Source organism: Geotrypetes seraphini, chromosome 14, assembly GCF_902459505.1.
Source record: "Geotrypetes seraphini chromosome 14, aGeoSer1.1, whole genome shotgun sequence".
NCBI classification, from domain to species: Eukaryota; Metazoa; Chordata; class Amphibia; order Gymnophiona; family Dermophiidae; genus Geotrypetes; species Geotrypetes seraphini.
This window is the reverse complement of record NC_047097.1, coordinates 43,357,522-43,429,610: the sequence shown is the minus strand read 5'-3', so window position 1 is coordinate 43,429,610 and position 72,089 is coordinate 43,357,522. Positions and strand designations below refer to the sequence as shown.

The window sequence follows — 72,089 nt, the reverse complement described above, 5'->3', positions numbered from 1 at the left end:
GGCTGGACTTTCTCCCTAGTCCCGAGCAGGCTTTTCCCTAAGAGGGTTAATTTCCTTATCCCTATGAGGCAGGCAGACTAATTGAATTAGTTAGTTGCTAAGGCACTATCTTTACAGCTGGGCCTTTTCACGGAGTGTGGAAGTCAGGAAATTCTGGGCTTTAAACTAGCCATCATTACACCCTGGCTTTTGGTTCAGCTGTGAACATAACCTGAAGAGGAGATTACTGTAGCCTTTCCAAACTCCAGCAGAACAGCATGTAAAATTGCAATACAGGATTATTTCCCTAGTAACTCCCACAGTCATTAGTTCACAGAGCAAGCAGAGAAATACAGCCAAGACAAAACCTCTGTTCACAGACCTTTCCCAGGATATTCAGCTCTCCATTTCCTCTGAACAGCTTTCCTGTATAGCCCCACTTTCTTCCCATACCATGGGCTCTGGGGAAAGGAATTCAGTGGCCAAATTACCAGCCTGTTCCTCTGTCATTTCCCAGTCAGTGCTGAGGAACTGCTCAGCCCCGTCCTGCCTCTGCTCTACTGCCAAGCCTCGTTCTGCTCTTCCTCCTTCTGCTCTCTAACGAGCCTGGCTTTAAGCTGAGGGGAAGAACCACTCCCCCTTGGCTTTGGATGGGGGAAGGGAATTCCTTCCTCAGCCCATGCCGTTTCTCTGAGGGGAAACTGCCTATGAGCTTTCTGCCTTACAGGCAATGGACAATAGCAAGGCAGCTTCTTCCTGCCTGGCTCTGGAACTGCTTCAGGTAAGTCTAAGCCTTCCTGTTCTATTTCCATTTCATTGTCACTCACCAGGTAGTCAGCTAATTTATTGTCCTGGGAACTGACCTGGTCAGCCCTTCTGCACTGGGGTTTACATACTTTCCTTAATTTCCCTGTGGCAAACCTTGGGAAAGACGTCCGTTTGTCACAGGGCTCACAACTAAACTAAAGCACCTAAGAGAAAAAGAATATCATTCATATATTAAAGATAAAACCCGAAAGGAGCCTCAGAGGGAACCAGGAAAAAGTGAAGCAGTGTGGTTACATTGTAGAGAAAAAGAATAGTAGATCTAACAAGATAAATATAAATTACTACTAAGGGGTCCTTTTACTAAGGCGGGCTAGCCATTTTAGCATGCGCTAAACGCTAATGCATCCATAGACTATAATGGATGTGTTAGCGTTTAGCGCACGCTAAAATGGCTAGTGCGCCTTAGTAAAAGGACCCCTATATCAGGCAGGGGAAAATAAATAAAATAACAGAAACCCAGCAAAATAGAAACGAAATAAGGTATAGTGGGAGACACTCATTTGCAGATTATGGAGAGTATCGCATAGAGTTCCACAGTGTTGATGAAATAGAATTGATTTGCAAAGAAGATGTTAAACAGAAGAGGTGAAAGCACAGATCCCTGGGGCACATCAAACGTCAGAGAGATGAGTGTTGAGGTTGAAAATGGGAGGTGAACAGCGAAGAAGCAATTGTGAAAAAAAAGATGTAAATAATTGGAAACCATAGTCATATAGTTGCTCAAGAAGCAGTGAGTGGTCCACCAGATGAAAAGCTGATGTAAGGTCTAGAGAGATTACCAGTAATATTTGTCCTTCATCAAGTATGCTATAAATTTCATGGAGTAAGCCAATGGTAATCAGGATTTTTTTTTTTTTTAATCTTTATTGATTTTCAAACTACAGATGCGCAATAAATAATTCACATATTTGTACATTTTATAATAAGCGCAACAAACCTTACAAATATTACTGCACAAAAAAATTTTCCTCCACCCTCCCAGTTAATAAACAAATAAATCAAAACCTTCATGAAACCTTCATGAATAAATTCCTATATCAATACCATTTCCATTCCCCCCACCCCACCCCCCCAGGATGTGTATGTTTACATGTCCACAAAATGAACAATTATTCCTCTTTACAATATAAATTTGAGCCAATGGCTCCCAAACATCTATAAAATTCTTAAAGCGTCCCTGTTGTATGGCCATGCAATGTTCCATTTTATAAGTATAGCACAGAACCCACCAAAATGAGTAATTCAACCTATCCCAGTTTTTCCAATTTCTTAAAATGAGCTGCATGGCAACTCCTGTCATTACTAATAGAAGTTTGTTATTTCTCATTGATAATTGGTTTTTAGCTCTTATAAGTGTACCAAATAAAATAGTTTCATAAGATAAAGCCACTGGATTCTCTAACATATTATTTACTTGGTTCCAAATAGACCTCCAAAACATCAAGGGACAATAGTAAAGTAAATGATCCAAAGTCCCAGCTTCAAGATGACAATGTCAGCATCTATTAGACTTGGAACTATCTAATTTATGTAGACGAACAGGGGTCCAAAAAACCTCTGTGTAATAAGAAAAACCAAGTTTGTCTCATTGATGCTGACAGCGTACATCTCATCCTCCATGTCCAAATTGTGTCCTGGGTGAAATCCTGACCAACAGGGATGAAAGATGTTCCACATGCTGTAAGAATTGATGGAAAATTGCATTTTCTAAAACTTTAGAGGTAAAAGGAAGATTTGGAACATGTCTGTAATTTGCATGCTTCAAATAATCCAGATCAGACTTTTTTTTTTTAAACTTTAATCTTTATTGAAATTTTAGTGAAATCAGTCCTGAATATAAGTACAGACCTGTTAAGTCCTCTATATTCAGTGGGAGACTCCTGGTTTTGTGCGTCATCTCCCGCATTCCCACTGTGTTGTTGTGATCTCCCCTTCCAGTTGTTGGGATCTCCCCTTCCAACTTCCCCTTCCAGTAGCAGCAGGAGATGCCTTAATAAAACTAACATTATCTCCTGCTGGCACGGGACTAGTCCCAAGGCAGCAGGAAATTACATCTTCTTAAGATGTCTCCTGCTGCGACTGGAACGGGAGGCAACTACTGGTGCCGTGGGCCATGACATCAGGTGTGTTGGGGGTGGAGCTTGGGCAGGGCTGGGTGAAGTGGGGTCAGGCTGAAGGCATCTCCCTCTGACAATCTCACCCCCTTGGCAGCTCTGTAAGTAAAGAACAAAACTTGGAACATCAACCATGTATACAATACTTTCCAAAATCAGTAAGGAAATTTGCAAGCTCTTTCAAATATCCTTTAATCACACTCTCCACCCCTCCCTGTCAGACTTTTTAAAAATACTTTTTATTCCATATCTTGTAAGATAAAGCTTGAGGATTTTTGATGATTCTTCTTTGCCGTTTTAGCTCCTGCCTTCTAGAACTCCTTACCCCTGTATTTTTGTCAAGAGCATTTACTACCAAAATTTCAGCAAAGACTTAAAACTCTTTTCTTTGAGGAAGCATTTTAGCAAGTATTGCGGTGGGTCAGGCATGGCCAGATGTCTGGATCTGTGATTATTTTTTGTTTGGAATTCTGTCTCATCGACATGTACTGCTATTATGGATTAAGTTTTAGAATGCGCTATAAAAGCCTTGATAGTATTGTACTTCAAATAGCTGTCAAGCAATTGTATAAAAGAAATAAACTAAGGAGTAGATATTCACATGATTTAAATATTCAGGAGAGGTTCCTGCCTTCGATATTATAGGAACATAAGAATAGCCAATGGTCCATCAAGCCCAGTAGCCCGTTCTCACGGTGGCCAATCCAGGTCCCTAGTACCTGGTCAAAACCTTAGGAGTAGCAACATTCCACGCTACCGATCCAGGACAAGCAGAGGCTTCCCCCATGTCTTCTTAATATCAGACTGTGGACTTTTCCTCCAGGAATTTGTCCAAACCTTTCTTACAACCAGCTACGCTATCCGCTTTTACCACAAGCTCTGGCAATGTGTTCCAGAATTTAACTATTCTCTGAGTGAAAATATATTTCCTCATATTGGTTTTAAAAGTATTTCCCTGCAGTTTCAATGAGTGTCCCATAGTCTTTGTAATTTTTGATGGAGTGAAAAATCGATTCACTTGTACCTGTTCTACTCCTCTCAGGATTTTGTAGACTTCAATCATATCACTGCACCTATCTGGTTACTCCCGGATTCTATCAGCGGTGCCCAAAATTGCTTACAATCCTGCGATCTACATGCAAATAATTAACAAATCATTAACAATCAATTATTGATGTTAATTGACTCTAATTTGGATTTGCATGCAGATCTGAGTGCATACAGTTCTATAAAGATCCACACCCTAATTCTTTTGCATGCAACCCAAAAAGGGTGTGGCTAGGGGAGGGGCATGGGTTGGTCAGGGGCTTTGCAAAAAAAGTATGCATACTGTTATAAAATATGGAGGCTGTGCACCTAAATTGCACGCTAGGAATTACACCAGGTTTCAGTTGGTGCAAGTCCTCATGCCTGAAGTTGGGCGCTGGCATACCTGCTAAGGTTCATTCTATAAAGAGCACTGAGGCTAGACCACCCTTTATAGTATAGTACTGAGTCCAAATTTTTCATGGTGCCTATCTTTTGGTCATCAACAAAAGGGAAAAGAAATCCACTAAAGTAAAACGCAAGAGAAACAATTGATAGATTAGAGAAACTGGGTTTCTTCTCCCTTGAAAAGAGGAGACTGAGAGGGGACATGATAGAAACATTCAAGATACTGAAGGGAATAGACTTAGTGGATAAGTCTCCAAGGTAGAGAGAATGAGAGGGCACTCTCTAAAGTTTAAAAGGGGATAGATTACGTACAAACGTAAGGAAGTTCTTCTTCACCCAGAGAGTGGTGGAAAACTGGAATGCTCTTCCGGAGGCTGTTATAGGGGAAAATATCCTCCAGGGATTTAAGACAAAGTTGGACGGGTTCCTGTTGAACCGGAACATAAGCAGGTAGGGCTGGTCTCAGGGCATTGGTCATTGACCTGGGGGCCACCGCGGGAGCGGACTGCTGGGCACGATGGACCACTGGTCTGCCCCAGCAACGGCAAATTCTTATGTTCTTATAAAAGTGTGAAGTACCTGGATGAATACAAAAAGACAAAAACAAAAAAAAAAAAAATCAGACAAAAGTAAAGGAAAAAATTATTTAATAAGAAAAATATATGGCACAAAAACTATATTATCAGGGAGGAATTTGATTGTGTTTCGGCAATGTGTCTTCCTCATGAGTCCAAAAAGTATCCAAACTGACCAGATGACCACTGGAGAGATTAAGTAATGACCCCATACACACACTCACCCAGTGGTCCTCTTACTCCCCAAAATATCTGAATGAAGGAGTACATACCAGTCTCTAGAATGGCATGTAGTATGGGAAAACCTAGTAGAGGTCTAGCTCACATCTTCTAAGTTAAGTTAGGATGTCTTGGGAAAGGTTCAGTTGTCGACGCGAGATGTCCAAGTCTAAGACCACCCAAAGCGTGCCCAGTACATGCCTCCAACAATCCCTCCTTGAGTTTTGAAGACACAGCTGTTAGGACGCCTCGAAAGACATCCAGAAATATGGTTTCAATAATCAGCACTTGGACATCCTGTCGAATGAGATGTCCAAGAGCCGGTTTATGCCGTCTTTCTTTTTTTTGAAAATCAGACCTGCCTTGCTGTGTTAATTTGATCACACCCTTGAAAAGGAAAAGAAGGTGGGAAACAGATGTTGCTAGTTTTCAAGTTTTATTTAAAATTGATGCAAACACACATCAATTTTTTAAAGTGATGTACAGTACTTAAAAAATGGGAAGGGGACACAATAACATATATGGATAAACTCAAACTAAACAAACGCTAGATTGATGTGTGTGTGTGTGCTACTATTGACATTTTCTAGTGCAGACATCTATTTGGAACTAGCTCATTTTACTCTGGTCCCTAAATAGCTTTCAGATAAATGCTGAACAATTAAACACTGCAGAGTTGTTTTGGTTATTTATTGTTTTGCATTTAAAATGCTTTATAAACTGATGTATTATTTATTCCACTGAGCACACCTACCATTATGTAATGTAATGTAATGTAATTTATTTCTTATATACCGCTACATCCGTTAGGTTCTAAGCGGTTTACAGAAAATATACATTAAGATTAGAAATAAGAAAGGTACTTGAAAAATTCCCTTACTGTCCCGAAGGCTCACAATCTAACTAAAGTACCTGGAGGGTAATAGAGAAGTGAAAAGTAGAGTTAGAGGAAAAATAAAAATAAAATAAACATTTTAACAAGACAGCATTGATCTAAATACTTTGGAAGGTAGAAGAGAGGAGAGAAAGGAATAGAAGCAGAAGGGGGAGCCGTTGAACAGTAGAATTCTGGAGAAATTTAAATGATAGAAATAGAACAAAACAAAGACAAAAGGCAAAACAATAGATAAGATTAAAGATAAATCATAAGCTGGAAAGAAAAATAAAATAAAACTTTGTCTTCAATCCACGGTTTCAGCGTCAGTGATGAAGTGGAGCAAGTAAGTTTAGGAGGAGTGTTATTTCATTAACACAACTTTAAAAAGGACTTTGAAAGGACAAGATACCGTATTATCTCGTGCATAATGCTCGCACCCCATCTTTTTAAAAATAACGTAATACAAAATACTGTATACCTATGTATAATATGTAGGCATAATTGTCGATGTCCCTGTAATGTAAATGTGGCACAGCATAAGCTATATATGTTAAATCTTTGACAAGTGCTACAATTTCTGGATAGGGAATTTAAATTCGGAACACATTGACCTACCTGTAAGTATTAGATATGAGTTCTAGACATTATATTCTATAAGTACGTATGTAAAAAATAATTAAAATTTTCGATGTAAACATTTGATTTTAATTCCACATGGTCATGTTGTTAAAATAAAAGAAGTACGGTAGCAGTAAAAGAGGAAATAGAAGATCGATTTGCCTGAAGTGGGAAAGCTGGACGTGCTTTTCTTGGAATTAATTATATAGGGCCTCTTCTACAAAACTGTGCTAGCAGTTTCTAGCACCGTGAGTCATGCTGAATGGCCCGCGCTGCTCCCAACGCTCATAAGAACATAAGAATTGCCACTGCTGGGTCATACCAATGGTCCATCATGCCCAGCAGTCTACTCACGTGGTGGCCCTCTGGTCAAAGACCAATGCCCTAACTGAGACTAGCCCTACTCTCTGGGTGAAGAAGAACTTCCTTACAGAATCTATCCCCTTTCAACTTTAGAGAGTGCCCTCTCGTTCTCCCTACCTTGGAGAGGGTGGACAACCTGTCCTTATCTACTAAGTCTATTCCCTTCAGTACCATGTCCCCTCTCAATCTCCTCTGTTCGAGGGAGAAGAGGCCCAGTTTCTCGAATCTTTCGCTTAATGAGCATCGGGAGCAGCGCGGGCCATTCAGCGTTGCTCCCCGCGCTAGAAACTGCTAGCGCAGTTTCATAAAAGGAGGCCTTAGCGCATTGTATATCTATGTATAATATGCACCCAGAGTTTGACATTGCTTTGGATGGAAAACAAGTGTGCATTATACACGAGATAATACGGTATTTACTCATTCAGATTTCAGATCCTGTAGAGTCAGTAATTTATGGATGGCTGTTGGAATATTGTATGCAAATTCTAGTTCAAAGTGTCTAAATTTGCAAATGGATTGGATGTTGCAAATAAATATAAGGGGCTTGACACAATCACATTCTTTTGGGCCTCTGGAGGGGGAATGGTGGAACAACCTTAATAGCATTGGTTGAAAAAGCAGATATTTGGCAAAGAAAATTAAAATATTTGTCATGCCTGAAAAAGATATCAGGAGCATACCTAAAGAGTCACTTTGTCCACAGAGATACAAAGCTTTCTTTAGCATGATGGAACTGCTAAGGTGTATGTTACACTAAATTTGAGAGATGGCTTAAGAGTGAGGTTTATTATTGTCATGGTGTGTGCAAAGCTAACCCATATGGAGACATTTCCCCCAGCACAAACACTGCATCACCTTAAACCCTCCTCCCACTGGCTTGGCAGAATCAGGCTGGGGAGCCTAAAATTAAAAGATTTCAGAAGCTAAGAACAGCATGATCTGGCCAGCACCAGACTGGGAGACATGAAGCACTGAGGATTGTAGAAGATAATGGCAAATCCTGCAGTGAAACAAAACAAAAAAAGAACCAACAAGATCTGCAGTAAAACAAGAAAACAGAACAAAAAACTGCAGGAAAATGTACAGGAATTTATTAAAATAACAAAAATCTTAAAACAAATACATAAGCTACATTAAATGGTATCCAAAGAACTGGTCCTAATATTCATGTGGACCGGACCCGACATGGTCTGTTTTTCAAAGAAACACTCCTTCCTTAGGGGTCCCAAATGTTGGTACGTAGATTATCAGAAAACTGAGTAAGTTACTTTGCTGATTGTACTTGCTTGTCTGGACCGTTTGCTATTTTCAATAAACATAATTTGAAAAAAATAAATAAATAAATAAAAATAAACAGGTGTGGAAATCTCCTGTGTGAGGCGCTGCACTAAGAACATAAGAACATAAGAAGCGCCATCTCCGGATCAGACCTTCGGTCCATCAAGTCCGGCGATCCGCACACGCGGAGGCCCCGCCAGGTATACACCTGGTTTATTTTATAGCCACCATATCTTTATATGCCTTTCTCAAGGAGATATGCATCTAGTTTGCTTTTGAAGCCTGGGACTGTCGATTCCGCAATAATCTCCCCTGGGAGAGTATTCCAGATGTCCACCACTCTCTGTGTGAAGCAGAACTTCCTGACATTAGTCCTGAACTTGTCCCCCCTTAGCTTCATTTCATGTCCTCTTGTCCGTGTCAAATTGGACAATGTAAATAATCTTCTCTGCTCTATTTTGTCGATTCCTTTCAGTATTTTGAAAGTCTCGATCATATCCCCCCGCAGTCTCCTTTTCTCAAGGGAGAACAATCCCAGTGTTTTAAGTCGATCCTCATATACCAGTTTCTCCATACCCTTCACTAGTTTAGTTGCTCGTCTCTGCACCCTCTCCAGCAGTTTTATATCCTTCTTTAGGTAGGGAGACCAATGTTGGATGCAGTATTCCAAGTGAGGTCTGACCATTGCCCTATAAAGCGGCATTATTACTTTCTCCGATCTACTCGAGATTCCTTTCTTTATCATGCCCAACATTCTATTTGCCTTCTTTGCCGCTGCCGCGCATTGTGCCGACGGCTTCAGGGTCCTATCTATCAGTACACCCAGGTCTCTTTCTTGTTCACTTTTTCCCAGAGTTGCACCTGTCATTTTGTACTCGTATTCCTTATTCTTACTGCCTAAATGCATTACCTTGCATTTCTCCACGTTGAACCTCATTTGCCATTTCTCCGCCCATTTTTCTAACCGACACAAATAGCTCTGGAGTTCCTCACTATCCTCCTGCGATCTGATTGCCCGGAAGAGTTTTGTGTCGTCTGCAAACTTGATGATCTCACTGGATGTTCCGTTTTCCAAGTCATTGATATAAATATTAAAAAGGATCGGCCCAAGTACCGAGCCCTGGGGTACACCACTAGTCACTTTCTCCCAGTCAGAGAACTTCCCATTTATGCCCACTCTCTGCTTTCGGTTTTCCAGCCATTTGCCTGTCCATCTTTGTATATCTCCCTCTATGCCATGGCTTTGTAGTTTCCTGAGAAGTCTTTCGTGTGGAATTTTGTCGAACGCGTTCTGGAAATCCAAGTATATTATGTCCACCGGCTTTCCACTATCAATTTGCTCGTTCACGGTCTCAAAGAATTGGAGTAAATTCGTCAAACACGATTTCCCTTTCCTGAATCCATGTTGACTGGGTTTCATCAAGTCGTGTGTGTCCAAGTGCTGAACTATGCTATCCTTGATCAGTGATTCAATCATCTTGCCGGGGACAGACGTAAGACTCACAGGTCTATAGTTGCCCGGTTCTCCTCTCGATCCTTTTTTGAAAATTGGTGTGACGTTTGCTTTCTTCCAGTCGTCTGGTATCTGTCCAGTTCTGATTGACAGGTTTGCAAGTTTTTGCAATAACTCTCCGATTTCAACCTTCAATTCCTTCAAGACTCTCGGGTGAATTTCATCCGGTCCAGGGGATGTCACTTTTAAGTTTGTCGATCTGGTAGTATATCTGATCCAAGTTCACTTCAACTGTGGTGAGGCTGTCCTCTATTTCTCCTGTAAACAGTTTCTCCGCTTCAGGTATTGTTGAGGTGTCCTCCTTCGTAAAGACGGAGGCAAAGAAGGAATTTAGTTTGTCTGCGATTTGTTTATCTTCCTTGATGTACCCTTTTATTCCCTTGTCGTCCAGGGGTCCCACTGCCTCTTTTGCAGGTTTTTTCCCCTTCACGTATCTAAAAAAGGGCTTGAAGTTTTTGGCCTCCCGGGCTATTTTTTCCTCATAGTCCTGTTTTGCATCCCTCACCGCTTTGTGACATTTCTTCTGCTCATCTTTATGTTTGTTCCAGGCTTCGGTTGTCTTCGTGCATTTCCATATTTTGAAAGAGTCCTTCTTTTCTTTTATGGCTTCCTTCACCTGTATGGTAAGCCATGCCGGTTCTCCTTTGCCTTTAGTTCTCCGATCTTTAGAAATCCTCAGAATGTAGAGATCTTGTGCTTCTGCAATAGTATTTTTCAATAGGCACCATGCCTGATCTACTGTTTCAAGTTTGTCCACCATCTTCTCGAGTCGTTTTGTTACCATGGCTCTCATGCAATCGTATTTACCCTTTTTAAAGTTTAAGGTGGTGGTTAAGGTTTTGGCATGTTTCCTTTTCCCGATGTCCAGTTTAAAGTTGATTACATTGTGATCACTCGTTCCCAATGGAGCCCTGACTTCTACTTCTGTTATCGGTCCCTTGAGACCATTTAAGACTAAGTCCAAGATGGCATCGCCTCTTGTCGGCTCTTTTACCATTTGCTCCAGGAAGCAATCCCCTAGCACCTCCAGGAACTTGGCCTCCTTGCCGCAATTGGAGGCTCCTAGTTTCCAGTCTATTCCTGGGAGATTGAAGTCTCCCAATATAACTACATTGCCTGTCTTGCATACTTGTTTGATTTCCTCCATCATTTCTGAGTCAGTGTCTACCGCCTGTCCTGGGGGACGATAGTAAAGGCCAATTTTTGTATCTGCGCCATTTTGACCAGGAATTTTGATCCAGAGGGACTCCAGCTTCTCTTTCCTGTCTGTTGTAATCATTCCAACAGAATCTATTTCTTCCTTAACATATAGGGCAATACCTCCACCTTTCTGCCCTTCTCGATCCCTTCTATATAGTTTGTATCCCTGTAGTACTGTGTCCCATTTGTTTTCTTCATTCCACCATGTTTCTGTTATGCCAATGATATCCATGTTCTCATGTCTTGTTATCATCTCTAGTTCTCCCATTTTGTTTCCTATACTTCTAGCATTTGTATATATGCATCTAAGTTCCCTTCGTGTTACCTTTTTGGACCTTCTACTCTTGGCTGTCCTTACAGTTTTATTTATGGTATCCTTTACTGCTCCTGTGTTATCTTCCATGTTTGCTGTGTGGTCTTCCCCTCCTGTGTCTGAGTTGTCCCTTCCTGCTTATTCTCCTTTGTTGGCTGTGAGGTCGACCTCTCTTATGTATGAGTAGTAGTCCTTTGTTCCTACGTCGGGGCATCCTGTTGTCCATACCATCGACCGGTGGTCGACTGTCGGCTTTCCCCTGTCCTTCAGTTTAAAGCCTTCTCTATTGCTTTCTTCATGTTGCCTGCCAAAACTCTTGCTCCTTCCTTGTTGAGGTGTAGTCCATCCCTTCTGTAGTACTTGCTTTTTCCCCAGAACGCCGTCCAGTTTCGCACGAAGTCGAAGCCTTCGTCTTCGCACCATCGTCTCATCCAGGCGTTGATTGCTTGCAATTCCCCTTGTCTCTTTCCATCTGCTCTTGGTACAGGGAGGATTTCAGAGAAGGCCACATTCACCTCCCTGATCTTCAGTTTTCTTCCGAGTGAGCGGAACTGACCCTTCATCTCTTCCCTGTCATACTTCCGCCCGCTCACATCATTTGTTCCCACGTGGATAAGCACAGCGGTGTCCACTCCCCCTGCGCCATCTATGATCCTGGAGATCCTGTTGGTCACATCCTTTACTCTTGCTCCAGGCAGACAGGTGACGACTCTGTCCTCTCTTCCTCCTGCGGTGTGGCTGTCCACGTGTCGTATAATGGAGTCTCCTACGATGATCCCCATCTTCTTTATTCGGGAGTTCCTTGGGGTGCGTAGGTCTACGTCCTTGGAGTAGTGCCAGTCTTCTTCCTCCAATGATATTCTTGAAATTGTTCCCTGTTCTTTGAGCGAGGGGACATCTTCCTGTGCTCTCACTATTCCTCCTGGTGTGCGGTTGTCTCCTACCTCGTCTTCGCTTTCTTCTGTGTTTGCATGGGTGTCTTCTCTACTCACATGGGTTTCCTGAGTACAGTTTTCCAGCCCTGGGATCTCTACGTGGTGCTGATGGGCTTCCTCTATGAACATTTCTAGATCCTTGACCTCGTCGTTTGGGCTGTACTCCACTAGAATCTTCTCCTGTGCTCGGATTCTGTCTTCGAGTTCCATCACTGTTCCCTCCAATAGTCTTACCTGACATTTCAAGCTATCCCTCTCCATGCATCGATCGCAAATGTATGCCTGGATCCCCGAAGGGAGGTAGTCATACATATTGCAGAAGACAGGAAAGCTCATCTTCTGACTTCCTTGAGCTTCCATTTCTTGCTTCCTGTTTGAGTGAGTATGTTTGTGTTACAGTGCCTGTGCCTTTGTGTGCTTGTGTCCCTTGCCTGCTGCTTCCTTGTGTTGCTTGCCTTGTTGTCTCTCTCGTGTGTGCTGTCTCTGCTCTACCTCACCTTGATTGTATGTGCAGGTTGGTTTCTTTTTGTGTCTGTCTCTTCCTTATCTTTTGTGCTTGTCGATTCCTTACCGGTCTGTTCTCCTCTGGTGTTCTTGAGTGTGTAGCGCTCGTTCCTTGCAAGGCCCTTCGCGAAGGCGCTCTCGCTAAGGCGAGCGCCTTTACCGCGCGCCTTCGCCGCGCGCCGAACGGCTGGGCGCCGTTGGCTCCCTTTCTCTCAAAGGGGAGCCCGGGCCGATGCGACCTGTGACGCGCGGGGGTGGGCGGAGCTAACTCTCGCCGCGACCCCGAACTGCCTGCCTGCTGCTTCTCTTTCTTTTCTGGCTTTCCTCCCCTCTCCTCTCCTCCGGAGCTGAAGAAAAATCAACAACTAAGACGCCGCCGCAGTCCGCCTCGTGTCCTGGCTCCCTTTCTCTCAAAGGGGAGCCCGGGCCGATGCGACCTGTGACGCGCGGGGGTGGGCGGAGCTAACTCTCGCCGCGACCCCGAACTGCCTGCCTGCTGCTTCTCTTTCTTTTCTGGCTTTCCTCCCCTCTCCTCTCCTCCGGAGCTGAAGAAAAATCAACAACTAAGACGCCGCCGCAGTCCGCCTCGTGTCCTGGCTCCCTTTCTCTCAAAGGGGAGCCCGGGCCGATGCGACCTGTGACGCGCGGGGGTGGGCGGAGCTAACTCTCGCCGCGACCCCGAACTGCCTGTCTGCTGCTTCTCTTTCTTTTCTGGCTTTCCTCCCCTCTCCTCTCCTCCGGAGCTGAAGAAAAATCAACAACTAAGACGCCGCCGCAGTCCGCCTCGTGTCCTGGCTCCCTTTCTCTCAAAGGGGAGCCCGGGCCGATGCGACCTGTGACGTGCGGGGGTGGGCGGAGCTAACTCTCGCCGCGACCCCGAACTGCCTGCCTGCTGCTTCTCTTTCTTTTCACTATGAAACTATGGTTATTTAATTCAAAATACTTCAACACAAGTAGAAAGAAGAAGATAGCTATGAATAATTAAGTCTCAGACTCAGTGGCGTGGTCGTGGTGGTGGGGGGGAGGGCGGGATGCCGGCACCTCTCTGCCCCCACACGTCATTCTCATGCCCTCCACCCCACCTCCTGCAGCCTGGCTCCAACTATTAGATCCATAATCGATATGGTTGACTATAGTTGTTTGTAGCTGTTTGAACTATACTGGATTTTTGGACCTCTGAACATTATTTTTCACGTTTTGCATGCTTGTGGGTCTTTGCACTTTGAGGAATTACAGATACTGGCAATGTATTTGAGTTTTGCAACCATATCTTCTTTCCTGTTGACAAGACTGAGCAAGATAAGTAATATTTTGCGTAATTTTATCAATATCTTATGGCAGTAGGCAGGTGATGCTATAATGTTTTGATTACTACTACTGCCAGTGGGGATGGTGTTAATCTTACTGAGCATAACCTTATCATATTTCTTGTTTGGTTTAAGATTCCTTGACCTTTTTGTTTTTAATTAATAGATCTTTTCATTGTTTGAATGTCCAGAAAAAGGAGAACAGATTGAGATAGCCAGGTTTCACTTCCATTGCTGCCAATGGAAGTAAAACCCAGATGTCTCAATCTATCCTCTTTTTTCTGGAGCCATATGGTAACCCTACTTCTGACCAAGTTCTCATGGTTCCTGTTCTTGCATGCTGTTTAGCAAAATTGAGGATATCCGTGCATCTTTCGCTGATTGTCTACTCCTGTTTGACCAAAAAACTATCATCTGATCAAGATCCTGCTCCTAAATCTCCTTCTTTTATTTCATATATTTCTGTGATACAATCAAAGCAGTTTACATATTACATACATGTAATTTCTTTTTTTCTAGTGGGCTCATAGTCTAGTTTTAGTTTTTGTATCTGGGGCAATAGAGGGTTAAGGAATACTTTTACTAAGCTGCAGTAAGGTCTAGCACAGGGGTCTCAAAGTCCCTTCTTAAGGGCCGCAATCCAGTCGGGTTTTCAGGATTTCCCCAATGAATATGCATGAGATCTATGTGCATGCATTGCTTTCAATGCATATTCATTGGGGAAATCCTGAAAACCCGACTGGATTGCGGCCCTCAAGGAGGGACTTTGAGATTCCTGGTCTAGCATGTGCTAACTGTACCTTAAAAAGGTTTACCACAAGACACGCTCAGGTGTCCTGCAGTAGGTTCCAAATTGGTATGTGTTACCTGTGCTCTAAAGATTATATTTTTTGGTTCAGGGGACATGTCTGGGGGTAGAGAGTCTGCACGAATCGGTTAACATGTCTACATTACCACATGCAAACTGATTAGCATAGGATTACCATGTGATCCCTTTCTAACTACAAAATAGGTGGTGGGAAGTGCTCATGTAGTAATTTATTTTATTTTTAGTATTTATATACCACTTATAGCCTAAGAGGTTTACATTCAGGTACTCAAACATATTTCCCTAGCTGTCTCGGTAGGCTCACACTCCACCTAATATTCTTGGGGCAATGGGGGATTAAGTGACTTGCCCAGGATCACAAGGAGCAGCATGGGATTTGAACCTACAACCCCAGGGTGCTGAGGCTATGGTTCTAACTACTGTGCCACACACTCTCTTAATTGTTTTTAATGGCAATATTAATGCATGCCCATTAATTGAAAAAAAAGAAAAAAGAAAATCAGACATTTTACTGCTGCAGTAAAAATGAGCTTATTTTATTTTTTTAAATTTATTAAATTTTCTATACCTCAGAATGGTTTTACATGAATTTTCCCTGTCTGTCCCGGCGGGCTCACAATCTGGGGCAATGTACCTGGGGCAATGGGGGGATTAAGTGACTTGCCGAGGGTCACAAGGAGCAGCATGGGTTTGAACCCACAACCCCAGGGTGCTGAGGCTGTAGCTTTAACCACTGCGCCACACACACTCAGCCCACTTTGGGGAAATGGTGTTTCCATTTCCATAAGAAAATTGTTAATTTGTGATTTTGAATCAATGTGGTCCAAATTTGGGAAGAAAATTTGCTATATAGTAAAACCTTGGTTTGCAAGCATAATTCGTTCTGAAAACATGATTGTAATCCAAAACACTCGTATATCAAAGCGAATTTCCCCATAAGAAATAATGGAAACTCCACAACCCAAAAACTTTAATACAAAATACTGTATGTACACCTAATGCAAGACCTAGCTTGTTTAGAACTACACTTCTGCAGTGTCAGAGAGAGAGAGAAGAACCATCGGCTCAGTTGTGATGTGTGTATACTATATGTACTCGTATTGCAAGACCTTGCTTGTATATCAAGTTAAAATTTAATAAAATGTTTTGCTTGTCTTGTAAAACATTTGCATACTAAGTTATTTGCAATCTAAGGTTTTACTGTACATTGTTGATATACATGATGGGGCCCATTTTCAAAAAAGAAAAAATATCTAAAAAGTGGCATAAAAGGACAGGTGGACATGTTTCTCACCAAATCTATCCAATTTGCTATTCTCAAAACCCATTTCCTAGACAGATTTCTATGTCTGAAATACATCTAAATCTTAAGGAGGCATGTTGGAGGTGTGGTTTGGGCAAGACTAGATCTGGCTTATGATTAGGACTTTTTTCTGTAATAATTTTTTAGAATATATCCTGGGTGCAATTTAGATATTTGTGGTTAGACCTGTTTTAACAATGAATAAGTGCCAAAAAGTGGCCAAATTGACCACTTGTAAGCATGACCCCCCACACAATTTCCCAGTGTTGACTGACGTCCCCCCCCCCCCCAAAAAAAGATATGAATGAAACTGTACATACCTGCCTATATTAGCCTAGCGATGGGGACTCCGGCCCATATCCACTCTAACCACTACACTTATGGTGGAATATGAGCTATGCAAAATAATCCCAAAACCAATGCCCAAATCCTCTGGCCAATCTGGTGAACTGGCTGAGTCCTCCTGCTGAATATCTGCAGTTAGAAAAAACAAGGAAGGCAACCAAGTCACATCAAGGTCTGTGAGGGGGAAGCTCAAAGTGCCTAACTTGGCTCACAACTTGCAAACAAAATATAATGTAATATGTCAAAGAACATGTCACATTATATGATGTTATAGGGCGCTCTCAGTGTGAACCCTCAGTGATAGGAGCTCAGCTCCGGCACTTCACTTCTGGGCCAAGGCCATAAGCCTCCACCCGCACACCATCATCGAGCGCCCTGTGTGTGCAGAAATCAAACCAATCAACAATCAAAGTGAGTAAATGAAACTCAACACAAACAACCTGAGCGACCCCCACACAAACCCTGCCAGCCAAACCCCCTCAAAAAACTCACACAAAATCACAAACAAAGTCAAAAACCATACCAAAAAGTGAAAAACATGTCCAAAAGAAACAATACTTATCCAAAACTGTCACACAAACGGAAAAACCGCGCCAGGAGGAAAGGTTCAACCGCGCTGGTTTCGGGAGGAGCCCTTCTTCAGGAACCTGGCCTCCAACAGAACACAAGCAGAGAGGAAGGCTGGAGGGCGGGGTGCCCGGGAGGGAGAGCACACCGGCTAAAACAGATCCACAGGTGACATCATGCATGAACCAACCAATCATACAGTGCCAGCACTCAACACAATCAGCACCACAGAAAAGAGAAGGAGAAGAGGGAGGGAAAAGGGGAGGGAAAAAGAAACACCCACCAATAGGAGCACCGCAATCAAAAAGAGTCCCCCCCACACACACACGCAAGCACACCACACACTGCATCCAAAATCCACTATCCAAAGGGAGCCAAAAACCCTATTAAACAATGGTATTCCATTCCACACTTTCGTTAAGGCCATTCGGCTGAACAGATTGTAATTGAAAAATCCAATATTGTTCCCTGAGATTCAGGTGAGCCTGTCGATCCCCCCTAAAGTCCCAAGGGACTTGCTCAAGCACGAACCAGGATAGGTCAGTAAAACAGTGACCAAAGTCAGCACAGTGGGGTACCAGAGGGGCAGACTGAGATCCAGTACGGATCCGGCTTCTATGTTCTTGCAGTCTGACCCTGACACTTCTGCTGGTCCGTCCCACATAGCACAAACCACACGGGCAGATAATGACATAAACTACCCATTTAGAATCACACGAAGTTTGCGCTCTGAGGTGGTAAGTGCGTTGGGTCCGGGGATGTTGCCAGATAGAAATTGACAAAGATGAATGACACATGTCACAATGTCCACATGGTTGATGTCTGCCCCCACTGTGGGCCCGACTCCTGGTAGCCAGAAGGTCCTTCAAGTTCTTAGAACGAGCAAAAGCGATACACGGGGTCTCCTTAAAAATAGTATGATGTCCCAAAACATGCCAATGTTTCCTCACAATATTAGCTATCTGGTGAGCTTGATTGGAAAATGATATGGCACACACCTGTTGCTCTAGAGGTGGCCGAATGACAGGAGCCCTTAGCAATTCAGGGTTAGCATAGCGGGCTCTACGGTACGCTCTTCTAATAATCCATTCAGGATAGCCACGAGCCTTAAAACGCAGAGACAGAGCCTTTGCCTGAGCCTTATACTCTCTCAATGATGAGCAAATCCGACGAATCCTGAGGAATTGCCCCACGGGCACCGACTGGCGCAACCGGACAGGATGGCAGCTGGTATAATGTAAATATGAAGTCCGATCCGTAGGTTTGCGAAACACAGTAGTAACCAGTTTACCCTGCTCTTTGCTAACCCTGGTATCCAGATAGGTGACACTGCTTGTATTGACCGTGGCAGTAAACTTTAAATGCCTATCAAGAGTGTTAAGCCAAGTCAAAAACTCATAAAACCTGGCCTTGGTGTCAGTCCAAATAAGGAACACATCATCAATAAAGCGGAGCCATATGGCGATATGAATCATCCATGCAGATGGATATAACAGACGTTCCTCAAAATTTGTGACATAAAGATTAGCCACACTGGGGGCCATGGCTGTACCCATGGCTACCCCGTGTGTTTGGAGATAAAACTCCCCACGCACTTCAAAAAAGTTCTTTTGTAACACCAAGGTGGCCAATTGCATGAGGAAAGCTTTGGTTATACAATCTTTAAGGCTTCAGTCTGAGGTGGGGAGTTTATCTCCAAACGCACGGGGTAGCCATGGGTACAGCCATGGCCCCCAGTGTGGCTAATCTTTATGTCACAAATTTTGAGGAACGTCTGTTATATCCATCTGCATGGATGATTCATATCGCCATATGGCTCCACTTTTTTGATGATGTGTTCCTTATTTGGACTGACACCAAGGCCAGGTTTTATGAGTTTTTGACTTGGCTTAACACTCTTGATAGGCATTTAAAGTTTACTGCCACGGTCAATACAAGCAGTGTCACCTATCTGGATACCAGGGTTAGCAAAGAGCAGGGTAAACTGGTTACTACTGTGTTTCGCAAACCTACGGATCGGACTTCATATTTACATTATACCAGCTGCCATCCTGTCCGGTTGCGCCAGTCGGTGCCCGTGGGGCAATTCCTCAGGATTCGTCGGATTTGCTCATCATTGAGAGAGTATAAGGCTCAGGCAAAGGCTCTGTCTCTGCGTTTTAAGGCTCGTGGCTATCCTGAATGGATTATTAGAAGAGCGTACCGTAGAGCCCGCTATGCTAACCCTGAATTGCTAAGGGCTCCTGTCATTCGGCCACCTCTAGAGCAACAGGTGTGTGCCATATCATTTTCCAATCAAGCTCACCAGATAGCTAATATTGTGAGGAAACATTGGCATGTTTTGGGACATCATACTATTTTTAAGGAGACCCCGTGTATCGCTTTTGCTCGTTCTAAGAACTTGAAGGACCTTCTGGCTACCAGGAGTCGGGCCCACAGTGGGGGCAGACATCAACCATGTGGACATTGTGACATGTGTCATTCATCTTTGTCAATTTCTATCTGGCAACATCCCCGGACCCAACGCACTTACCACCTCAGAGCGCAAACTTCGTGTGATTCTAAATGGGTAGTTTATGTCATTATCTGCCCGTGTGGTTTGTGCTATGTGGGACGGACCAGCAGAAGTGTCAGGGTCAGACTGCAAGAACATAGAAGCCGGATCCGTACTGGATCTCAGTCTGCCCCTCTGGTACCCCACTGTGCTGACTTTGGTCACTGTTTTACTGACCTATCCTGGTTCGTGCTTGAGCAAGTCCCTTGGGACTTTAGGGGGGATCGACAGGCTCACCTGAATCTCAGGGAACAATATTGGATTTTTCAATTACAATCTGTTCAGCCGAATGGCCTTAACGAAAGTGTGGAATGGAATACCATTGTTTAATAGGGTTTTTGGCTCCCTTTGGATAGTGGATTTTGGATGCAGTGTGTGGTGTGCTTGCGTGTGTGTGTGGGGGGGACTCTTTTTGATTGCGGTGCTCCTATTGGTGGGTGTTTCTTTTTCCCTCCCCTTTTCCCTCCCTCTTCTCCTTCTCTTTTCTGTGGTGCTGATTGTGTTGAGTGCTGGCACTGTATGATTGGTTGGTTCGTTGCATGATGTCACCTGTGGATCTGTTTTAGCCAGTGTGCTCTCCCTCCCGGGTACCCCGCCCTCCAGCCTTCCTCTCTGCTTGTGTTCTGTTGGAGGCCAGGTTCCTGAAGAAGGGCTCCTCCCGAAACCAGCGCGGTTGAACCTTTCCTCCTGGCGCGGTTTTTCCGTTTGTGTGACAGTTTTGGATAAGTATTGTTTCTTTTGGACATGTTTTTCACTTTTTGGTATGGTTTTTGAGTTTGTGATTTTGTGTGAGTTTTTTGAGGGGGTTTGGCTGGCAGGGTTTGTGTGGGGGTCACTCAGGTTGTTTGTGTTTACTCACTTTGATTGTTGATTGGTTTGATTTCTGCACACACAGGGCGCTCGATGATGGTGTGCGGGTGGAGGCTTATGGCCTTGGCCCAGAAGTGAAGTGTCGGAGCTGAGCTCCTATCACTGAGGGTTCACACTGAGAGCGCCCTATAACATCATATAATGTGACATGTTCTTTGACATATTACATTATATTTGGTTTGCAAGTTGTGAGCCAAGTTAGGCACTTTGAGCTTCCCCCTTACAGACCTTGATGTGACTTGGTTGCCTTCCTTGTTTAGGATTTGTTTGGCTAATTAGGAGTGTGTTGTTGTTGAATATCTGCAGTTAGCCAGCTAAGCAGTACTTAGCTGGCTGGTAACAATTCCTCATGAGCTAAAAAGTGCTGAAAATCGAGGGGATTGTGGACAATACATTGAAATCCTCTGGTATGTGTTTGAAAGAGCTTGTAAATGTTAGGAATTATTAGGAAACGAATGGAGAATACAACAGGCCACATCATAAGGCTTCTGCATTGATCTATTGTGCAGCTTCATCCAGGGCATCATGTGCAGGTCTGGTTGCCCCATTGAAGAACTAGAGAAGATGTTTGGCTCCTTTTAGAGAAGATGTTTGGCTCGTTTTTAGCGCACGCTACCCGAAAAACTACCACCTGCTCAAGAGGAGGCGGTAGCGGCTAGCTCACGCGGCATTTTAGCGTGCGCTATTCCGCGCGTTAGGGCCCTAACGCACCTTTGTAAAAGGAGCCCATAGAGAAAGGCAGTTAACAACATGAAAAGAGGGATGGGCTGGTTCTTATGAAGGAAGCTGTACAGGTTATTATTTTTATTTATTTATTAAATTTGTTTTCTCTTCCATTGTCCTCAAAGAGCTCAGAACGGGTTACAGGTTTAACATACATAATTTCAGTACAAGTTTACAATATAAGTCTTTATCCTAACTTGATGCATACTAGGGTATAATATTAATATACAATTTGCCATAGTTATCCTTACGGTGCAAGATTTACACTACACGTTTTATCCTAATTTGACACAGAGATAGGTACAGTGTATGATACAAGTTATTCTTATGTGACACATACTGGTACCAATATACATTTCTTTGTAGTCTGTTGGTCAAGGGCAGGGGTATAGCTGAAGAGATATGTTTTTATTGCTTTTCTAAAGCTGAGGAGTCCTTCAAGGGATCTGATCTGCGGGGTGGGGGCAGTCGATTCCAGTGGCTGGTTATAAAGTGGGAGTAGGACCGTTGCTTTGTTGAAGGGCATGACCAGGGGGCATTTTGAAGCGTATTTCATCCTGGGAGTGAAGGGACCGATTCGGCATGCACAGAGGAAGCTTAGTCGTCATGTAGCCCGGCACCATGTCATGCAAGAATTTGAACGCTACCATCAGGCTCTTCAGGTTGAAAAAGAGAAAATTAAAAGGGGATATGATAAAGGTCTACATAATCAGATCTACAGTCTAAGGGAAACAGTTGCTTACTCTTTTAAATGATACTAAGATTAGGGGGCACTGCATGAAATTAATAGGTAGACCGTTCAAAGCAAATTAGAAAGTATTTTTTTGCCATTCGACATGCAATAAAGCTGTGGGATTAGTTGCTGCTGGATTAGCTAGTGTCGGCGATGACACTGGGCTTGATGGACATGTGCTCTAGCTCATTAATGTATATGTTATGTTTTTATGTTCTTATTGTTCTATAAGATAAGCTAAAAAGTAGCTTTTGCTATCTCCACCATGAGTCTTCCCCACACTTTTAGTACTGTCAGTAAATGGCTGAATTTCCTATTTCTGCAATAGTGGCCATGTGTTACTTTTCCCATTAGCATGTGGCTATTATCGCATGAGCACTTACATCACCTATTTTGTAGGTGGTAAGAGCTCATGTGCTAATCCTGCATAATTAACATAGCTACACCTACTCTCCATCCCAAATATGCCCCCAGCACTAAAAAATAAATGTTATTTTTTAGTGCATGAGTAATACACACACATGCAAAAACTATCATGGGATGTCTGAGCGCGCCCTGCAATAGTCCATTTTAACCTGTGATAAGCATGCATTAGTAATTACTGCAGCTTAGTAAAAGGACCCCATAGAATATTGCAATATTCTTTAAAATGTCTGTTATTCCCTTTACTGTTACAAAACAAAGCAATTAGTACACGTACACCCTACTTCCTAATGGATATATTTCAGCATTTTTTTTTTTTTTAATTTAATCTTTATTTTCATTTTATACTTTTGACATAATTATTTGTCAAAACAAAGAAATAATACAATACCAGTTCCAACATTGAAATAACACAATAGTCTATAATAATAATTTACATAAGAGAAGCAAAAAGACTTCTTTTTCTCATCATAAAGGAAACATTTAAACCGAAATCTATGGTATACTGGATTGTAAAATTAGACCTCAATTAAAGAGGGAGATAGCAATACATTCGCTGAATTTTCTAATCAAACAATACAAGGAAAATAAAAGATAGTCGCTTGAGAGGGAACAAGAATCTTATTAAACTGAGCTGGCTTGAAACAGAAATTCTCTCAAGAATACTACATTTGCTCTTTAGCAGAAATAAATTTTATCAACTGCTGAGGTTCAAAGAAAACAAATCTATTCCCTTGATAGGTCATTACACATTTACAGGGGAATCTGAGTACGAACGTCACACCTAACTGCAGGTCTCAAAATAAGAAACTGTTTTCTTCTCTTTTGGGTCATTCGTGACACATCTGGATACATTCTCACTACTTTAGTCATAAATGGTATATCCTTAAACTTAAAAAACAACGTAAGCATCCATTCTCTGTCAGAATCAATAGCAAATTGTACAAGCAGCGTGGCAGTTGCCGGTATCTCATTATCAGACCTCTCAAGGAAATTTGTCAAATCCAAACTATCAGCAGATAAATTCTGCTGGTTTGGTTTCTGAACAGGTGATCTAGTTGGTAAATAGTAAATTTTTGTAAGAGGCGGATAAGAGGTTTCGGGAACTTTCAAAACTTCTTTCAAGTACTTCTTAAATGTATCTTGTGCTGGAATAAGTGGTAATTTTGGAAAGTTTGTAATCCGAAGATTATACCTTCTGGTCATGTTTTCCAGTATTTCCACCGTAAAATTAAGGTTTCCTCTGTCCCTTACCCGCACCGAGGCCTGGGACTCCACTGTTTTTATTCTGGTTTCATGTCCATCCACTTTTATTTCCACGCTAGATAGTCTATTTTTCAATTCCAAATTTTCAGATACAACAGTAGTATATCGTGTAGTAAGTTGCTGCATTTGGGTCCCCGAGATTTGTAAACTGGATATTGCTTCCCAAAGTGTCTCCATATTAAAAACCTTGGGCCTCTGCATAGGCATCAGTTCAAAACCCAGACCCTCTGATGTAATTAAAGTACCTGAAACTTCAGCTAAAGATGAATTCAGTGTAAGGAAATCTTGCAATTGCTGTTCCAACTCCTCCAAATGCTCTGGTGGCTGAATTGGCTTCACAACTCCTCCTGCTGAGTCGACTCCCGAACTCAGCTGGTCAGAAGAGGGAACACCCTAGGACGTTCTTTCCTCCATCTGCTGCTCTAATGCCCCAGGACAACTCGGAGGACTCCGCTCCTCCGGAGATAGCGATGTTGCCTTGAGGGAGAGCACCGATGCTTCAGCGGGCGTGTCTCTCCTAGCCAAGGAAACCACCGGTTCACTCGTTCGCGTAACCTCGCTGGAGAAAGGCGTCCATCGGGCCCGCAGCTGTTGCCAACGATTCATCAGGGAAAACCCGAGATTTAGAATGCGCTTCACCATCACCAAGGTATGTGACAACCCTGGAGCTTCCGTGGCGACTTAGCTCCAGCCTCCCGTGGCCATCTTCCTTAAGCCACTCCCCCCTCAGCATTTTTATTGATGACTCAAAGATACAATAATAAAGAAAATATAACATTACAACTCCATTTTTGTAATATATAATAGCATTCCCCCTCCCCATTCCCTTCTTTAGTTCCAAATAGTTTTAATTGAAAAGAAGAAAAAGAAAGAAAGAAAAGGAAGAAAAATGCACAGTAATTTATTTTGATTTAGTATGCAACTTTTCAGTAGATATCTTTTCTTAACATATTTTAGTAGTGTAAATTCTAACATATAGGGCAAAATAGGAGTTAACAGAACAATTTTTTAAACTGGAGATCACAAAATGCCTGTAGTGACAGGCCAGGGTCATGCTGGAGCTTAATTCTATAAACTATTTCAATTTGGACAGTATCATTGTCACTTTCTTTTTACGTTTTTTGATATCATAAATATACATCAAGGGGTAAATTCTCTATTAGTACGTCTAACATAGGCGTGCTTTAGACGTCCGGGAAACGCAAGTGTCAATCAAACGGTACATAGGCGTGCGGTAGACGTCCCTACAACCTCTTCGCGCAAAATAGACGCAGGTTTCTGAAACGTCATTAAGACGTCTCCAATGGACCCGTGATAGACGTGGGTACGGTTTTGTTTTTTGTTTTTTTTTAATTATACTTTATTTATACTCTTTATTATCACTCATTCAGCATTGTAAGTATAGGATGATGAAAAAGATAACTAAAACACAGTATACCATTTTGTAAACTATATATTAGTTGATCTAGCAATATCAGTGAGGTAGGGAATGGCAGACAGAGAACACTGCTGTGTTGTATCTTTTTCCTCTAGGATATCAGAATTGTACAGTTTACCATTAATACAAGGAAAAAAAAATGTTATGTTTCAAAGGAGAACTAGAAGATGAAACGTACCGAGTGGGTGTTGAACTTACATTATCAGTATGGGAACCGGTAGATGTATGCTACACAGAAAGCTGTACAGAAATGTCATACTCACCTCCTATTAGAAGTGGAAAGGATAGGACTTTGAACACCATATAAACTTCGTTTAAGTTCCACAAAGACTGGCAGGAAAGTCACCCTAAGTCATCCAATAAGCTTTCTCTCGATTTCCCAGAGACATTATTTCAGAGAGGATAGTTTAGAAGTGATATCTTGCTCGAAAGAACACTCTCCTGGTCTTAAAACATTGCAACAATCAGCTCATTCTTCAGAACAAAGGTAAATCCCATAACTTACACTGGCCCAACTTAGAAACAGAATCAAAACACAGATTAGACTTGAATGTGGCTTCTAGTTCACAGGAAGAGGAAGTAGCAAGCAGCACAATGCTGATTTCATTGTGACATCATCAAGGTGCACCTGGAAGGTAAAAGACAAGTAAAGACAAGTAAAAGACAAGCCGGGAGTTGAACTCACAACCTACAGATGATCAATATAGTGCTTTTACTCACTGACCTACACCTGTGTCTCTGGTTCCCCTGTCATAGCATACCTTAGTGATGTGCTAAAGTATACTCTACTTAGCTATCATATCACAGTCAGTTGAGGCAAAAGACTGGTAGCTCAATGGTGTAAAGCACCGTTGTCATGGATGCAACACCCATATTCTTAAGTATGGTTCAATAAATACAGAGTCAAAATTATGCTGTTTATTTTATCAAACCCAAGCTCAACTTTGTAATGTATTGTGTATAGTCTCGTTAATGTGTTTGTGATGAAAATGAGATGCGATAGGTGTATATCCTATATAATAAAACCCTAGCCGCGCATGCGCACATACCTGCGTGCTTCTGTGATCTCTGCTCTGTGATCAGTAGGTCTGTGGCCAGCAGGAGTGCAGATGCAGCAGCCAGGCGACTCCCCCCTCCCGCCCTCACTCACCACCAAAACCACCACCGCCAAAGCCTCCTCCTTCTGCCCAGCCGGGAGGAGGGCTCCGAGTCGCTGAAGAATGTCCCAGATCAGCTTACACGGTCCCTAAAAAATGAACCTTTTCATCTGAGGCGCGAGACTGCGGTGACCTCCCTCCCCCAGCTCACTAAGGTTTCGTCTTAAGAAATTCAAATGTGTTGTTGAAAATGCAAGTGACTGTTCTCTGTCATCCTAGACACCCCTGCAACACCCCAACAACACACTCCTGCAGCATAAACCCCTCATGTTATAATCAAGTAAGACAAGCCGGGAGTTGAACTCACAACCTATGGATGATTGGTACAGCGCGTTTTACTCACTGAGCTACTGAGCTACTTCACTCTAGCCCTAACCCTAACCATAAAGTAGCGTCATAGAAGCCGTTAGAATTTTGAAATTGTTTTGGACGTTCATTGGGTGTTCTCAGATCAAATACACCTGTAGATACTTGCAATGATTACCCCTTGTCAAAGCTTGTACATAAAGCCATTTCTGGAGACTCCCATTCCCAAATCCCCAATATAGCTCAGTGCTTAAAAGCACTGCATGTATCTTCCAAAGGTCAGGGGTTCAAGTCCTGACTAAGGTTACTAAAGACATAATATTATTTTTTTTTCCACCCACCCAAACATGCATAGCTAAGCTAAACTATGTGAACCTCACTTCCCAATCTTCATTTATTTAATTTATAACTTGTCATTGTGTTTGTTCAAATGTAGATAGTGTGAACCTAAATACATGGGGGGAGGTGAAATTTCATTAGGTTTACATGGTAAGCTTCTAAGCTTGTACCTAAAGTCATTTCTGGAGACTCCCATTCCCAAATCCCCAACATAGCTCAGTGCTTAAAAGCACTGCATGTATCTTCCAAAGGTCAGGGGTTCAAGTCCTGACTAAGGTTACCAAAGACATAATATTCTTTTTTTTTCCACCCACCCAAACATGCATAGCTAAGCTAAAATATGTGAACCTCACTTCCCAATCTTCATTTATTTAATTTATAACTTGTCATTGGGAGGTGAAGTTTCATTAGGTTTACATGGTAAGCTTCTAAGCGTTCTGCTATACTTTTTTGTATAACAGCGATATCGGCGTGGTTTAGGATGTAATCAACAGTGTTGATGTAGCGCGGAGCGGCCGCTACAAGCACGCCCAAGCGGCACAAAAACGTCATCACGTTGTTTTGCGTTGTGACGTCATAGAATCGCCTGTTCTTCATACGCAGTTATTTCTCATAAAATGGCTGCCAGGAGACAGCCCAACTTCAGCACTGCTGACAGTAAACTCCTGGCAAGGCTGTTTTTGGTGCGCGAGCATCACTATTTGGTGCGCGAGCATCACTATTTTGTGATGCCGGGACATCGCAGGACATACCTGCAATATAGAGAGTCCTGGACCCGCCTGACCCGGCGGTACAATCGAAGAGCCTCATGTCCCAGGGAAGTAAGTATTCCAAGTCAGGCCCTCACAAATAATCATGTCAAATGTAATGTTGATGGAAACCTGTCTCAATCAAATTGTCATGTTTTTGTGGGTAAATCTTGATTCCTTTTAAAAACTACAATTGTGCATAATAAATCTTTTACATTGAATACTGAAATTAAAGCACATCCCAAAGGAGCAGTAGTAGGATTTCAAATGACAAATTCAGCTCCTAGAAGGCATCTATTCCATTCACAACATGCACACAACTAATTTTTGGGTCACAAGCTTCACATTTGTAATAGAAACATCTTGAAATCAACTTTGCCAAAGGAAAACAAATATATTAAAGTGCTGCTATGTCATTTCAAATACCTTCACCTTTCCTGTATCAATCTGCTGGTCTAGGGAGATAGTGGCATGACGTTTAAAGTGACAGCGTCAGTACCCTGACGTCAGGGGTTTCAAGCCACGCTGCTCCTTCTGACCAAACTATTTTATTGCCCCTGCTGCATGATTGTAAGCTCACCAGGACATGCTGTAATGTGGGGCAGTGCTGATAGGCTACAGCCTCAGCACCCTGGGGTTGTGAGTTCAATCCCACACTCCTCCTTGTGATGCTGGCCATGTCACCTCACACCCCTCCCCCCCCCCCCCACTGTCCCAGGTACAGTAGAGAGATAGCTATGCCTCCAGCACAGAAAGGGGAAAATGCTGGAGTACGTGAATAAATTCATGTAAAACATGTGGCAGAAGGGGGTGGAGGCAGGCAGCAAAGCGGATAGGGGCTCTTGGAGGGCAGCGTACTCCATTTTTATGTGCTTATACTTAAGTCAATACTTAAGTAAACATGTTATGCCACAGTGCTAGATGGCACTCATCATATCCCTCCCTCTCTGTTCTTTCTCTCTCTTTCTATTATCCAGGTTGAGGATCTCAGGAAAAGGGAGCGGCTGCTGAGGCGCCAGGAGCGGGCCTTCCTTGAGGGGGTGAGGGAGGAATTGCTCACTGAAGCCGGTGAGTAATGAGTCCAGCGTGATCTTTGTGATCAGCCTACCAGAATAAATAGATGAAAATGCTTGAGTAGCTGTAAACCATTCTTAATCATAAAATCTGCAGTAAAGCTGCTATTGTGATATCATGTCACAATGGCGTTATGGTGTTCTACTTGCCTCACTTACTTACGCTACATTTTGATGTTTACAGTGGAGTAGGTGCTTTTAGCATTTGAAGAAAATAACGTAGTAAAGAATGTCATGTTCAAAAGTGTTGTGGACATATCTGACTGTATCCTATTTCTCTCTTGTCAAGCAGCAGCACAGGCACCCCCTCAAGAGGTGGCACCCATGACCCCACCCTGGGCCCCGGAGGTTAGGGAGGGGGCTCCGCCCTGGTCATCGGCGGAGGAGGAGGAGGGGGAAGAAGAGGAAGATTCCCCATGGCAGCTTGCTGAGCCACCCACACCGCCTGCCCCACCACTGCCCCCTGGACCACCACCGCCTGCCCCACCACTACCTCCAGGACCCTTACCACCATCCCCTGTTGGACCTTCCCCTTCCCCCTCACTTTCCTGCCCTTCCTGTTCCTGATCCCATCCCACCCCCTTTCCTTGCTGTTCCCCCCCAGGAGCAGCCCGACCAGCCTCAGGAGGGGGCGGGCAGGGAGATGGAGCCCTACTCTGCCCTCTTGGGGGCAGGTATTGAGAGGGTGTGTGGAGAGGATGGAATATGCCCTCTTGCGGCTGGTAGCCGAAAGAGGGCATGGTGCCAGCAGCCATACACCCTCTCAATGACTACACCTCTTCCGCCCCCCTCGTCTGAGGTAGCTCAAGCTGCTCTTGGGGGGCACCCACCCTCTTTCCCTGTGTTATGTGTATGTAAATAGTTATTTAAAAAAAAGTTTTACGTTTTAAAAAGTTTTCTATATTAATAAAAAAATTGTTTATAGTTTAAACTTTCCTGTGTGGTTTTAGCATCAGCAGTTTAGTGGGCAGAGTCCAAGGTAGAAAGGGGTTCAGGAGGGACTGCTGAATGGGCCCTTTTCAATATAACAACAAGGTGACATATAGAAAGTTTGACAATCTTTATTGGGGTCTGTCATTCATTCTATTACCTGCTAGCCACTCTGATGTCAAATCATTGCAGAATCTAGGAAAAAAGCAAGTGAATGCAAGGGTATATGCAACTGTAGGTAGATGACGACATCTCAGCTATGATGTGCAAAGTAAGCCAGTCCCTGTTCCAAAGTAAATGGCTACATAAGTCACTCTGGTAGATTTGTTGTTAAGGAATAGGGTTACTGCTAGTAAGAGTTGGCTCCACACCAGGAGAATCCAAATGAGACATGTGGGTTTTTCTTCCTTTCACGGAAGGTGATGGAAGTAAAGGCCAGATACCTCAATCTATCCTCCTGGTTCTTGAGCTGCACTATTTTGGTTAAGCAGGTGTGGAAACCACAAAGATGCTCACAGCTGCACTGCTCTCAGTAATACAAAACTCCATCTGACAATACTGCAGGAACAACTACAGTTGCCTGAAAACAGAAAAGAGAAGAAGCTGGTTTACACAAGGTTCACAAACAGGGGGGTTCAACCCCCAAGGTCCATATCTGTCCTCCCTTCCCTGAAGCAAAGTGTTAACCTCATTTATGTTGAGCTGCTTAGATGTCACTGTGGTATAGTTGTTAAAGCAATAGCCTTAACTCGCTGATGATGTGGGTTAATATTACCTGTAATCCTCCACTGCTACTGTTTAGAACTCATGTGAGGGAATAGACTAACTGAAAACAAAAAGTTTGTGTGCATATAACAGCAGGAATGCGTGCCATGGTGTTCTACGAGGCCAACATTATCAATTTACTATTGTTCCTGAAAATCATCAAGGATACCTGTGTGAAGAGAACAATAGAAGTGTGAAACATGTTAGCTTTGTGAACATTTATTTCACTCATCAGAAGAGTGACTCAAGTGAAGAATAGTAGAGTAAGCAAATAAAGGTTACCATATATCATTCTCACCTACAACTGTTTGGCTAGGTGCAAGCTGGTGTGCTGAGCTGCTCGTCTGGTCTCTCTCTGGCAAACACATAGGTGATGAGCATAGTTAACCTGAAATGAAGAATAGAGAGAAACTGTTAACAAAGACCTATGTCTCCAAAATTAAACACTGAAGTTGTGGCAGAACACACACCTAGAAGTAACAGAGGTGCTAACATACCTTTAGACTCCTTATTAAAAATGGCAGCCATTAGGCACTCATAGGAGTTTTCCACCTGAACCATGTACACTGATTGGATGTCCACTGAATGGCAGTGTTCCCCCCCCCCCCCAACATACCCGACCTATTTTTATCAATGAGTTAGTACACACCTGATTCCTCACCTGATTTTAACTTGCCTGTAATTTGATTCTACAAAGAATTAATTTTAGCTCTATGAGTAAACCCTCTCAGATGTGTGAACACATCCATTTTACTTACATATCCATTTTTCTACCAGCAAAATTTCTACCAGCATGGTCTTTATCAGTCTTCTCAGTCATTTTTGTCAGCCCTGTGGAATGGAGAGTAGGAGATATCAGAAATAAAATAACTATTATAAACAATAGCACACAATGAAAACCCATAAAGAGAAGTCAGTTTTTCTGGTTGGTTTCTATAGTTCTATCATAAGGACACCTAAGTAGCTTACAAAATATCATTCTCACCTGGACTTACTATCTGAGCTGCTTCTAGAAAAGATAAAACAACATATTAGAATGACATGTAGCTTGTTAATGGCTCTGTGGAATAGAGAGAAATGGGAGGCAGAGATAGGAAAAAAAATGAAAAAGACTAAGACAGAGTAAAGTCTCAAACATCTGCATAAGCAATAGGACAGAATAGAAAAGAAACACTGCTCACCTGGACCTTCTTATACCCATGCACGCCTATGTAGCGTCTGACGTCAGCATGGCAGGAAAACTTTCTCTATGCCTATTGGGCGCCGTTTGGGTGCGGTTGCTTGTCCCACTTCCTAACCACGCCCATCACACCTCATTGGCTGTCCTATGGGGGTGTGTTTGAACGTGTTCTACAAGTAGCCTGAAAAGATGTCTTCACCTTGCAACATGGCTCCAAAACGGAAATCGAATTTCTTGCATGGAGAGTTGCAGATATGGAAAATGGAGGTGGGGCAGACCATGACATTATGAAAGCAGGGAGAGTGGTGGGTGTGGGCATCTGTGTGTAACCTGGCCTGGCCCCTTCTTTTCCCTAACAATTGATTCCCCTCCACACTTAACACTCAACAATCCCTCACACCAACACCCAGAAAAATCCATAAACTAAAGAAATACAGATAATGGGGGTGGGGAGGAGTGTCAAAGGTAGAAGGGAGTATAAAGGAGCACAAAGTCATAGCACAAAGTTTCATCATTGAGGAAACGGAACACCACAAACACCAACTCACATGAGGGGGGTCTTACATAGGAAAAATGGCTGTGCCAAAGCTTTCTATATACTAAGCACGCCTAATTAGCGGCTGACATCATAGGAACCGTTAGGATTCAAATCTAATTGGATGTGTATTGGATGTCGTTTTGCCATATACAGCTGTAGTGACGTTGTAGTCATTTCCTTCACAGCTTTGATACGAAGCTCTATGTTCTAAACAAAGTTACCTCTATAGCTCTATGCCTTAAGGCTTTTCCATACATCAGGGGGTTCAAGTCTTGAGTAAGGTTAGCAAATAGTTTATATTCATTTCTCAGCCAGGACACCTGGTAACTCTTTAGCCTTGCCTTTACATATCAATATTTTGCTTCAGCTTTTATTATGTGCAGCCCATTGTCTAATATTTAATGCAACCTGTTCTCTCTCATGCTGAACACCCTCCCTCCACCAAAAACATCCCCCCCTAACTGGATCATTCTTCAACACCTGTCCAAGCCCTCTGAAGTTTTATTTAACTCATAGCTGTTGGCCAATGCCTATATTGCATCAAAAGAAACACATCCCTACTAGAATGGCTTCCAGTTAGGAGCAAATGAAAGTATCTCCGAGCCATGGTAAGTTGAAAATAGGTTTGCCTGGAAAGGGAAATGTGCACCTTACAAATGGCAAAGTCCACCATGTAGACCCTGTTATAAGAGCTAATAGGAAAAAACTAGGACCTTATTAAAATGAGCAAAGGTGGGAGTCGAACCAGGGAGTTTCAGAGGTCAGAGCTCAGAACAGGAGCATTACCGTGTTGACCTAGTAATGCTTTCTTGTGCTTATAGCAGTTTGGTGAGACAAAACACTGCAGTTGTATATTATTGTTTCTTCACCATTTCAGAAATGTATACTTTACCATGATAAAAACTAACAAAGTATGCCATGTTTAAAAGGAGAAATATAAGATGAGTTGAACTCAAATTCTTAGCATGGAAGGGGTAAAAGTTTATTTTTCTGCTACACAACAAAGTTGTACAGTAATGTTATATTCAACTCCTATAAGAAGTGGAAAGCATCATCAAAGTGCACCTGGAAGGTAGATATGCCACAAGTAAAATACAGGCTGGGATTTGAACCCTCAAAGCCCGGAAGATTGGTAGAGAGTGCCTTTCCTCACTGAGCTACAGCTCCAATGCCGCTGGCTCCCTTGTCATATCATATCTTAGTGAAGTGCTAAGGGAAAATAAGTTTAGCTATAATGTCATAGTAGGCTGAGATAAAAGAGTGGTAGCTCAATGGTTAAAAGCGCTGCTTTCACTGAGCCCTAAACCCATATTCCCAAGTGTGCTTGAATGCATGTGAGGTGGAGCTCCATTTTTCTCACACGCTAATCTTCATTCTAAGCACTGTACTAATGCATATATGACTGTAAGTAATCTGTTCCGTTTAGGTGTTTTTTTTGCCCTTACCGATCAGCGTCATTTGTGCTGCAATTCTTTAATACATAGTTGATATTTGTTTTCTACTTGAAAACCTTCCAAATCTTTAGGCATTCCTTTGCTTAAACTTATTTGAGTTCATCCTGATATGATCGCTAATGAGCATAGACAGCTCAGTCAAGTATGATATGGAAGGGTGGTGAGATGGACCTAAGTAGAAGCAGCTGTAGCTCTATGTGTTAGGAGCCTATGTGTTAGGAGCCTGTGCTCCTAACATCCAGAGGTTGTGAGTTCTACACCCAGCACATCTTTTAATTGTGGCATACTACTTTGAAGGTGCAGATTGATGAGGTCACAATGAGGTCAGTTTTGTGCAACTGAAGACCTCCATTTTGCAATGAGGAAAGCTGAATGTTAAGGTGTATATCTTATTCTCTTTTTAAGTGCTGATAATGTGTGCTGTTTTTTCTTTGCTTTCAAAAGAGAGCCGATTGCAGTGCTGTTTGTTGAGAAAAAAAAGGGGGTTGTAAAAGCCATGTGTAAATTATATTATTGTTTGGGCAGAAATGTGGTTTGTTATGGCAATATAATGTGTTCCATTGTTATGGTGTCATTATATTTATTAGGACAGAGAAAAGATGAAAATTACCTATTCAAACTCACTATTGGAATTATTGATGAAAAAACACAGCGGACGTCTGCCTCGCGTCTAACAAAGAGCCGCAATTACGATAGTTGAAACGGCATTGAAATCCAAGTTAGACCAGGGTTTCTTACGTCTACATAATACACGATATTTAGACGCAGTTGCTCGCTCAGGTAGCGTTCATCTAGCGTCCCCATTTGGCACGCCCACGGAACGCCCATGGAATGCCCACGTCCAGAGCTGGAGACGGGACTATGCTTTCTATAGACGTCAGTTTATCAACTACGTCTTAGGGACGTCTATGTGTCGTTTATTTCCCAATTAACACTAATTAAGACCCTTAACTCCGTAATTATTCACTTACATCGGACGCCTAAAGCACGCCTAAAATAAACGCAGTAATAGAGAATTTACCCCCAAGTGTCTTATCAAAATAAATCAGTCACTTTCAGGCTTGAGCGAGACCCTGGTGTCACATAAATAGCCTCCCCTCTATCAAAGCAAGCAGAAACCCAAACTCCAGACTGAAGACAGCTGAGAATGTGAGACTTCCACTTTCTATGAGATTAGCAGATAACGAAAGTAAACGTTAATACAGGTCTGCTTTTCTGAGATAGCTGCCAAAATTCTGCCAGTTTAAATTGCCAATTTTCTGATCCACTATACCATGGCACACTGAGGCTCTGATTCTATAAACAATGCCTAAAATATAGGCGCAAAGGAATGCGGCATCTAGCGCGTGGCAATCATTAGTTAGGCGCCATTTAGAGACTCATACCTAGTGGTACCTAAATTGGACTTAGGCTCCAGTAGGTGTCAAAACCTTAGGCACCTTCTATTAATGCCAGGGTTTTCTTGACTTAAATACCAGCACCTAAGTCCAATTTAGGCAACTACATGCAAAACATGCCCTAAATCCACCCATGATCTGCCCCTAACTATGTCTACCTGAAACTCATAGATTTCTACCACCCAATAAATGTTAATTTTTGCCAATTATGAGCTCATTACTGCTCATTATCAGCACCAATTAAGCTTTTTAAATAACGCTGGCTTTTACAAAGCTGCAGTAGAGGTTTCTACCATGGGCCAGCGAGGATTGGATCATTTACCTTGCTGGTCCATGGTAGATAGTGGGGTGGATATAGGTATTATTTTAGGTACTCTGTGCTGGCATGTCTTTTCTTCACTGGCCCTTGAGATCAGGCATATCTGTGCTGTCAGCCTGACAGAAATATGATGGAAGATGTTGGGGCTTCACTTCAAACCACCTATCTCAAACCATGTAGCTAGAAATGGAAGCACATACTTTTATCCAGGGATGTTTTTGTTAATGAGAATAAGAACAAAAATTTGATGATAAAAAATGAATAGACCTGAATAGAATGAGAACTAAAATTAGTAATATCCCTTAACAAAAATTCCTTACAGTAGAGTTTGGTAGAGTATAGGGATGGAGTACTTCTATGCATGGGAATTGGGAGTGGTTGCATCTGGTGATATTAAGCAACCAAACAGATAGAAAAGTTGATGACAAAAGATAGAAGGATGTTTATTTATTTTAAAAGTTCGTGAGATAAAACCGCTAGCGCACCTTCGTAAAAGGAGCCCATAATTTATGGTCATAGATGATTGACATACTAGCTTCATACTACCAACATAGTGAGAAGAATGGTTAGCAGGAAAAGGAGGTCATAGTACCTTTGTATAAGTCTCTGTTGAGACCTAATTTGGAGTACTGCGTACAGTTCTCAAAACCATACCTTCAAAAAGATATAAATATTATAGAGCCAATCCAGAGGTATGGAGTGAGTAACATAGAAACATAGAAGACAACGGCACAAAAGGGCCATAGCCCATCAAGTCTGCCCACTCTAACGACCCCATCCCCTTGAATTTACCCCCCTAGAGATACCACATGTATATCCCATTTCCATTTTTACCCCCCTAGAGATCCCACATGTGTATCCAATTTCCTTTTAAAATCTGGCACGCTGCTGGCCTGAATCAAGTTCATTCCAACAATCTACCACTCTTTCAGTGAAGAAGAACTTCCTGGTGTCGCCATGAAATTTCCCACCCCTGATTTTCAGCGGATGCCCCCTTGTGGCCGAGGGACCCTTAAGAAAGAAGATATCATCCTCCACCTCAATGCGGCCCGTGATATATTTAAACGTCTCTATCTATATTTAAACGTCTCTATATTTAAACTCTCTCTCTACGTTCCTCGAGTGAGTATAGCTGCAATTTATTCAGCCTTTCCTCATACGGGAGGTCTTTACATGCATCTTTACATGCATTCAAGACCATCCTGGTGGCCATTCGTTGAACCGACTCAACTCTCAGCACATCTTTTTGGTAATGTGGCCTCCAGAATTGCACACAATACTCCAGATGAGGCCTCACCATGGATCTGTACAACGGCATTATAACTTCGGGCTTCCGGCTTCTACGGATACAACCCATCATTTGTCTTGCCTTTGATGAAGCCTTCTCCACTTGATTGGCAGTCTTCATGTCTTCGCTAATGATCACCCCAAAATCACGTTCCGCCTTGGTCCTAACTCATTAAGTGTGTAAGTTTTGCATGGATTCATGACCTTACATTTTCTAGCATTGAAGTTTAGCTGCCAAGTCGAGGACCAGTGTTCCAATAGAAGTAGGTCCTGCGTCATACTGTCTGGTAAAGTGTTCTCACTTACTATGTTTGGCGTCATCGGCGAATAATGTGATTTTACTTTGAAGCCCCTGAGTCAGATCTCCCACAAATATGTTGAAGAGGATCGGGCCCAAGACCAAGCCCTGAGGCACTCCACTGATCACCTCTGACGTTTTTGAAGGGGCACCATTCACCACCACTCTCTGAAGTCTACCGTTTAACCAATCACTGACCCATGTAGTTAATGTCTCTCCCAGTCCCATTGATTTCATCTTGCTCAATAGTCTGCGGCGTGGGACGCTATCAAAAGCTTTACTGAAGTCCAAGTACATGACGTCTAGGGACTTACCCACATCCAGTTTCCTTGTTATCCAGTCAAAGAAACTAATTAGATTGGATTGGCAGGACCTGCCCTTGGTAAATCCATGTTGGCGGGAATCCCGTAGATTCTTCTCGTCCACTATCGTATCCAATTTATGCTTAATTAGTGTTTCCATGAGTTTACTCACTATGGATGTGAGACTCACCGGTCTGTAATTCTCAGCCTCTGTCCTGCAGCCCTTTTTGTGGAGTGGGATTACATTGGCTGTTTTCCAGTCCAAGGGGACTCTTCCCGCCCTCAAGTAAAGATTGAAGAGCACAGATAACGGCTCTGCCCCTGGGGTGTAGATTGTCCGGTCCCATGGCTTTGTTCACTTGGAGTCTTGATAGTTCACAGTAGACGCTGCTGGAAGTAAACTCGAAATTCCTGAATGGGTCTTCTGATCTTTGCCTTGCTTACAACTTTGGACCGGTCCCCGGCGCCTCGCAGTTAAAAACTGAGCAGAAGTATTTGTTTAGTAGTTCGGCTTTATCGGAATCTGATTCTGCATAAGTCCCGTCTGCTTTCCTAAGGCGTACTATTCCATTTGTGTTTCTTTTCCTATCACTGATGTACCTGAAGAAGGATTTATCCCCTTTCTTAATGTCCTTTGCTAGATTCTCTTCTATTCGAAGCTTGGCCTCTCTGACTGCCGTTTTGACAGCTTTGGACCTGGCCAGATAGTTTTATTTTACTTCTCCTCTTCCTGATTGTTTGTAGGAAACAAATGCTTATTTCTTTTTCTTAACAAGGTCCGAGATTTCTGTAGTGAACCACTGGGGTCTGTTATTTCTCCGTCGTTTGCTTACTGTTTTTATATAGCGATTTGTTGCTTCATGTAGGGTAGATTTCAGGTTTGCTCACATAGCCTCTACATTATTGGTTTCGGCATGGTCTTGCAGTGCCCGACGGACGAAATCTCATCAAACCTTCAGTATCCTGGGACAGACTTAAATATCTCAATACATATATTTTGGAAGAACAGAAGGGTAAAGGAGCTCTGATGGATACATTTAAATTAATATGCGTAGGAGTTGGGTCTCTTTCAATTGAAATGAAGTTCTGGAATGATGAGCCGTAGAATGGAGGTGGAGGGAGATAGACTCTGAAGTAATGCAAGAAAACATTGGTGGATGCATGGGATGGTCCACAAAAACTGTAAATTCAAAAAAAGTATGGGACAAGCACAGATGTCGAGCTTTACCTTGCAGAGCTTTTCCTTGCAGAGAAATTTAGACAATATTTTTCTAGGCATTTAAACTAGAAGGTGGGGGTGGTGTATGTACGAAGGACAATTATAGAGACCACCCCCGGCAAAAGAAAAGATGTGATAGTAGTAAAGGCTGCAACATAAGCAATATCAGCAACTCATTTCTTAGTATTGCAACGGAAAGTGAAACGACACAAAAATCCATACGAAAAAGGAGATTATCGCTGAAAAATAGCTGGAAAGCGATGACCACAAATGCTCGCAGTCTAAGCAACAAAGTTCATGATCTGCAAGCTTATGATATTAGAGGCAGATCTAGATATTGTTGCTATCACATAGACATGGTTCAGTGAATCACATGGATGGGATGCAAACATACCAGGATATAATCTTTTTAGGAAGGACAGAGATGGTCATAAAGGTGAAGGAGTAGCTCTCTATGTAAAGATCAATATCCAAGCGACCGAAATGCAAGGGACCTGGGGAGAGGAAGAAGTGATATGGATTGCTCTGAAAAGAGAAGATGGAACTTCTATCTACGTGGGTGTAGTCTACAGACCTCCGACTCAATCGCAGCAAATTGATAAGGATCTGATTGTGGATATCCAAAAGTTTGGAAGGAAAGAGGAGGTTCTGCTGTTGGGAGATTTCAACCTGCCGGATGCGGACTGGAATGTTCCGTCTGCGGAATCGGAAAGAAGTAGGGAGATTGTGGATGCCTTTCAAGAGGCTCTGCTCAGACAAATGGTGACGGAACCCACAAGGGAAAAAGCGATATTGGATCTGGAGAGAGTATCTCTAATGTTCGAGTGGGTGCTCACCTGGGTAGTAGCGATCATCAAACGGTTTGGTTTGATATAACGGCTAAAGTGGAGAGCGGCCGCACAATACTTAAAGTCCTAGATTTCAAACGTACGGACTTTAATGCAATGGGAAAGTACCTGAAGAAAGAGCTGTTAGGATGGGAGGACATAAGAGAAGTGGAAAGACAGTGGTCTAAGCTGAAAGGAGCAATAAAAATGGCTACGGACCTTTATGTGAAGAAAATCAATAAAAACAAGAGAAAAAGGAAGCCGATATGGTTCTCCAACCTAGTGGCTGAGAAAATAAAGGCGAAAGAGTTGGCGTTCATGAAATATAAAAAAACCCAAGAAGAGGAGAGCAGAAAGGACTACAGGGTGAAACTGAAAGAAGCCAAGAGAGAGATACGTTTGGCGAAGGCACAGGCGGAAGAACAAATGGCTAAAAATGTAAAAAAAGGGAGATAAAAATTTTTTCAGATATATTAGTGAAAGGAGGAAGATAAAAAATGGAATTGCTAGGCTAAAAGATGCTGGGAACAAATATGTGGAGAGTGATGAGGAGAAAGCAAATGTGCTAAACAAATACTTCTGTTCTGTGTTCACAGAAGAAAATCCTGGAGAAGGACCGAGATTGTCTGGCAAAGTTACACGAGAAAATGGAGTAGATTCTGCGCTGTTCACGGAGGAGGGTGTTTATGAGCAACTTGAAAAACTGAAGGTGGACAAAGCGATGGGACCAGACGGGATCCATCCCAGGATTCTAAGGGAGCTCAGAGAGGTTCTGGCGAGTCCTATTAAAGACTTGTTCAACAAATCTCTGGAGACGGGAGTGATTCCTGGGGATTGGAGGAGAGCGGATGTGGTCCCTATTCATAAAAGTGGTCACAGGGATGAAGCAGGAAACTACAGGCCGGTGAGCCTCACTTCAGTTGTTGGAAAAATAATGGAAGTGTTGCTGAAAGAAAGGATAGTGTATTTCCTTGAATCTAATGGGTTACAGGATCCGAGGCAACATGGCTTTACAAAAGGTAAATCGTGCCAAACGAACCTGATTGAATTTTTTGATTGGGTGACCAGAGAGCTGGATCGAGGACATATGCTAGATGTAATTTACTTGGATTTCAGCAAAGCCTTTGATACAGTTCCTCAAAGGAGGCTGTTGAACAAACTTGAAGGGCTGAAGTTAGGACCCAAAGTGGTGAACTGGGTCAGAAACTGGCTGTCGGATAGATGCCAGAGGGTGGTGGTTAATGGAAGTCGCTCGAAGGAAGGAAAGGTGACTAGTGGAGTCCCTCAGGGTTCGGTGCTGGGGCCAATCCTGTTCAATATGTATGTAAGTGACATTGCTGAAGGGTTAGAAGGAAAAGTGTGCCTTTTTGCAGATGATACCAAGATTTGTAACAGAGTAGACACCGAAGAGGGAGTGGAAAATATGAAAAAGGATCTGCAAAAGTTAGAGGAATGGTCTAATGCCTGGCAACTAAAATTCAATGCAAAGAAATGCAGAGTAATGCATTTGGGGATTAATAATAGCAAGGAACCGTATATGCTGGGAGGAGAGAAGCTGATATGCACGGACGGGGAGAGGGACCTTGGGGTGATAGTGTCCGAAGATCTAAAGGCGAAAAAACAGTGTGACAAGGCAGTGGCTGCTGCCAGAAGGATTCTGGGCTGTATAAAGAGAGGCGTAGTCAGTAGAAGGAAGAAGGTGTTGATGCCCCTGTACAGGTCATTGGTGAGGCCCCACTTGGAGTATTGTGTTCAGTTTTGGAGACCGTATCTGGCGAAAGACGTAAGAAGACTTGAGGCGGTCCAGAGGAGGGTGACGAAAATGATAGGAGGCTTGCACCAGAAGACATATGAGGAGAGACTGGAAGCCCTGAATATGTATACCCTAGAGGAAAGGAGAGACAGGGGAGATATGATTCAGACGTTCAAATACTTAAAGGGTATTAACGTAGAACAAAATCTTTTCCAGAGAAAGGAAAATGGTAAAACCAGAGGACATAATTTGAGGTTGAGGGGTGGTAGATTCAGGGGCAATGTTAGGAAATTCTACTTTACGGAGAGGGTGGTGGATGCCTGGAATGCGCTCCCGAGAGAGGTGGTAGAGAGTAAAACTGTGACTGAGTTCAGCGTGGGATGAACACAGAAGATTTAGAATCAGAAAATAATATTAAAGATTGAACTAGGCCAGTTACTGGGCAGACTTGTATGGTCTGCGTCTGTGTATGGCCGTTTGGAGGAGGATGGGCAGGGGAGGGCTTCAATGGCTGGGAGGGTGTAGATGGGCTGGAGTAAGTCTTAACAGAGATTTCGGCAGTTGGAACCCAAGCACAGTACCGGGTAAAGCTTTGGATTCTCGCCCAGAAATAGCTAAGAAGAAAAAAAAAAAAAAAAATTTAAATTGAATCAGGTTGGGCAGACTGGATGGACCATTCGGGTCTTTATCTGCCGTCATCTACTATGTTACTATGTAGAGATGATGCGGTATACAAACCTAAGGTTTAGATTAGATTAGATTAGATGATCTCTGGGGGAGAGAAAGGGAATGTAAATCTATATTTAGTATAGATGGGCAGACTGGATAAATCATATGGTCTTCATCTGCTATCATTTTCTACATTTGCATGTTTCTGTATAATAGAGGGAAAGAAAGAGTGAAAATAATGGAAATGGGTAAGGAATAGGAATACTTAGAAACCATTTTCATCTTTGCCTTCCTTTACCAGCTTCCCTTAGCTTTTCCAGATATTGTTTCTTGACTTCATCTTTCTGCAATCCCTTATAGTTTATAAAGGCTAACCTCTTTTCCTTGCCTTTTCAGCTGCTTTTTCAAGAACCATGGAAACCTCTTTTTTTTCTTCTACTTTTACTGACTGTGTTCTCCTTTTGTCTCAAAGGCCATTAAACCTATTAAGCCATGTTCTCAGGGCTGACCACCTACTACTTCAGAGACTTTAAATTTATATAACATATGAAAAGCATGTTTGAAAGAGAGATGCTATTTAAATCTGAAAAAAAAGTATGACTATCGATAAATGCAATAACTAAATTATAATGGAACAGCCCTTGACCTTTATCTGCTATTCGGGAGATGTACTGTATTGAAAGAAGTAATCGGTACAGCACAGAAAGAAAATAAATGCAAAACTTCAGGGTATGCAAGAAACAGAACCACAGTAGGCCCTCTGTTAATGCTTTTGCTTTGCCCACAAAGCAGCCCATGAGAAAATTTTTGTAAACTCTCCTGTCTTTTTTTATTCATTGCCTGGAACCCAAAACCCAATTACATATATTCCAGCCCACAGCAGGACTCATTGTATGGGAACAATTTTGTTACCTTTATTTAACTAGCTGTCTTCTTGTCCTTTTTATTGCCAAAAAGGCAAACTGAGTTCTCCTCATGCTGTTTTATTTAATGGTATGCCTTGAGAGAGAAAGATGACAAAAAAAAACTTCAATAATGGGTAACATCATTAGTTGTACTTGTATAGCAAGGCTGCATTGGAAAGACAATACAACTCTTCCACAGATCACAATACTCATCTTTTTAAAAGTATCTTTAAAAGAGCCTTCTTCCTACACAACCAACGTATCATTTTCACTCACTACCATAAGAGGTAGCCTTTATAAAAGTTATCTTTATCGGTTACTATCTTTTCAAGCTGCAAACTGGGAAAGAGACTCATGGCCTTTGCTGCTCACTGCAAGTTCTTATTCTCATTTTAGAAAATTATTAAAACCTTTTTATATGTTAAATATTTTATTATTTATATACCACTTATCCCATTTATATAACACTTAAACATGAAAAAAAGGAAATATGCCAGACCTCCGGGGGAGGGAAGGGAAATGGAAAGAGAGGACAGAGATGGAAGATGGATGGTTAGCACGGAGAAAAAAGAAAACGACAAATGGGCAGGAGACCCTGGCAAGGGAGTTATAAGAAGACAACCAGAGTCTGGGACCAACAAAAGGTAGAAAAAATAATTGTATTTTCAGTTTTGTGATTACTTTATTTATTTTGTTTACACCATAGAGCCAGTGTGGGGTTGGAGACGTTGTAACCCTATACTTCTACTAAGACTAAGCCTTAGTTCCTTAGGGGTCCTTTTATTAAGGTGCACATTTAGGCCTGGATTCTATATAGGACGCCTGTCCCGGGTGATCTATACAGAATCGGAACAAAACCTGCTCAAAGTAAACCCGATTCTGTAACCGACATCCATGTTGCAGACGCCGGTTACAGAATCGGGTTTGTTTAGACGCGGCTGTTATACTTAATTGCGGCAAGGGATCTCCCTGCTGCGATTAGTATAGTGGCTGTGGCTACGGCCGACAGTCTCCCCTCCCCCCAACGATTTTGGCAGGAGGGTGCCCAACCCCTCATGCCGAAAGAACTTTCCCCCTCCCGAAGATTGCTGGCAGGAGGGTACCCAACCCCTCCTGCTGGACCCCCCCAACGACCCCCCCAAACACAATGCCCCAACCGCCTTCCCCGGCCCCCCCAAAGGCCTTCCCGAAGATCGCCGGCAGGAGGATGCCCAACTCCTCCTGTCAGACCCCCCCCAACGGCCCCCCACGAAAATTGCTGGCAGGAGATGCCCAACCCCTCCTGCTGGACCCCCCCCCCCCAATGAAACCCTCATCCCAGAATCCCCCCTTGGGCTTACCTTCAAGTTGGCCGGATGGGTCTTCGCACCGTCTGGCTAGCTGGCCTGCCTCTGTCCAAATGAGGCGGGCCTGCCCCTCCCCTGCCCAACCCAACCTACAGGATCCTAGGGCCTGATTGGCCCATGCACCTAAGACCCCTCCAATAGCGTTGGGGGGGTCTGAGTGGGGGTTGGGGGAGGGGTCCGGCAGGAGGGGTTGGGCACCCTCCTGCCGTGAATGTCGGTGGGGGGGGTTGGGGAGACTGGCGGTCATAGCTGCGGCCACTATACGAATCGTGGCAGGGAGATTCCTTGCCTTGATAATGTACAGTGGCCGCGTCTACTTACCATGTAGGCCAGCATTCTGCTAGCCTATATTGTAAGCATCTCCCACTTTGCTAGGGTGATGCGTAGGGCCACCTAGGTTCACCTAAGGCTACCACCTAGCCTTAGGTGAGCTTAGGCAGTCTTGCGGGTCTCCCTAGGCTCCCGGAGGGCCTGCCTGGAAAATGTGCCTCCCGATTAGACAGCTGTAGGACGCCTACAGCTGCCTACAATCGGGATGCACTTTGCAGAATCAGGGCCTTAGTGCGCGCTAAATCGGTTAGCATACCTTAATTAAAGGACCCCTAATATCTTAATTAAAAATTCAGCCCGCGGCTTAGCCTTTTTTTCAGATTTCAGCCCCTTATGTGATTGAGTTTGACACCCCTGCTGTAAGCTCTGCCTTAACCACACAAGCCTCAAACACTTATGATTTTAAAGTGTTTGAGGTTTGTGCAGATGAGGATGGAGCTTGCAGGAATGGGGCAGGGACAGGAAAAGAACTCTCCGGGACAGGATGGGAAAATGAGTTTCTGCAGGGACGGGGAAAAATTTGTCCCCATGTCATTCTTTATTCCATAAGAAAGGATTTTGTTTACAGTTTTTGTATGGTGCAGGACCCTCTAATGGGATTTTTCTAGCTCAGGATAAAACTACAGTCAAACCTCAGTTTGCGAGTAACCCGGTTTGCGAGTGTTTTGCAAGACGAGCAAAACATTCTCGCAAAACTTGTCTCGCAAAACCGAGTGTTGACTCGATTTGCGAGCACCCCCCCCCCAATAACTGGCATCACTCCCCCCGCTCGCAAAGACCCCACGCTTGAACCAGCACCCCCCCCCACGTGAACCGGCACCCCCCCGCCCGAACAACTTGAACTTACCCCCCCGTCTGGCACCGGCATGCAACCCACAGGATGTGCCGGTGCCGCTAGAAGTACTTCCTGCCTCTGCCGGCCTTGAGCATGCATCTGCGCATGCTCAAGGCCTTCTAATTCTCCCTCTCGCCGAAATTCATGCTCAAGGCCGGCAGAGGCAGGAAGATCTTCTAGTGGCACCAGCACGTCCTGTGGTTTGCCTGCCGGTGCCAGACGGGGGGGGGGTAAGTTCAAGTTGTTCGGGCGGGGGTGCCGATTCGCGTGGAGGGGGGCCTTTGCGAGCGGGGGGGGGGGGAGGGAGGGGAACATATCAAAGCGAGTTTCCATTATTTCCTATGGGGAAACTCGCTTTGATATACGAGTATTTTGGTTTACGAGCATGCTTCTGGAACAAATTTTGCCCGTAAACCAAGGTTCCACTGTATTTGTCCAAGCCAGTAAAATACATTTTGCGTGAAAATTTCTCCAACAGGGCTGAAATGATAAGCGAACTTAAAATGTATGAATTCTTCTGGCATCAGAAAGTGTGAATGTATTTCAAATTGCTAAGCTTTTAATCAAACCTCAGAGTAGGCTTCCTCTCTGTAATAGGAAAATCAACAGAATGATTTACAGTCTTGCACATTTCCTAAATTTATTGAATAATATAATTTAGGCCTTAAGCATTTTATGGCTTGTCAGAAATGCTGATTGATATTCCTTCACTGACTTCAGTAGAAGAATCCTAAAGTCAAAGGAACACTGCAGAGTCACCTTTTTTCCCACTAAATCAAAATACTCACAGGTTCTTCCAGGCTCCTTTATTAATAGCCAGTACTTGTATTACATGATACAATAGATACCACACTAAAAGACTGATGTTCAGAACCTAACACCAGTGCTAGAGGCAATTAGTATTGGACCAGTTCCAGTGCTAGGCTGCACACATGCTCAGAGGGCATGAGTGCAGGGAACAGCGTGTGCACTGAAGATCAATGCAGACTGCATGTAAATACAGTCAAACGAGCCACTTGCCGTTCCCTCCCTATGCTCAGAAACAGCGCCCTTACTAAAACTCTGCTCTACTGCAGGAAACCTAATGGGCTGGCATAAGGCCTTCGGCAACCTGGAAAAAGTTGGAAGGACCACCTGGGACTGTGGGTCCTGTTGTTGTGGGTTGGCCTGTGCCCACCCGGGCCCACCTGTGGCGCAGGTTCTTTCACTTTTCTGCCCAAGTTTTGTCTAATACTCATATCTAGCATTAAATCCAAATTGCCTAACATTTTCAATTTTACATCTCAATTGACATTTTCTCTAATACGTTGTCCTAATGCTAACCCTGAGTTTCCACCAGTAGAACATTTTCTCTGACATTTCCTGGCAGCTGAATAACGTGCACAGAATTTTATCCATGTCGGAAAGCACCGCAAGCAAAGCTGATCATTTTATTATGGCTATTAGCGATTATACTAGTGGCCTTTCTTAATGATATCTTCTCGACTTCAAAAATAAGTGCTAAAAAATGTTCCATGAAATCCATAAGAAAAAAAAATACATAGCTTTCAACAACTCAGCATGTTTTCAGTTTTAGGGCAATTTCTCCTAGTACCTATAAATAACATGCTGCTGCCCTGTCCTGTGTATATGGCAAACCTTGACTCTGTCTTTTAACAATAATGCTTTGTTAGAGGATATCTCTAGGACTGTATAATTCACTACACAATGCTTCAAAGAGCTTAGTCAAAATAGAAAATCTGAATACAGGTAGGGTTACCAGACGTCTGGATTTCCTTGGACATGTCCTGGGATCAGGACGGCTTTTCAAAACCCGGCACTTTGTCTGGGTTTTGAAAAGCTTCCTTGAAATTGCGTCAGGCAGGAGGGCAGCGGATACCCTCTTGCCCGACGAGAGCAGGTAGCAGGGGGAGGGGGAGGGGACTAGGAAGGCTAGAGCAGGATTGGGGATGGGGACTGGGGTGTAATGGGGCAGGATGGGTGGAGCTGGGCGGGCCTGCGGGTGGGTCTAGGGGTCTGGATTTGACTATTAAACAACACATAGGGAAAACAGATAAAATTTTCTACACTGCTTTTCGTATCTGGTTTTGGCGTACTCACAGAAGAAATATCTGGCTTTATAGAAGGGATTCCTAAACCATTAGGGCCTGATTCTTTAAAGGGCGCCCATCTTGGCGGCCACCTAAGAAGTGACCACCAATCGCGTGTCAATCACGCATTGGCGGTCCTTTAGAGAATTGCGTCTTTTTTCTAAAAGATGCCTTAAATGTAGGCCAGCATTTTACATTTGTCTCGTGCCTACGGAAATGCATATGGACACTTACGGATGCCCAAAGCCACTTTCGGTGGAAACCACACCCATGCTGGCCTTGGGTATTGGTAGGCATGCCTAGATGCCTCCATAGGCATGAGTCAGATGCCTATATTGTAGGCTTCCTTCGCAGCATAGATTTAAAAAAAAAAAGTGTCCCGATTGGCTGGTGAGATGGCAGTAGGTCGCCTACCGCCGATTACAACTGGGAAGCCGTTTGTAGAATCAGCCCCTTAGTGTAGAAGACAAAGAACTTCATACAAGACATCACAGACTTCCTGAACAAATTATATAATATCAAGCAGTTACCACCTGGCGCACTTCTAGTCACAATGGACATATAATCGCTATATTTCAACATCCCCATGCAGATGGCATTGCTGCATGTGAAAAATTCCTAAAAAACATTCTACTCTGGACCTCTAACATTCACCAGAAGCTATTACAGCATAATCAAATTCATTCTAACTCACAGCTATTTCTGCTTTAATAATGATATCTATCTGCAAATCATGGGCAAGGCTATGGGTACCAGGAAGGCACCACAATATGCAAACCCCGTCATGGCAGAACTAGAAGAGACATTTCTAAATACATATTAGACAAAATGCCTGGAATGCCACAGATATATTGACAGTCATTTGGCTCAAATAATATAAATCAATCAATCAATCAATTTTCAAATGCTTTACTTTAGATCGTTCAACTTTTAAATCTTAAAGATGAGGGAAAAAAATATTTATAGAGCAATTCACATAATTAGACAAAGATCTCAGCAGCTACACTCAAAAACATCGGCTTAGTTTTGAGCTCAATGTAACCAGAAACAACAACTTGTTACCGGTTGCTAACCTCTTCGTCGGTCCAACTTTTATTGTGTATTCATATTATTTTATTATATTTTTTATTCTAATTTAAATCTAATTCTTTGTCCTTCATAATCAGTATTTTTCAATATAAAAAACAGAAGAACGCCACTTAGCTTTATAGTAATCTGTCCTTCATTATTCATTCACCTCTCCCGACATGCAAGTTTCAGATGAAACTTTTCTTCAGGGTCGAGGGAAAACTACAATAAAATACACTCTGCTCATATATCAACTCCTTAACTTTTCATATATATAACAAGAATTAACTGACAACAGAATATTTGCCTTTATTATAATGCAAAATAAGTCACTTAACCATTTGAGGGAGCCTGTGTCAAACTTACAAACATGGCCGCGGTTTGAATTAGTGCCATTAAATACAGCTGGCCCTGACGCCCACAATGGAACGTCTGACATCACCGATAATAACAATGTGGGACTATTTCCGCATTTAATCTTTAGACTTAAATCGCTAGCTCCAGTAGGATTAAATGAGGAAATAGAATGGTTATCCATTATATAAGAGCTCCTTAGTGATTTCTACTGCCAGGTCTTTTCTCTTGGCACAAGCAGCAGGTTTGAGGTTGCTGCTCGTACTGGAATGTTAATAAAGGTATGTGGGGAGGGAAAGGGCGTTGCACATGCGGTAGTGGGAGGGGAGGTGGAGAGGAGGACGGGTGTCAGCACCCCCACCAAGATGGCACCCCCCTTGCATGGAGGCATTCTACACAGAAGTAACTAATGACGCCTTCCCTTATCTACCCAAATAAATAGGCATAGTTAAGGGTGTCGGTTAGATGCCGATGCCAGTAAATTAGGCCAAGAAAACCCTGACCTCATGTGCTAGCACCTAACATTATAATGCTTACTGGTGCCTAAGTTGAATTCGGTGCCGCTAGGTACGATTCTACAAATAGCGCCTAATGGATGATTGACAACCATAACGAGCAGTGCCTAGCTGCTAGGTCCCATTTATAATTCAGGGCCAAAATGACACCCTTCCCTCAAAAATACTAAGAATCAAACGGTTGAGAATCAAATATATATAAAATCGATTTTAATTATATTATATTATGAGGACTTCAGTGTTATGTCAGACAGTCCACTATAAACTGAACAGTGTGTGTGGCGCAGTGATTAAAGCTACAGCCTCAGCACCCTCAGGTTGTGGGTTCAAAATCCACATTGCTCCTTGTGACCCTGGGCAAGTCACTTAATCCCCCCATTGCCCCAAGTACATTAGATAGATTGTGAGCCTGCTTGGACAGACAGGGAGTAAATACTTGAGTACCTGAATAAAATTCATGTAAACCGTTCTGAGCTCTCTGGGGAGAACGGTATAGAAAATTGAATAAATAAATTCACGTTAATTGCTGACAAAAAAACTAATAGACAATGCTGAGTATGGCATTTTACAACTAGAAACCATCACAACCATCAAACATCACAGGTTGAAAACACTCTAAAAATGTCAACAATTTCCAAAGTGTGAAACTTAAATATGTTTATATTACTCAAATCACTATACAGAAATAACTCTGAAGTGAACTTGGCTGAATAACGGCTCGCTTCAGCTTTGAAAATGAAGTCCAACAAAAGCCTTTGTTTCGTCTCCTGCTTCAGGGACTTGTATGCACTCTGCTCCACCGTTAGCTGCTAAATGAACTTCTGCTGAAATCAGTGGATCTTAAAACTTAACCTTCAGAAGATTTATTTCATCTCTGGAGATGAATGTAAATTTTCAGTTCCGAGGTAAGGAAAATTAACTGCACTAACCCTGTAGTACAGTTCTTTGCATGGGAAGTAATTCCATATATAGCTCATTAGCATGCATTTCCATGTTAATGACACGAGGATTAGAACAGCAATTTTTCTTCCTGTTTAGCATGAATTTTGTATGCTCTTTCATCAGAAGCAGGGGCAGACTGATCTTTCATGCAGGGCAGTACTTGATAGCCCAAAGCAGGACATCCCTCAGGTGATCTAGCCTCTCCAAACCTGTCTCTTCTCCATCCAGCATCTCTCTCTCTCTTATCTCCCCTTAGTTCTGCCTTCTCCCAGGTCGACCCTCCAAAGGCATTGCTGTGGAGTACCAAGGCAATGGAGCTTCCAACCTTCTTTTGTGGATGCTTCCTCCTTCCCTGAGGTGTGGTTCAATGTGATGCTTGAGCTGTGCACGCACAGAGTATGCAGCACTCCCGATTCAAACAACACCTTGAAGTGCGTCACGGCCTGCATGGGAAGAGGAAGCACTGGCACAGTCTTCAAACAGGGCCAGCTTAGGTAGGGTTACCAGATGTCTGGATTTCCACGGATATGTCCTCTTTTAGATGCTTTTCAAAACCCACTTTGTCCGGGGTTTTGAAAAGCTGATTGAGAGCGGGGCCTGAGTGTATCCAGCCTGGCCCAAAGAGACGAGGTTTGTGTGGGACTGGGTTGGTGGGGGGTGTTGCTGGGGACAGAAATGAGGTAGACCTGGGCAGAAATGAGGTAGAATGGGGCAGTCCCAGGGTGGAACAGGGCACGGTCCAATATGCTCTTCCATTTCAATGAGGTAGACCCCATTCCTACCCATGCCTGAGAACTCTCTAATGCCCTACCTGTCCTGTTTGTCTTTTTGATTAGATTGTAAGCTCTTTTGAGCAGGGACTGTCTCTTCAATATTTTAATGTACAGTGCTGCGTACGTCTAGCAGCGCTATAGAAATGATAAGTATTAGTAGATATTGAATATCTTATGAAATATCAAATGATCCTCCAAAGTAGAGTGTTTAAAAAATCGAATCCAAGATTTCCCGTGTGAATCTATATATTGTATAAAAAATAGAAAATCATGACTGCTTCACTGCTCACAGTGTACAATACCATGAAAGGAATATACAAGGATGACCCAGTAGTTCAATGGCAGTGCTGTCATGTGAAAGACCTAGGTTTGGGTCTTACTGGAGATGTTGGATGTTGGATGTTGGATGTTGGAGAATTCCCCAACCTTTTGGTGGCAGGGAGACACAATCTTTTTGCCAGGATCCACAAGAGCTTGAGGTTGCATGGACACTGTCACTGTAGTGACTAATCTAAATGTAATTTGAAAGCTTTATAAATTAGGAGAAATCGAGACCAGCTCTGAGATGGAAAAGCAAATGAGGAGGAGAGCACAGGATAAAAAAAGGTGCATTAAATATATAAACAAATGAAGAAATGATTTTCATAAATTATCCAGCTTCAGCCCTGCAGATTAATGCCACATGCCATGAAATGGAGTGATGGGGGCAGGATGATTGAATGTGCTTCGCTGTAGCTGCAAAATCATCGTTTCCTGTTGCTGTGTAAACATTCCCTGTTAGAATATGTAGTTGCAGTGAAACAAAGTAATGGAACCTCTCATAGATTTATATCAATTGTCATATATAGAGGTTGAAAAACTAACACAATACTTGGTTCACTGTGTCCTGTGATCTTTCACATTAAATACTCTGGATTGGAAGTCATGTTTTTCCTCACAGAATTGATGCATTTTGTTTGGGTTAACAATTGTTAGATCGATATTTTAAAACACGTACTCTACCTGGATAAAAGCACCCCGCTATTCCAGTGTCTCTCCAACTGTGTGCCAAAGAGATTCTGGATGTGCACGAATTTTACTTTATTTTTAAAAATTTCCTTCATACAAGAAGTATACACTAGAAAAGATTACCTGTACGTTGCATTCACAAGAGTCTGCTCAATGTTATGAGCGTCTGCATGAATAAGGATACAACCGCCAGACAAACATCATTCTATGGCATGTAAACATCATTCTACGGCAAGTAATTTTATTTTTTATGCAGTTAGTTATCCTAGCTTGAGTAACAAAACAATCAAAGCTTTGTTACCATTTGGATCTTCTTATCTTTGCAAACTTGGATTTTCATCTGACAGAAATTAAATTGGAAAAAAGAGAACAACTGGCATTGGCTTTCACTCTGATGTCACTTCCTGGCCCTGCGACCAGGAATAAAGGGAGCACTAAAGGAGGACAAAGCAATCGCTGACAAACTGAACACATTTTTTTGCATCTGTATTTACCGAAGAAGATGTACGCAGCATACTGGAACCCATCAGGCTATATGCTGGAAACAAAGACGGAAAGCTGACAGGATTGACGGTCAGTCTAGAGGAGGTATGTAGGCAGATTGATAGGCTTAAGAGCGATAAATCCCCGGGACCGGATGGCATCCATCCGAGGGTCATCAAGGAACTGAAAGGGACCATAGCTGAACTGCTTCAACTAATAGCCAATCTGTCAATCAAATTGGGAAAGATTCCGGAAGACAGGAAGGTGGCGAATGTTACACCGATCTTCAAGAAAGGTTTGAGGGGAGATCCGGGGAACTACAGACCCGGTGAGTCTGACCTCGGTACCGGGAAAGATGGTAGAGTCACTGATAAAGGACAGCATCATTGATCACCTTGACGGACACGAGCTGATGAGGACCAGTCAGCATGGTTTTAGCAAAGGCAGACCATGTTTGACGAACTTGCTGCACTTCTTTGAGGGAGTAAACAGACAGATAGACAAGGGTGATCCGGTCGACATTGTATATCTGGATTTTCAGAAGGCGTTCGACAAGGTTCCGCATGAACAACTACTTCGGAAAATTGCAAGCCATGGAATTGAGTGTGAAATACTCACATGGATTAAAAACTGGCTGGAGCATAGGAAACAGAGAGTGGGGGTAAATGGACAATACTCGGACTGGAAGAGCATCACCAGTGGGGTGCCGCAGGGCTAGGTGTTTGGACCCGTGCTCTTTAACATCTTTATAAATGATCTGGACATAGGTACGACGAGCGAGGTGATTAAATTTGCGGATGATACGAAGTTATTCAGAGTAGTAGACGCAGGAGGATTGCGAAGATCTGCAACGTGACATAATCAAGCTCGAGGAATGGGCATCGACATGGCAGATGAGGTTCAACGTGGAGAAGTGTAAAGTGATGCATGTCGGTAACAAAAATCTCATGCACGAATACAGGATGTCCGGGGCAGTACTTGGAGAGACCTCCCAGGAAAGGAACTTGGGAGTTCTGATCGACAAGTCGATGAAGCCGTCCACACAATTTGCGGCGGCAGCAAAAAGGGCAAACAGAATGCTAGGAATGATAAAGAAGGGGATCACGAACAGATCAGAGAAGGTTATCATGCCGCTGTACCAGGCCATGGTACGCCCTCACCTGGAGTACTGCGTCCATGCACTGGTCGCCGTACATGAAGAAGGACACGGTACTACTCGAAAGGGTCAGAGAAGAGCGACTAAAATGGTTAAGGGGCTGGAGGAGCTGCCGTACAGCGAAAGATTAGAGAAACTGGGCCTCTTCTCCCTCGAACAGAGGAGATTGAGAGGGGACATGATCGAAACATTCAAGGTACTGAAGGGGATAGACTTAGGACAGGTTATTCACCCTCTCCAAGGTAGGGAGAGCAAGAGGGCACTCTCTAAAGTTGAAAGGGGATAGATTCCGTACAAACATAAGGAAGTTCTTCTTCATCAGAGAGTGGTAGAAAGCTGGAACGCTCTTCCAGAGGCTGTTATAGGGGAAAACACCCTCCAAGGATTCAAGATAAAGTTAGACAAGTTTCTGCTGAACAAGAATCATGTCTAGTCTCAGTTAGTCTTAGACCAGAGGGCCGCCGTGTGCTGGGCATGATGGACCACTGGTCTGATTCAGCAGTGGCAATTCTTATGTTCTTATGTTAAGTGATATTTCAGAGGGGAGCCAGGCTGGCACGAGTAGCAGGCCAGGGAAGTTACTCCACACTGGTGAAGATTTAAAGAAGTATGGGAGGAATGGCGGAAGGGAAGGCAATAGGCATGGCATAGGGGGGATGGAGAGGTGCTAATACCCCTACCAAGATGGCACCTGGAATGGTCTCTCCCCCTACCCCTTACAACACCACTGGCTCTGTGCACTTCACTACGCTGGTTTCTTTGTTTGGCTCTCTGTCAATGTTGTTGTTCTTATATTCCGCTGATGATTTTCAAATGTCAGGTACTGTATATCGAGTATATTCATGAAATACTGACGGTTTGCCCACTTCTAAATTAATACAGCAGAAGATATGAGTTCTGTGTCTTAGGGGATATACAGAACGTGTTCATGTCTGCAAACAATGTGTAACCTGTTCCTTTCAAAATAAATGGTGGCATTAAAGTTAAGCCGCCTCAGAATTACCTGGCTATCCAGCATTCGTAGAACATTAAGTAATGCGTACTAGTACTATAAAAAATAAAGATAGAAAAGGAAAACCTATGCACTTTGGAAAACTGGTCAGCATTTGATAGAAAAATAGAATTCTGTAGTGAGTTCCATCATATATAAAGAAGACTTGGGGGTGAGGGGGAAATTATCAATGTGGGCTACCATTTAGATGGGCTACTTTACCATCAATTTGAGCTATTTTAGCACAGGTTCCATTTTACACAATGAGACCTGATTACCACTTTGAAATAACCTGACTATGTTGATAACTTTCTCCCTCATTCTGAAAATAACCCAGTTACGCTCTGTAAGCTTACTGAGGTTGCTTCTCAAAGTGATCTTACTGCTTAAGACTGAAGTTAGGCACCTATTAGAAAATTCCTCTCAGCACAGCAACTAAAAGTAGTCATGTTTCACAATGCAGCTATTTTTAACCACTGCAGTATTTGTCCCCTCAGTATTTGACCCCATTGTGGACCGGTGAGGGACCTCGAGAGATTCATCGAGGAGGCCTATAGGAGGAAGGTGGAGGAACAGGACCTCAGCTGCACAGACAGATGTCGGCAGACGAGACCCAGGATCCACAAGGCGACACCGGGGAAGGACCTAGCGGAGGAATCACGCAAGAGGAGGAGACCGTGACTCACCGAGACCCCGAGGGAGAGACACCACATTACACTGAGGACACGGACCTGAGACAGAGGAGGTTGCTGAGGAAAGGGAAGTCTGCTATTGTGGTGGGAGACTCGATCTTGAGAGAGGTAGATAGTCACGTAGCTGGAGGAAGGGAGGACCGGCTAGTGACTTGTCTCCCAGGGGCCAAGACACGAGATGTCACTGATAGGATGGAGCAGAGACAGAGGAGACTGCGGTGATAATCCACGTCGGAACGAATGATGTGAGCCAGAGGAACTTCAGCATGGCCACACTGACTGACCAGTTCAGGGCCCTGGGACGAAAGCTGAAGCGGAGTACACATTCTCAGAGATCCTGCCTGTACCGAGGAGCAGATGCAAAGAGGCAGGCAGACCTCCAGGCTGTGAATGCATGGTTGAGGAGATGGTGCCAGGAGGAGGGCTTCCACTGGACGTCCTTCTGGGGAAAGAGCAAGCTCTACCGGCGAGACGGCCTGCACCTGAGCACAGCGGGAACTACTGGCAGCCAATGTGAGGAAGGAGATCGAGAGGGCTTTAAACTGAGGAGAGGGGGAAAGCCGACAGCTGAATCTGATGTTGACGCTTCGGACAACAGTATCCAGAACAGATGTTGAACGGGCTGACTGCCAAGGAGGAAGTAGAGAGACCGGTGAATCTTATGATCAGACAGCGAGGGAAACACCAGGTAAAGGGAGCTTGCTGGGAGGAGACTAAGGGGCATGGAGACACAGGGGGACTGGGTGGCACGAGGCGTGAAAACTGAGGGCAATATCAAACAGAGGGGGATCAAACAGAGGCTCAAGGGATGATAGCCCAGGAGGGGGCCAGTAGGGCTAGAAAACCCAGAGGAAAAGCGGGGGAGTGGGAGGTGGCGGAAATGTGGGGGAAACCGAAAGCTACGAGGGTAAAGGCTGAGGGCAAAGCAGAAGCACAGGGAACAGGAGTAACTGCCCGAAATTCAAGGGGAGGCGGCCCAGGTAAATACGGAAGGTTGGAGGAAAAAACGACGGGACCTGCGGTGCTTATACGCAAATGCAAGAAGCCTCATGGCCAAGATGGGTGAACTAGAGGTCGTAGCCAAGGGGGAGGACCTGACATAATTGGAATTACAGAAACATGGTGGACAGAGGGGAATCAATGGGATGTGGCGCTGCCGGGGTACAAGCTCTACAGGAGGGGACAGGACCCACAAGAAGGGGGGAGGCATAGCACTATATATAAAGGACTCTATCTACTTGGTCGGGATGGATATGGCAAAGAAGGCAGAGGGGCTGGAATCGCTATGGGTCAAATTGCCGGGAAACAAGGGTGCAGGCATAAAACTGGGGCTGTACTATCACCCACCTGGTACGCCGGAGGAAATCGGACACGACTTGGAAGCTGAACTGAGACAAGAATGCAGGACTGGAAGTGTAACATTGATGGGGGACTTCAACTACCCGGGGATTGACTGGAGTACGGGTCACTCCAACTGCACTAGGGAAACAGGATTTGTAGAAGCTGTGAGGGACTGCTTCATGGAGCAACTAGTCAGGGAACCCGACGCGAGGGAGTGCTACTCTTGACCTCATCCTAAACGGATTAGGGGGGCCTGCAAGAGGGGTAGAAGTGGGAGGACCACTAGGCAACAGTGACCACAACGCGATCTGATTCACATTAGAAAGGGGGACACCCCACAGTAAGGAGGACCGCAACAACTGCGCTCAACTTCAGGAAAGGGAACTATGTTGCTATGAGGGAAATGGTGGGGAGGAAGCTTCAAAAACATCCTTAGGATGGAGACTGTAGGAAGCGCCTGAACCCTATTCAGGGACACCCTGCAGGAAGCACAAAGAATGTACGTCCCAAGTATTCAGGAAAGGCGGCAAGAAACAAGCGGTCAAAGGACCCGGTTTGGATCTCAACAGAAGTAAAGAGGGTAATAAACGACAAGAAAGTGTCCTTCCGGAGATGGAAAAAGGACCCAACGGAGGAAAATCACCAGGCGCACAGGAAATGCCAAAAGGAATGCCGAGAGGTTAGAAAAGCAAAAGGGAAATACGAAGAGGGGCTGGCCAGGGAGGCGAAAAAACTTCAAGGCATTCTTCAGTTACGTAAAGGGGAAGCGACCAGAGAGAGAGGAGGTGGAGGCCCGTTGGACGATGGGGATAGGAAGGGAGTGATTAAGGAGGATAAAGAGGTAGCTGAGAGGTTGAACACGTTCTTCTCGTCGGTTTTCACGAGAGAAGACACATCTAATATGACTCAGAGGAGCTCATGAGTGGGGAACAGGCTGAAAAATTAGAACACATAGAGGTAAGTAAGGAGGATGTCCTCAAGCAGATAGACAGGTTAAAATGCGGCAAATCGCCGGGCCCGGACGGGATCCACCCAAGGGTTCTGAAAGAACTAAGACAAGAAATAGCGGGCACGATCCAGCATGTTTGCAACCTATCCTTGAAAACTGGAGAGGTACCAGAGGACTGGAAATTGGCGAATGTCACACCTATCTTCAAGAAGGGATCGAGGGGTGACCCCGGGAACTACAGGCCAGTGAGCCTGACTTCAAATTATAGGGAAGATGGTGGAAGCTATGATCAAGGACGGTATTTGCGAGCACATCGAGGAGATATGGCCTACTGAGAACAAGCCAGCATGGATTCTGTAAGGGAAGATCATGCTTAACGAACCTTCTGTACTTCTTTGAGGGAAATAAGCAGTCGGGTGGACAATGGGGAACCTATAAACATCATTTACCTTGATTTTCAAAAGGCTTTCGACAAGGTGCCACATGAAAGGCTGCTTAGGAAGCTGTGGAACCACGGGGTGGGAGGGGATGTGCACAGATGGATCGAGCACTGGTTGTCGGGTAGACTGCAGAGGGTCGGAATAAAGGGACAATACTCTGACTGGCGGGGAGTCATGAGCGGTGTGCCACAGGGATCGGTGCTGGGGCCGTTACTCTTCAACATATTTATCAATGACCTGGAAAAGGAGGCAAAGTGCGAGGTTATAAAATTTGCAGACGATACCAAACTGTGCGGCAGAGTTAGGTCCTAGGGAGGAGTGTGAGGACCTGCAAAGGGACCTGGACAAGCTGGAAGACTGGGCAAACAAATGGCAAATGCGCTTTAACGTGGAAAAATGCAAGGTCATGCATATAGGGAAAAAGAACCCGTTGTTCAACTACAAATTGGGGGGGGCATTGTTGGGAGACAGCAGTCTTGAGAGAGACTTGGGTGTGCTGGTGGATGCATCACTGAAGCCATCTGCACAGTGCGCAGCAGCCTCGAAAAAAGCCAACAGGATGCTGGGCATCATAAAGAGGGGCATAACAACCAGGACGCGGGAAGTCATCATGCCATTGTATCGAGCAATGGTGCGTCCACATCTGGAATACTGCGTTCATATTGGTCGCCGTACTCAAGAAGGACATGGCGGTACTTGAGAGAGTCCAAAGGAGAGCAACGAAACTAGTAAGAGGGCTGGAACACTGCCCATACGCCGAGAGGTTGGATAGGCTGGGGCTCTTCTCTCTGGAAAAAAGGAGGCTCAGGGGAGATATGATAGAGACCTTCAAAATCATGAGGGGCATAGAGAGGGTGGATAGGGACAGATTCTTCAGGCTGAAGGGGTCAACAGGCACGAGGGGCATTCGGAGAAGAACTGAAGGGAGATAGGTTCAGAACAAATGCAAGGAAGTTTTTTTTCACCCAAAGGGTCGTGAACACTTGGAATGCGCTACCGGAGGAAGTGATCAGGCAGAGTACGGTACAAGGATTCAAACAGGGATTGGACGGATTCCTGAGGGATAGGGGGATCGTGGGATACTGAGAGAGGTGCTGGGATGTAACACAGGTAATAAGTATAGAAATCCAACCAGGTCGTGCATGTGCAAGACCAGAGGGTTAGGACTTCGATGGGAAGATAGGACTCAATGGGAAACCAAGGTGGCAAGGGGGCCCCTTCTGGTGACTCAGACAGGCCTGTTCGGGCCGCCGCGGGACGCGGACTGCTGGGCGGGATGGACCTATGGTTTGACCCGGCGGATGCACTGCTTATGTTCTTATGTTCTTATATTCAGCGGATGGTGGTCAGCATATCCAAAGATGCTGACCATCACTGGCTGAATTTGCTTAGATATTCAATGCTGAGCCTAATCTAGGCTAAAACTGGTAGCTTCGACTCCACCCTGTATTGCCCTCAGATCTCCTTGGCATTAAGACCCTGATTCTAGAAATGGCATCTAGCATGTAGGTGCCGAGGATAGGTGCAAATGTCTATCATAAGTTAGGTGTCATTTAGAGAATTGTGCCTAGCGGCATGTAAAGTGGTCTTAGACACTGGTAGGCGTTGAAACCTTTTTGTTGCTGTTGTTAGGTGCCATTCGACTTGTGTTTGAGTCCTAGCGACTTGATAAATTACAGATCTAATAAGATATTGATTTTGTACTATTCCAATAAGATCCTCTAGAATCATCCCTATGGTTGTTTACAATGAGTCCAACGTTAGGAGCACTCTTTCCCAGGGTTTTCTTGGCCTAAATGAGTGTACCTAAATTAGGCACCTACCAGCGCCTAAGTCAAAACATGCCCATAATCTGCCCCCTAAATGCAAAACATGCCCATGATCTGCCTTATTTAATGTAGGTGCCTTGCAATAGATACCTACCTTGAAGTGGTAGGCACCTATCATCTTATTAATTGTGATTTAATTGTAATTTTTCAATTAACTGTGCCAATTAAGCCTTTTTAAATAATTAACACAAGGGCCTAGATTGGCTAGATTGTGCCAATTTAGGTAGCTAAATTTATTTATTTATTCAATTATTTAGCCCGTCCTCCCAAAGGAGCCCAGAACAGGTTACAAAGTACATCCACAATATACGAGACAGGAAAGAGATGACATAATTTACAATTTAGACATAACAATAAATATATACACTACGCAGCATCTGGTGAGATTTGATGGCGTAGGTGCGTTGACTCTGAATGACATTTCTGGGTGCATGTCCTTAAGGCACTGGGTTTTCAGAGGAAAGTTTTCACAGCCTTCCTGAAGCTCCAAAGTCCATCTAGTGTATGAAATGTGAGTAGGAGTGTTTGCGGACTGTTTCAGTTTGAGGGAGCTTAGGTATGGTTAGGTATGGTTAGGTATGAGGAAGTTAGGTATGGTTAGTCGTTTTTCTCCTTGGGACCTCAGTGGTCACTTTGGGAAGTAGATTTGTAGTTTAGTGTTCATGTAGTGCGGAATAGTTTCAATGGAAGGTTTTGAAAGCGAGGACCAGGGCCTTGAAGGCGCAGCGCTTTTGAATGGGCAGCCAGTGCATGGAAGCTAATGCAAGGGTAACGTGGTCGCGGATGCCTAGGTTTTTCAGGAGGCGGTTTGCAACGGGAGGTGGGAGAGAGTTTTGGTAGGCAGGCCCACTAGTAGTGTGTTGCAATAGTCTATGCGGGATTGTACAAAAGCGTACAGTAGTTGGGCAAATTCGGGTTCTGAGAAGTATGCACATATGGTTTTTAGCTGGCAGAGGTAGTAGAAGGAGGATGATACTAGTTTGGATACATGATCTGTCATTGATAAGTTTGAATCGAGAATTACTCCTAGGCTGCAGACGTTATCCTTGGGTATAAGAGTGTTTGTGCCCCAGGAAAAGTATGGACGGGGGTATACGCAATGATCTTTGTGGATCCAGAGAAGTTCTGTCTTGGATTCATTTAACTGTAACTTGTTCCCGGTCATCCAGGTCTTTATTTCAGTTAAACAAGACTGGAGGTTATAGATTTGTGTGTCTCGGTGTCGGCCCTAGGGGAAGGTAGAGTTGTAGGTCATCTGCGAAAGAGTGGATTCTGATTTGGTTTGACATAGAGGTTGAAGAGGAGAGATGATAGTAAGGCTCCCTGAGGCACTCCATAGTGGAGTGGTTTGGGTTCAGATAAGGATTTTCCTAGTAGAACTCTCTGCGATCTGTCGTTCAAGAATGAAGAGAACCATCAAAGTGCGTTGTCACGGATTCCGATATGGACTTTAGCCTGGACAAGAGGAGAGAGTGGTCAATGGTTGTTGAAGGCGGCACTGAGGTCTAATAGTACCAACAATGCATCATTTCCATCGTCTAGGATTTTCCAGTAGTCATCTAAGATGTCCAAAAGCACTGTTTCTGTGCTATGGTGTTTCCTGTAGCCCGATTGGAAGTTGCAGAGGGTGCCGTTCATTTCCATGAAGTCTTGCAGTTGCATGAGCACTGTCTTTTCCAATATTTTGCATAATGCCATGGAAGTCACACCAGATTTTCAGCAGAACTATGGAGATAAGTGCTGCTGAAAATCCAGGGATGGCCTGCTCACCACAATTTAACTAGATAGGAAATTCTTCTAACTTGTTAAATTGTTTTGAATATCTGAATATCTATCACTTACTTTTAACTATTTATCACTTTGAGGCCTGCCTATACACTCGTAGCAGGGTCAAAGAATTTGGGTACATGTTTTGTTCACATATTTTGTGGTAGGACTAAGATTCTACCCACTGCCACAACTACAAAGGACAATGTTGGGACGAGGGTAGAACAAATGGGCCAACTGCCTTGGGTGTACTGTAACACTGAAAAAGCCATTGTCGCAATCACCAATGTTAGCCATTGAATAGGAAGTGTTGTGTATGAGGCAGTGTTCTACTATTGATTCGTGGTTCCCTCAGACTTATTCCACCCTTATTCCTGGGTAATGAACATTGGGATGCTCAAGAGCACAAACACTAGAAAAAGAACAAGGGAACAGGTGGGAACAACTAACATGAAAAAACATTAGTGGAATACATAATGGCCCCCTTATAAAATTCTGAATCATGCAGACTATAAAACTGAACTGAGTTCAAGTTCAAGTTCAAGTTCAATTTTATTTGATGAATCGCCTATAACAATTTCTAAGCGATGTACAATTTAAAATATCATATAAGATAACAGACTCTATTGGAAACAAAATTTTTAACAAGTTTTAAAAAAACAATAATTTATAACATACAATGTTAGAACTGAAGGGGTAACATGACTAACTAGATACAATAGGAAAGAGGGGCACAGTTACAGTATCTCAATCTAAGATAGAAGAAAACATAAAGGGTAAAAACACATAGGAGGGGGGCAAGGGATATATTTAGAAGGTTAAAAGTTTTGAACATGAAAAATTTGAACATAAATCCTACTTACAGACATAGGCACTCCAAAAAGACAGGTAACACCAATAGAACAAAAAACACCAGAACTAACACCCCTATCCACACACACAAAAAAAAAAATGGCAACACTCACAACCAAACTCTAGCGGTATATAAGAAATAAATTACATTACATTACATAAATCTTTCCTTTAACAGTTAAAGGAAAGATTTATAAACTATAAAGAGATTTACCTTATGCAAAATTGTCATTAACTATTTTTTCTGCGGCCCTCACATGTAAAGTTTAATATCTTTCCTTTCTCAAAACTGACACATTTCAATCACTATATTGAAATAAAATCATTTCCCCTACCTTTGTTGGCTGGTGACTTTATTTTTCTGTGCTTTTAAACTGTTTCCAGGGCCTTCTTGTCCTTTGACTGTTTTTCTCTCCGTCTTCACTTTCTGCCTTGCATCCATCTTGGCATTAACTTAATATTCAATTTTTTCTGCTTTCTTTTCAAAATCTATGTTTCCATGTCTTACCTTCCTTTCTATCTCTCTCTTCTTCCGTCCCTATTTCCATGGTCTGGCATCTGTCTCCTTCCATCCCCCAACTTTTTATTTCTTTCACCCTGCCCCTTTTCTTTCTCTCTCTCTCTTCTCTCCATGCCCCCTTTCTTTCTACATGTCTGTCTTTCTCTCTCTCTTCGTGCCCCCTTTCTTTCTTTTTTTCTTTCTCCATGCCTGCCCTTTCTTTCTGTCTTTCTCTCTCCATGCCCCTTTCTGTCTGTGTTCTGTCTCCCGTCTCCCTTATTTCTTTCTGTTTCCCTGTCCCTCCCCCCCTTTCTTTCTTTATTTCTCCCCTGCCCTCCCCCAAGCCACCACCATTGGGGAACAGGCTGCCACCGCTGCAATCGGGTAACAGGCCACCGCCGAAGTCTTAGCTCTCCCTGCTTATCTTCCCCAGCGCGGGGCCGACCAATTCTCACCACCCGACGTCAATTCTAACGTTGGAGAGGAAGTTCCGGGCCAGCCAGGCAGCGATTGGCTGTCCCGGAACCAGTGGTGTACCTAGGGTATGTGGCACCCGGGGCCCATCATTTTTTGACACCCCCCCCCCCCCCCCCCCATGTAAAATTTTTTTTTTTTTTTTTTTTTTTTGCAATAACCATGAAATGGAATAAATGGTCAGAATAGAAACAGGCAGTGAAAATTTTCTTTTATTGAACCTCATATATGTAACCATTATTCCAAACATAACATAACATAAATTATGTCTAAATTGTCATGACATTAGAAGTACATATGGAGTAGTTGCAGGTGATGCTTGGGACAGTTCTGATTGTGTTAGTTCGGTTTTATGTGTTTTTTGAATAGAAGGGTTTTTATTTCTTTGATGGTTTTTGCAGTCTGTGGTTGATATCAATTGGTTTGTAGAGGTTGGGGGTCGTGTGTTGCAGCTCGAATGGCTAGGAGGTTGTCGAACAGTTTTTTTTTCTTTTGACGTTTTTGGTTGGAGGGTGCACAAGTTCTCCTATGTCTGTTTGAATGTGGATTTGAATTATTTTAGCTGAAGAAATTAGTTACCCCCCCATTCCACACACATTAATTCTCTTCCATTTTTGTTCCCATTATAAAAAACACTGATAAGTTCCCAGAAAAAAAATACATTAAAATAAGAAGTGAAAACAAAGGCCCCTACAGATGAGAACATTAACATAAGAATAGCCTAACTGGGTCAGACCAATGGTCCATCATGCCCAGTAGCCCATTCTCATGGTAGCCAATCCAGGACACTAATACCTGGTCATAAACCCAAAGAGTAGCAACATTCCATGCTACCGATCCAGGGCAAGCAGACACTTCCCCCATGTCTTAATAACAGATTATGGACTTTTCCTCCAGGAATTTGTCCAAATCTTTCTTAATAACCAGCTACACTATCTGCTTTTACCATAACTTCTGGCCACTTCATTTTTAAGTTTAGATCTTTCCTTTCAAACAGAGACCTTGCTAGATGTCAAATACAGCACAAGGTAACTTCACATGGACTTAGCTGTGCAGGAAATGTGAATCTCCTCATACACCCACCATATAGTGCAAAAATGTGCAAAGGTCTGTTTTTTTCTTTCGATCACTACATAGCCTAATGCCACACAAGCAGCGCTGTTACAAACATATTCTGTAGGTCAATGCTAAGGATAACAAAGTTTACCTTCCTTGGACCAAAGGAGATAAACCACTGGAAGAGATCCCAAAACAACAACCCAAAGACCACTCAGTGTGTGAATCAGTTGAGTGGAGTGGACTAAACTGGGGGGTGGAAATGGGCCCGGAGTTTGCTCAGCAGAATTTCCCAGACCACCTCTTCCTCTCAACACATTGACACGCTGCCCACCATCACCACTAGGAACACCTCACTGGGTAGGCCAGCTATGCTATAAACTTTATAAAACACATTATTATATTTTCTTATAAAGCACATAATTTAACTGACCTCTCTGACATCCTCAGCCTTTCCATTCACAAAAATAGAAGGAAGAAAAGTTCCCATTTCCTGCTGTCTCATGTCCCCGGCCTATACAATATTTTTTTTCTGCAGACCCTTCAAAAGTCTGACCAAATCCTCGTTTCACTTGCATTATAAAGTATTATAAAGTATGCCATCTCTCCCCAATCCCAGGTCCTAAAGTCTAAGACAGTAGCGCAAACTAATGCTGCAGATACAGGAAAAAAAAATTTTGATTCGATTCAGCCCTATTGAATTGGTTTTTCAATTCGATTTTTCCTGCCTAATTTGGGTGATTTTTTTTCAAAACTCCTGGTGGGTTTTATAGTTTTTCACCCCCTTTGGCTTCTCCTAACCACACTGGCGCTGTGGTGTAAATAAAATAAAGAAACAAAAAGGACTTTTCCTCTTTCTGTTAAATCCTAGCTCACGTTTGCAGTCCAACACCAGCTCTGGCAGGATACACATTTCAAATCTGACATGTTATAATCACAAAACAGAAATATAAATTAATTTTTCTACCTTTTGTTGTCTGGTTATATTTTCAAATCTTGTTGGTCCAAGGCTCTTGTTTTCTTCTGATAACTTGCTTGCCAGGGTCTCCTTCTTTCTGCATGCTAACCATCCATCTGCCAACTCTGTCCTCCCTTTCCATTTCCCCTTCCCTTCCCAGGAATGTCTGGTATCTTTACTTTTTTTCATCTCCCTCCACAGATCCACCTTTTCTTAAATACCCTTTCATCCGGCATCTCTCCCTCCTTCCCACCATCCCAGAGTCCACCCTCTCTCCGTTTCTTTTCCTAATTACCCTCCTATCCAGTATCTCTATCCCTCCTCCACACCATCCCTTGTGTCCAATTTTCTCTCCCTTTCTGTTCCTTCCTTCCCTAAATCCCATGGTCCATCATCTCTCTCCCTCTCCTCTATTTTCAGACCCATTATTTCTTCCCCCCTCCCAAGTTTGGCATATGCATGTCTCTTTGAACACCCCCTTCCCTCCGTGTACTTCTAATCATGGTCCCCCCCCCAAAGGCCTGTCCCCCCTTAAAGGTCTGCCTGTCCCACCTTGAAGGCCTGCACCCCCCTTGAAGGCCTGTCCCTTCCCCTGTAGGCCTGTCCCCCCCTTGTATGGCCTGCCTGCCTGTCCCCCCCTTGAAGGTCTGCACCCCCCGCAGGCCTGCACCCCCCCCGAAGGCCTGTCCCCCACTTGAAGGCCTGTCCCACCCCCTTGTAGCTTTCTCCCCCCCTTGTAGGCCTGTCCCCCTTGAAGGCCTGCCTGCCTTCCCCCCCTTGAAGGCCTTGTCTCTCCCCTTGAAGGCCTGCACCCCCCCTTGAAGGCCTGCCCCCCCCCCTTGTAGGCCTGTCCCCCCCCCCCCCTTGTAGGCCTGTCCCCCCCCCCTTGTAGGCCTGTCCCCCCCTTTGAAGGCATGCCTGCCTTTCCCCCCTTGAAGGCCTGTTCCCCCCCTTGAAGGCCTGCACCCCCTTGAAGGTCTGCACCCCCCCCAAAGGCCTACACCCCCCCCGGAAGGCCTGCACCCCCCTGAAGGCCTGCCTGCCCCCCTTGAAGGCCTGCACCCCTTGAAGGTCTGCACCCCCCCCCCCGAAGGCCTGTCCTCCCTTGAAGGCCTGCCTGCCTGCCTGTCACCCCCCTCCCCCTTGAAAGCCTGCTTGCCTGCCCGCCCGCCCCACCCTGAAGGCCTGATGCCCCGACCTACCCCGAAGGACCGCTCGCCCCCCCTGGCCTCCCCGCACCACCTATGAAGCAGCCGCAGCAGGATCGCGAAGTCAGCGTCAGCGATCCCTGCGCTGCTTCCTGCGCCACGGTCCCGCCCCTCCTCTGACGTCAGAGGAGGGGCGGGATCGCGGCGCAGGAAGCAGCGCAGGGATGCTGACGCTGACTTCGCGATCCTGCTGCGGGCTGCTTCACAGGCGGTGCCAGGAAGGTCAGTGGGGCGAGCGGTCCTTCGGGGGTGGCGGGGGGACTGAACGGCAAGGCCGGGAACACCCCCTTAGGGCTGGCACCCGGGGCGGCCCGCCCCCCCCCCCCCCCCGCTCCCCCCTAGGTACGCCACTGCCTGGAACTTCTTCCGCAACGTTAGAATTGGGGAGGGAGAGCAGTGGGAAGGGAAGCAGATTGGGGCCCCCTGCTTTAGGCTTGTCCTCTCCACAATCGGAAAACTTGTGAAGTGGAGAGGACAGATTGCGGGCTGCAAAATAGTCCCTGGGGGTCGCGTGTTTGAGACCGCTGCGTTAAAGCCTCTTGAATACTGACTCCAAAAGAAATATTCATTAAAGATATTTTTAAGCTGTTATGGTACAAAGCATACATATACTGTATGCTTTGGCATACAAATCTGCTGGTATTTTGATGAAACAAGCTCAACCAGAAGTTTGTAGTCCTGATTCAGATTGTTACTTTTATGAAGATTGCCCTATAGGGCAATTTTTAAACCCAATTTTTTGCTTGCAAACAAATCTAGCATTTTACTTGAGGTGAATAGTTGTGGGGCTTGCTCTTCTGCTCTGATTTTTTTTAAGGGTGTTTCAGTACAGTGGAAGTTTCAGTCTGTGTCAAATAGCACACAGCTATTCATGTAGCCTGAGCCCCATCCTAACCAGCTTTCTACAGGAAAAAGTTGTGAAATTCAGCTTGGGGCAGCTTGAAGCTGGAAAACCTGCCTGAATTACATTTATTTATTTGGTTTTATATCCTGTCCTACCAGGAAAGCTCAGAACATGACTCCGCCTCTCTATTACAAAGCAATAAATACAAGATTAAATCAATGAAGCATTGAACACAATGCTTCCAGAGTTTGGGCAAAGGTTGTTGGGTTTTTTTGGGGGGGGGTTTCGGCAACATCAGAAAAAATACGGGGGGTCACGTGATGCAGCCTACCTGACCGGTTGTTGGAGCGGAGAGCTCCGTCCTGATCCCGCTGAAATCAGCTAATTCTTGGCGTTTTTCCACCCGTTCCGAATCGCGAGTCCCTCGGGAGCAGTGCTGGGAGTCTTGCGCTGGTACTATTGCAGTTCGGGGGCGAGTTGTAATCGGGCATGCCAATCCGCTCTGCGAAGACCTCTCGGGATCGGCCTCAGTCTCCCGCTGTTAAAATGGCGGCGGAGCCCGCGTCTTTCACCATCCCTGCGGGAGACTGGATACAAGAAATAACTAGGTCGGTTTCGGCTGCCCTGGCGGATCGCCTCAATAAACTGCAATCGGCAGTTGATGAGGTGCACGAAAAATTTGATTCCCAGCAGCGGCGCCTCACCGAAGTGCAGCAACGTGTATCAGGTCAGGAAGACACGTGTGCGTCCTTGGAGGCTCAGATGTCGGCGCTCCGCAAATCCAACACTGACATGCAGGAGCAACTTGAGGAGTTGGAGAATCGCAGCCGTCGTAACAACCTGCGGCTGGTTGGTTTACCAGAATCTGTCGGAGATGCCGACCTGTACCGGATTTTCACTATATGGCTGCCGGAGACGCTGGGCCTGTCGGGCTCCGGCCTGCAGTTTGACTGTGAGAGAGCCCACCGTATTGGCCCCAAATCGGGGGATGGCAAACGTGCACGTACAGCTATTGCACGTTTCTGCAATTGGAGAGGCAAGGAAGCTCTGCTTAGGGCCTATCGCAAGGCTGGAGCCATGGAGTACGAGGGGGTGAAGGTACTGGTCTTTAATGACTACTCGGTGCGTGTTGCTGCCCAACGCAAATTGATGTCGCCTTTCTGCACAGAGCTCCACAAGAGGGGGATCCAGTTTGCCCTGGTTTTCCCTGCCAAGCTGCGGGTCTGGAGGAATGGCGCCTCTGAGACCCTGACCACTGTGGAGGAGGCCCGCACCTATGTGGGCAATCTGGCTGCTCACCCTCTTCCTTGATTCTCGACTGCCAGGCCTAAGTTGTGCTTTGGGTGACTCTGATGCTGACCTTCCGCAGGCGCTTGCCGCTCTGACTGTTGTTCTTGTTCTGCTGGTTCCTGATGGTGTATCGGCCGGACCCACATCTGGTCCTAGGATCTATTGTTGGCTGCTTTCCATCACGCTACTTTAGACTGCCCCTGGACACAAGCCCTTAGTTGTTGGGGCATGGCACTGCTCTTGAGCCTATTACGGCTTGATTTGGACTTCTTATATCTTACCTGTTTCTTTTTTGTTCGCTGTGATGGTCCCTTTGGGGTGGACAGTTTGCGGGAGGGGGGAGGGTTCTGCTATGGGTAGGCAGTGGGTTTGTGAGGGACAGTGTATGGGTTACACGACTGGGGAGGGGTGGGGGAGGGTGGGAGGGGGGGCTGGGGGGCTGGGGAAGGTTGTTGGGGGTGTGTGCATGGGGTTTTGTATGTTGGTGTGATTGTGCTAGGATTGTGGTTTGGATGGAATGGGGGGGAGGTCTCGGGGGGGGTGCAGACTTATTTGGTATCTGTTGTCTGGCTGCTGGGTCCAGCTGGGAGACCCAGGAGCGGTTTTTTCTATCTTTTCTCTGCTCGGCTCCAGTCCACCTAGAATTGATCCTGGCTGACCTTAAGATACTCACATTCAATGTGGATGGTATCAAGTCTCCTATTAAGCGATCGCGAGTGCTGTCCTGCCTCCGCAAGTTGGGCGCAGATATAGCCTTCCTACAGGAAACGCATCTCTCTCAGCTGGAACATACCAAATTACGCAGGGAATGGGTGGGGGATGTGTTTTCCTTGGCCTTTACGGGCCGTCAGAGGAGGGTGGCCATTCTCCTTCACAAACACCTTCCTTTTCATCTTCATAAGCAAATTCAGGACCCGGAGGGTCGCTTCGTTCTGGTGCTGGGAGAGCTTTGGGGTCTTAAGTTACTGTTGTGCAACCTGTATGCACCCAATGTCTACTGTCATAAGTTCTTCTCCACTGTATTGGCCCATATTTCACAGCACTCTGATTACAATTTAGTTGTGGGCGGGGATCTCAATATCACTGCAAATCCTGGTGTGGATTGTAAGCCGCCTCGGGCACGGACCCGGGACCACGACACACGTGGGGTGGGCTTTCTCACTCAACACTTAGAGCTGGTTGATGTTTGGCGTACTTTACACCCTTATGACAATGATTTCACTTTTTACTCACATGCCCACAAGGTGTATGCCAGGCTGGATTACCTCCTCCTTGATAAACGCCTTTTCTCTAGGGCCAGTCACTCTGAAATTTATGAGAGCACACTATCTGACCATGCACCGGTGGGACTCCGTTTATGCGTGGCGCCGGCGGGAAGGACTTCCTCTTGGCGGTTGCCCTCTTCTTTGTACCAGGACCCGGAGTTCCGCATTTTCTTAAGGGCGCGTTGGTTAGATTACCAACTTACAAACGACACGCTGGATGTGGGCCCCGTTACATTCTGGTATGCTTCAAAAGCAGTGCTCCGTGGGCACATTATCGCTTATATCGCTGGCAAACGTAAACATACGGAGGGGGAGCTCTTGAGGCTATCTACTCGGTTGCACGCCCTCCGCCAATCCCATATCACCACATTATCGGATTCGGATCGGGAGGAGATGCGGATGGTGCGGGGTCAGCTTGAGGAAATCCTCAATAAGCGAACGGAGACCTCCTTGTACTATCAAAGATACCAGCTTTATAGGTGGGGAAGTAAAACGGGGAAGCTCCTGTCCAACTTGATCCGCCCGCACAAAAAGAGACAGGTTATCACTGTCACGAGGGGGAGAGTCACATTGCCTCCCAATTTGTTCAATACTATCAGGCCCTTTACGGCCGCCGATTTTTGGATGCCGACGCTATGTCACGGTTCTTCGCCGACTTGAAGTTACCTCGGTTGACGGCGAGCCAAGCCGCGTCTCTCAATGGGCCTATTACAGTGGAGGAGATCTCTACCACGATCGGCTCGCTCACTTTGGCTAAGGCGCCGGGACCGGACGGCCTGGGTCCGGAATTCTATCGGATTTTGAGGGATCTAGTGGCTCCCCCGCTCAGTAGGATGTGTAATGCGGTGGCGAGAGGGGACGACCCCTTTTCTGACAACATGGCTCATATAGTATTGTTGCCCAAACCGGGGAAGGACCCTGATCTGGTGAGTTCTTTTCGTCCGATCTCTCTTCTGGACCAGGATATCAAGGTGTTAGCTATGACACTGGCGCGGCGTCTTAATTGTTTTTTACCACACCTGATTCACCCAGATCAAGTGGGCTTTGTACCGGGTCGGTATGCCTCTATGAATCTGTTGAAAGTGTTAGGGGCCATTCACGAGCATAGGGGTAGGGGAGAGCAATCGGCAGTGGCAGGATTAGATATGGAGAAAGCGTTTGATAGTGTCTCCTGGGAGTACTTATTTCAGATATTAGAGGATTTCGGCTTTACGGGGAGTTTTGTGGGTTGGATTAAAGCTTTATATACCTACCCTCAGGCCCGTATACTTATCAATGGGAGCTTGACGGAGGCGTTTGCATTACAGCGGGGAACACGGCAGGGGTGCCCGTTATCCCCTCTGTTATTTTTGTTAGCCATAGAACCCCTAGCTATCAAAATACGTCAGGCACCGGAGGTTCGTGGGATCCAAGTGGGGGGACAGGAGTGCAAAATTAGTATGTTTGCAGATGACATTTTACTATATCTGGATCGGGCTCCCATACATCTGGAGGCGGCTTTGACTATTGTTCGGGAATTTGGGGCCTTATCAGGCTTGCTGGTTAATTGTAGTAAATCCGAACTCTTGCTGCTGGCTGGCGGCCCCGTGGAACCGTGGCATGCCTTACTACCCATACCGCCGTCGCTTCACCCGGTCCGTTATTTGGGCACTAACCCGGCCACGTTTTACTCCATGAATGTTCTTCGTCATCTTGACGCCATTGGGAGATTATGCCTCCAGTGGCAGGAACTCCCTCTGGGTTTGCTGGGTCGAGTGGCCTTGGTGAAGATGGTCATGCTCCCCAAACTGCTTTATCCGCTCCAGACAGTGCCGATCTGGCTTCGCCGCACTGATGTCCTTCGCTTTCATTCTCTGATTTCTCGGTTTCTCTGGCGCTCTAAGGCCCCTCGTGTTGCTCTGACAAAGCTGATGTTGGCTAGAGGAAGGGGAGGGTTGAATGTCCCTGATTTACGCCTGTACAATGTAGCGGCCCTCCTGCGGTGGATCCACGAGGGCCACACAGGCGTAGCGCGCTACTTCCCGCAGGGCTGGGTTGAATCCTGGAGCCTTCCTTTTCGGTTCTTCAATCTGCTTCACTCTCAACCGGATCATATGGCTCGCTCGGGGGGTCGCTCAGTTCTGTTGGCTCCTTTTAGGAGGGCCAAGCAGTGGTGGCGG

General features: G+C 44.4%; 1 long non-coding RNA gene across 1 annotated transcript; it reads right to left on the bottom strand.

The window, feature by feature from the left end:
• Positions 1 to 25,689: 25,689 nt before the first annotated feature.
• Positions 25,690 to 48,857, bottom strand: LOC117348027. Its single transcript, XR_004536894.1, has 3 exons — positions 48,583 to 48,857; positions 42,583 to 42,669; positions 25,690 to 25,736 (listed from the first exon to the last, which is right to left on the bottom strand). It is a non-coding gene; the product is annotated as an uncharacterized LOC117348027 (long non-coding RNA).
• Between the last annotated feature and the right edge of the window lie 23,232 nt (positions 48,858 to 72,089).